Source organism: Malus domestica, chromosome 08 (assembly GCF_042453785.1).
Source record: "Malus domestica chromosome 08, GDT2T_hap1".
In the NCBI taxonomy this organism is placed as follows: domain Eukaryota; kingdom Viridiplantae; phylum Streptophyta; class Magnoliopsida; order Rosales; family Rosaceae; genus Malus; species Malus domestica.
The window spans coordinates 21,173,635-21,245,723 of NC_091668.1; the positions used below are offsets into that span (position 1 = coordinate 21,173,635).

Here is a 72,089-nt window from a genome sequence, read left to right on the forward strand (position 1 = left end):
TCACTGAAACTAGTTTCGTAGAATGCGTATCCCATCAAAACAATATATTCACTAACACTAAAGAGTTTATTCATACTTTCATTAAGTATAACATAAGATTTTGTGGTATCCACTAGGGTAAATATTTTAAATTGAAGATCGAGTTCATTCATTGTATTCGTATAGGGTCAATGAGTGTAGCTTTAAAAAATCATCAAAATCGGAGTTAAAATAACTGTTAAATCGTGATTTTTTGTTGACAACCGTCAAGTTCAATGATATATATATATATATATATATATATATATATATATCAATGCAATTAAAAAATTAAAATATTTAAAAAAAATAAACCTAAGTCGCCTACAACCGACACCCGCTTTGAAAATATTTCTTTTAACCAACGCTAACATTATGTCAGTTATAACCGACACCGGGTTTCAAATTTTTAATAAAAATTAAAGCCTATGTCGGCTACAACTAACACTATCTTTGAAAATATTTAAAAACTATCATTAGTGTCGCCCAGAAGCGACACCAGTTGTCTTTTAACCGACCCTAACCTTACGTCGGTTAAAAGCGATACAATTGTTTTTAATGCCACACCAGTATTAAAAATATTAAAATAAATGTCGGTTATAAGCGACATTAACAGTTTATGTTTTTCATAACCGACAGTAAATCCGACACCATATTAAGTGGGTGTCGGAATGTCTTACCTGCCACTATGTTGTATAAAAGTGACACCACCCACCGATACCATAAGGCCCTTTTGTAGTAGTAGTGTGGGTTTTCTTTTGCATGGAGGCATGCAACAATCTTCGCAGGGAACAGGGGAGAGAAAAAGCGGTGGAGTTTCAGGGGCGGTGTGAGGAAGAATAGTTTCTCTATCCGTACCACCACCCTCGGTTACTCTTATTTCATGTTTTGAGGTGTATGAATTGCAGTTAACTCGCTTCACATTTTGAGGTATATGAATTGCAGGCCAAAACACTTTGCATTTCACAAGGGAATAGAGTTCGACCTAGATTGCTTGTTTCCAGTTTGACCAATCAATATTACGTTGCCATTCATCAACGAAATTAGGTTCAAAATCATCGATTAACATGATATTAGTAGCCACTGAAATCTCAGTCGACTATCATCTCATCATTATTCCAAAGTACATCCAAGCTTAGTATGATGGACTGAAATTTCACGATTCTCAAGAGGTAGATTCGTCTCTTCAAGAATGTTTCCATAATCTAGAATAACTTCATGAGTTGGAATGGATAAGTTAGCGATGGTTTCAAGCTAGTTAAACTAGTGTGTGGGGTGTTTTTCCTTTTTTAGGGTCGTGAATCCTTTCAACCAAGGGGTCTGCCAATTTTAAGGTATGAGCATATGATTGGCTAGCTGTTAGTCTACCAGGTTATCTAATGATTGGTAAGCCCTAAGCTTAATAATTTGTGCTAGTAGTTTTGCAAATGCATCATTACATATGGATAGTAGGCAAACATGTGAACAATGTGTCGATGCGTAAACCGCCCCGCCCTGAAATATTTATTTCGGAAAATAATATCGGTGATAGGCCCAAACTAAACTCTTGTTTATCTAACTACCATTAAGTGCAATATAAAGCATGCCTCGTGGCGTAAGGCTTCTCTGAACACCCTGGGATTAATTATGAGGAGACTTATTTCCCATAATGGACATCATAATATTCCACTACCTTGTTTGGTAGTTTCCGAAAAACTGAATATGCAACTTAGAACGTGGTAGTTGTGTATCTATATAAGGATCTTGATCAAAATTTATATGAAAGTTCCTGAAGGACTTAGATTGACTATATCAAATGGTTCTAGACCACCCTCTCCATTAGATGGTGGCGTTTACTTTACAGATTGAAACAATTCGAGCAGATATGATATAACCGTCTGAGTTAGTATTGGATTGGTAAAGGATATTTGAATAATGAAATATGCCAATGCGTGTTCATCACGAAGTCACATTTCGATTTTGTGATAGTTGCAATTTATGTCAATGACATGAATCTCATTGGGACTCTAAATGAGACTTTTTCCATCCTACAACCAATAAGAAGGAGGTTTTGGAGCCTAAAATTTCATATCTGATTGCAATTGGCGATGTATTGTACTTAGCTTAGTGCATTAGACCAGACATCTTCTTCGCCGTTAATCTTTTGGAAAGATATAACAACGCACCAATACGTCGACATTGGAATGGTGTTAAATAAATCCTTCATTACCTTAAAGGTACTATGGATTTAAGCTTATTTTATCCCTACACATCTCATAATAGATCATACCCCGTTGGTCTTTGAAATGATGCTTGCCTTGTTAGTATGGTGATGAAGGTTATTTACCATCGGAGACACTACAATATCTTGGAGGATAACCAAATAGACCTTAGTTGCTACTTCTTTGAACCATGCTGAAATTCTCACACTTCACGAAGCTACGTGTGAATGCTTATGGCTGAGAGCCGTTATTGAACATACTACAAGCACTTGCGGACTTTCTTCCATCATTGACGTCCCTACAACAATTTATGAAGACAACGTCACTAGTATCGACTAGATAAAAAAAGGATACATCAAAGGAGACAATACCAAGCATATGGCTCCGAAATTCTTCTTCCCAGATTGGCAACAAGAGCATTAGAAGATTGAATTCAAACAGATTTGGTCCCAAGATACCCTAGCCAATCTCTTCACAAAGTCATTGTCGAAGTCTACTTTTTAGAAGCTTGTCAAGGAATTAGTATATGTGTAAACTGTCTGATTTGCAGTGCTTGTAGTTCTCATTTGGGAGTTTTTTCAAACTTAGGGAGTATACTGAAGTTTAGCCTCTCAAATGAGTATATTTCAGTATACTCATCTGAGTTTGACAAAAATCCCATAAAGTGTTGGGTGACTGATTTTCATGGGCTACCAGTTTTGTCCTAAACTGTCATCTTAAAGAGTATTGGGCAAGAGCTGAGGCTAATTTGGCCTCACAATAAGCTTGGGCTCCAATGAGTCTAGGCTGATTGAATGCGTTGGAAAGATTTTCTTTGCAACTTAGCGCTAGGTCTTCTTCTAGCCTAGGCTAGAAGCCGTGCAAAAACGCATAGCAACCAACATGACGCGCTCGCAGGGATAGCAAAAACGCCTTTGACAAGGATGCACTACTCGTTGCGACAGTCAATCCAGGCCTTCTCGACATAAAGTGTTTCTGAAACTTAAATGTTCAACGATCTGATCATGCATAGATATTCACAACCAACATAGCGTAGATCACAAAAGCGGCTCCTGTCGTGTTCGTGATGAACTTTAACATGAGTTCGGTCTCCGTGGATCAAAAACTCCTCGGAGGAGCCCTAACATCAAAAATCTCTCAGGAGGAATTCCTCCCAACTTTGAAGATTATGTAAACAACATGGGGCAAGTCAACCACAACACAAAACACAAAAACAGAAGGAAAAAGCCCGGGATGAGTTCTCTAATATAACAAAAATAACTTCAACGAACCTCAAAATGCCATGCATTAAGTTGCTACGAAGATCACCTTACACATATAGTAAATCTAAGTATCCGAAAACTTAGCAACAAGACAACATTGTCAAACAAAATCGAGAATTTCATTAAGAGAAAAGAAACGTTAAGTCTCAAAACAAAATACTACGTTCAATATAGAGCCATTATCCTACTCTCCTTCACTGACCACCAGGCAGTGTCTTGATAATATCCGAATCACCTGAAGATTATAGTAGCAAGTGACAAAGTTAGCCAAATCAGTTTTTCACATCAATTAGGTCGCAAACAAATTGCTTAAAACGATAAGAAAACTATGGAGTACCTGCATCAATGATGCTAAGGCAAGACACCCGGAAATACTTTCCACATGCTGTACCGACCTCAACGTTGTCTGAAAACATAACAAATGGTCAGCCAGATGAAAAGATAATAGTGAACAAAATAATTTCCTTTTTGACATTTTATAAAAGAAAACAAGAATTAGGATCACGTAGCATATATAAATCCTCATTATGTTATACATGGGGGAAGAAAGGAAAATTCTAAATAATAGCTAAGTAAAAGGCATTATCCTTCTTCCATAAGCACCGGACAGTAGTGAAAAATGTTTCACGCATGTGAGAATGTTGAACATTATTGAGAGGAATGTGACCTGAAAGAAACTCGACTAGGCTAAGCAACAAAGTACTAATACAACAAACCAATATTTTAGAGAACAAAGACTAAATCACACGAAAACAGAACAAGAGGTGAAAGACAAAACTGATGAATGCGCACAGAGAAGTATATTGCCATGTGAAAATCCACCAGCCAGACAGTTAAGAAATAAGACCAAGGCAATCATGCATCATGGATTAATCAACACAGTCAGACAAGTTCTAACATCTAACAGCCAATACAAATGCCATAATTTTAAACCCTCTAAGCACCAGCCGTCAACAGTTTCAATGAAATCGTGTGACACCAGAACCATCTTGAAGTAGACAAGTGAGAATAAGAATCATATCTACACCGCCCATATTCAATATCTATCGTCAAGTCAACAATGGCTGAGATTGTTGCTCATTCTTCAACCAGTGTATTTCCACCACTAATCAAACACGCTTCTTTACAATCATTTTATTTGTCAAACTTCTTTACATCCATTTACGCTTTTTCGACATTATATAGTCGAGGAACTGTCATATAATTCAGATGAACACTACCCTACCCATATCAGATTTACACAACTAGTTTCCTTTTATCTATTGATCTTACTATTTCAAAATAAACAATCATGCAACATCCATATCAAACATAAAAAAGCAACCCACACATAGATTATGCAAAAAAATACGATAAATCTGGTATAAAAAAAAACCCAAATATACAACAACAACAACAACAAAGCCTTTTCCCACTAAGTGGGGTCGGCTATATGAATCCTAGAACGCCATTGCGCTCGGTTTTGTGTCATGTCCTCCGTTAGATCCAAGTACTCTAAGCCTTTTCTTAGAGTCTCTTCCAAAGTTTTCCTAGGTCTTCCTCTACCCCTTCGGCCCTGAACCTCTGTCCCGTAGTCACATCTTCGAACCGGAGCGTCAGTCGGCCTTCTTTGCACATGTCCAAATCACCGGAACCGATTTTCTCTCATCTTTCCTTCAATTTCGGCTACTCCTACTTTACCTCGGATATCCTCATTCTCAATCTTATCCTTTCTCGTGTGCCCACACATCCCACGAAGCATCCTCATCTCTGCTACACCCATTTTGTGTACGTGTTGATATTTCACCGCCCGACATTCTGTGCCATACAACATCGCTGGCCTTATTGCCGTCTTATAAAATTTTCCCTTGAGCTTCAGTGGCCTACGACGGTCACACAACATGCTGGACGCTTTTTGTGGTCTTCGCTAAATTGCTCCGGTCATTAGTGTGGATAAGTATATAAATGGATAGAGATAGGAAAGCAAACACAAGATGTACGTGGTTCACCCAGATTGGCTACGTCCACGGAATAGAAGAGTTCTCATTAATTGTGAAGGGTTTACACAAGTACATAGGTTCAAGCTCTCTTTTAGTGAGTACAAGTGAATGATTTAGTACAAATGACATTAGAGTACAAATGACATTAGGAAATATTGTGGGAGAATGATCTCGTAATCACGAAACTTCTAAGTATCGGAGTGTGGTATCGACTTGCCTTATCTGTCTCATAGGTAGATGTGGCAGCTTCTCTGGAAGTACTCTTCCTCCATCCAGGGGTGGTATCTTTAACTGGTGGAGATGCACAAGGTAATGTATCAATTTCACTTGAAGCTTACTTGTAGTTTCAGGCTTGGTCAAGCGCGATACAAACCATGTAGTAGGAGTCCCCCAAGTCGCCGAGCTAGGGGATTTGCTGAAAGAGGTGACAAACAAGGTAAGCAATCAGAGCTCCGGCTGATTGTTCACCTTCTCCCCATCTTGCAGCAGCATGAAGGATAAAGAGAAGAAAAATGAGAAGGGATGATATGGGATACTTTTGCTTTTAAAGAAGTAACTTTCCACAGGCTTATTCTTGAACTGAGCTGGAGGGTTTTCTGGTTTCCTCCAGAGTATAAGGCCGACTGAAGAATTTGAGGGTCAAAACAAGTCCATCAAATCTAGAGTACGTTCGACCCTGCTGATATGGGATACTTTTGCTTTTGACAGAGTAATGGATGGATCGGCACGTGTGCTGTTACGTTTGTCTCCACATGCTTCCTTGTATCCTTCGCACTTGCCCTATCTGTTCCTCAAGCAGATGCGGTATCTTCCCTGGCAACATAAGATGTTGAAGATGAGTACTCGAGAGCAATGCCAGGTAAGTAATCAGGTAAGGGGTTCCAGGCTGTCAGTTCCTGGCTGGGAGCTTGATTTCAAGTGCTGACTGATTGCTCTCTTTCTCCTTGTCTTGCAGGTAAAAACAAGGCCAAAGGAAAAGACAGGGAAAAAGCATGATATGGGATACTCTTGCTTTTAACCCTGATGATATGAGATATTCTTGCTCTAGTATAGCTTGTTTGCAGAGGTATTATCGGGGGGAAAGAAAGCTGAATATTTCGAAAGGCTTCGTTGGGAGTGCCCTCTCAGATATGAGGAAGGGTTGAGCATTTTTGCAGGTCTGCCTGTCCGTTGGGGATGGAGGTCGACATATATAGGAGTCTCCCTAACAACAAGTAGTAATGCTATTCCTTTACCCTGCTTGGTCATAGCACGGTAGTGGGAGCTGCCAGCTTCACATGTTTTAACTCTGTCAGAGCACTTTGAAACGATAAGAAAACTATGGAGTACCTGCATCAATGATGCTAAGGCAAGACACCCGGAAATACTTTCCACATGCTGTACCGACCTCAACGTTGTCTGAAAACATAACAAATGGTCAGCCAGATGAAAAGATAATAGTGAACAAAATAATTTCCTTTTTGACATTTTATAAAAGAAAACAAGAATTAGGATCACGTAGCATATATAAATCCTCATTATGTTATACATGGGGGAAGAAAGGAAAATTCTAAATAATAGCTAAGTAAAAGGCATTATCCTTCTTCCATAAGCACCGGACAGTAGTGAAAAATGTTTCACGCATGTGAGAATGTTGAACATTATTGAGAGGAATGTGACCTGAAAGAAACTCGACTAGGCTAAGCAACAAAGTACTAATACAACAAACCAATATTTTAGAGAACAAAGACTAAATCACACGAAAACAGAACAAGAGGTGAAAGACAAAACTGATGAATGCGCACAGAGAAGTATATTGCCATGTGAAAATCCACCAGCCAGACAGTTAAGAAATAAGACCAAGGCAATCATGCATCATGGATTAATCAACACAGTCAGACAAGTTCTAACATCTAACAGCCAATACAAATGCCATAATTTTAAACCCTCTAAGCACCAGCCGTCAACAGTTTCAATGAAATCGTGTGACACCAGAACCATCTTGAAAGTAGACAAGTGAGAATAAGAATCATATCTACACCGCCCATATTCAATATCTATCGTCAAGTCAACAATGGCTGAGATTGTTGCTCATTCTTCAACCAGTGTATTTCCACCACTAATCAAACACGCTTCTTTACAATCATTTTATTTGTCAAACTTCTTTACATCCATTTACGCTTTTTCGACTTTATATAGTCGAGGAACTGTCATATAATTCAGATGAACACTACCCTACCCATATCAGGTTTACACAACTATTTTCCTTTTATCTATTGATCTTACTATTTCAAAATAAACAATCATGCAACATCCATGTCAAACATAAAAAAGCAACCCACACATAGATTATGCAAAAAAATACGATAAATCTGGTATAAAAAAAAACCCAAATATAATGGCAATAAATCACATACTTCCATTGTAGTGGTGAACCCCAACCTTGGCGAGCATAGCATAGTACTCGATCTCAGATTTCCGCAGAGGCGGGCAATTGTTGGAAATGATAATCAGCTTCCCTGCAATTTACCCAAATCACAAAACATGAAATTAAACCCCAAAAAATCACAAATCGAATGCAGAAAGTTAGAAAATAATTAGAAAGATTGGAGATTAGAAAGGATCAGAAATGGTCGTGCCTTTGGAGTTGCGGAGGGAATCGATGACGGTCTTGTAGCCGAGAGTGTATTTGCCACTCTTCATGACCAGCGCGAGCCTGGTATTGATGCTCTCGTGGGTCTTCTTCGTCTTCTTCGGAGCCACCATTTTCGACGATTGAAGGTTCTTCTCGGAGACTCTCTCTCTGCTCTGCGGCCGAAGGTGAACGGGTTTGAAGAAGTGGGAAGGGATGGCTGCTAGGGTTTTAGTATTTGATGCTAAGAGATGGGCTTGCACGTGAGTTGGCGAGGTCTAGGAGTTAGGCTAGTCCAGTGTTTGTTAGCAGAAGGGACTAACTTTAATGAGATTAGGTGGGATTCGCATGGACTAAAGAGCGCGCTAGGGGGTCTTAGCGAGAGACCCCGAAAAGCATCGGACTACTAAGACCGTTTCTGGGTTTTGCAGCGTCTCGAGAAATCCAAGCGTTCCCCAAGTCACCTTCGTCTCTCACTCCCCTGACTCCACAATCCCCCACTTCCCGCCAGTTAGCTCACCAGGCCTTGCTGCAAGCCGGTTTCACCGCTCCCCAGAAGCTGTTTGAAGATTCGACGACGAATAACCCGATTTCTCAACACATTTTTTGGCCAAAACACGAAGAAGGGGAGAATTTGGGAATTGCAAAAACCCCCAAATTTGCTGAGAACGCAAGAAGTGGAGGGCAAAGAGGAGAGAGATTTGACTAATTGGGAGAAAAGAGAACGGCAGAGAGATAGGGGTTAGATGCAGAGTTTGATAGAAACAATGAAGATAAGAGAAAGGAAAGTAAATTAAAAATAATATTTTATAATATAATATTTGACTTTTTTTGTTTTTTTAAAGTAAAAGTAAATTAAAAATGATAAAAAAATATTTTGGGCTCTAAAATAATTTTAGTCTATAAATTAGTCTGACACTACACCAAACACTTCATTAAGTTAGTTCAGCTTAGTCTAGTCTAAGCCAGTCCAGTTTAGTCCCTGTAGCTAGTCCAGTCTGAGATAATCCGGTGCAACAAACGCACCCTTAGGGTTTCGGTTTTTTTCTAATTATATTTGGCACCCCTATTTATTAGCATACGTAACAATTTCGTCATTGTTTCTGAGCAAGGTGCATAACGGCACATTTGTCATTTGAATAACAAAAAAGAAAATTTCTTTCGAAGAAAATGTTAACCTAACCGGAGATCAAAACGACATACGTGACATCAATCATGTGCACATATAAGTAAAATGAGCTAGTTAAGATAAATAAATATCAAACTTGTCAATTATGTGAGCGTAACCTTAGACTTTCTATATTAAATTAGGGAAATTTTATTTGAACCATGCAACTTTTTTCTACACCCAGTTGAAATTTTAAATGAGAAGTGTCTTTTTTACCCTATTGCATTATTACCATAAAGTACAAAATAAATTTAACAATAAAACAAAATTGTATCAACGAACCCAAAACCCAATAATCAAACTCTTACCATGATACAACCAAAAAACAAGCAAGATCCATGGTGAAAATCGCAGTAAATGAAAGGAAAGCAGAAGATAATATTTACCTTGCTGGGTACATAGAATCATAGGATAATAGCTGGTAATGACGCTTATGCATAAATCCTTTCTCTTATCCCATGAGTAGGGACTGTCTTCCGTCTGATCTTCGTGAAAATTGAAGGTCATCACTGTCAAAGAAACACTCATTTTTTGGTTCTTCAGGTGCAAATCTCAACCTACCATTTGTACAAAAACCCATCTATATCTCACAATCCCAGAATGAAAATATAACCAACGATTCAAAGATAGTTTTGGAGGATACAGAGATTGGGGAAAAATAAAACATGACCACAACAAAATTATTCACATTAACACGAAGTGAAACACTCCAGGATATGTGCAGTAAAATATAAAACATTAGCAAGTTTGCTAAAAAATAGTACCTTTGACGGTCCCGCAGCATGAAGAATGTTACAAGCTTGACCACCATTTTTTCAGATTCAATTATGTTACAGAATAAGTATCACCTATTACTTATGAAAGAGACTAAATGAGAAAAAAGCAGTTACACCCAAGAAACATCAGATGTTTAACTACAGGGAGCATGATCAATATTTGTTGCTGCATCATGCTCCACGAAAAAGAAAGGAGCAGATGAGATTTCTTTTGCTTACTTCATTCTTGTAAGCTCAGGGGAGCAGATTCTAAGAGATGACGAAGCTCCAATATTAAATGAAGAGGAGAAAGCGGGAGGAGAGAAGGAGAGAGGGAGAGAGGGAGACTTCGCCGTCACCGTAATCAGAAAACTCGGAAAAAAACCCAAATTTAATAAGTTAATATCATGGGTGTAAAGATAAATTTACATATTGAATTGAGTTTGTGAGGGTAGTTTAGGTAATAAATTTGGGTTTAAAAAAATATCGATAGTTTAATTAAAAATAATATGGGTGTAGTAAGTAAGCTGGGTGTAGAGATAGGTTACATGGGTTTAAATAAAATTTCTCATTAAAATATTACTATATCATAATAAAGGTGTGCATCAAACTGACGAAACCAACCAATCCAAATTGTTGGTTTGCTTTGAATTTCATACTTTTGCTACAAACCAAAATCACATTGAACCAATCATATCTCTTCTACTTAATTAAATATTAAAAATTGATGACAATTGGATCGGCTTAAATATACTTACCATTCAATTTCTTAAGTTTTATACATACAAAATAAATAAATTTAAAGCTACTTAACAAATATATATACCATTGAACTTGATGGGATACAAATTCTTCGATACTAATTTCAACGATCCAACCGTCAAACTTGTTTGTAAATGCTTTGAGATCGCATACGTCAAAAATCGCAAAAAACAAACATTCAGAGATCAAGTAACAGGATAAAACTTTTCGACGGTTATCAACGAAAAATCACGATTTAACGGTTATTTTAACTTCGATTTTGATGATTTTTTACAGCTACACTTCTTGACCCTATACGAATATAATGAAAGAACTCGATCTTCAATTTAAAATATTTACACTACGTAATGAAAGTATGAATAAACTCTTAAGTGTTAGGGAATTTATTGTTTTGATGAGATGCGCATTTTACGAAACTAGTTTCAACGATCCAACTGTCAAACATGTTTGTATATACTTCGAGATCGCATACGCCAAAAATTGGAAAAAACAAACATTCAGAGATCAAGTAATAGGACAAAACTTTTCGACGGTTGTCAACGAAAAATCACGATTTAACGGTTATTTTAACTCTGATTTTGATGATTTTTTACAACTACACTCATTGACCCTATATGAATACAATGAATGAATTCGATCTTCAATTTAAAATATTTACACTAGTGGATACAACAAAATCTTATGTTATACTTAATGAAAGTATCAATAAACTTTAAGTGTTAGTGAATCTATCGTTTTGATGGGATAAGCATTCTACGAAACTAATTTCAACGATCCAACCGCCAAACCTGTTTGTACATGCTTCGAGATTGCATTAGCAAAAAATCGCAAAAAACAAACATTCAGAGATCAAGTAAAGGGACAAAACTTTTTGACGGTTATCAACGAAAAATCACGATTTAACAGTTATTTTAACTCCGATTTTGATGATTTTTTACAGCTACACTCTCTGACCCTATACGAATACAATGAATGAACTCGATCTTCAATTTAAAATATTTACACTAGTGGATATACTTAATGAAAGTATGAATAAACCCTTAAGTGTTAGTGAATCTATTGTTTTGATGGGATACGTATTCTACGAAACTAGTTTCAACGATCCAACCGTCGAACATGTTTGTATACACTTCAAGATCGCATACGCCAAAAATTGTAAAAAACAAACGTTCAGGGATCAAGTAACGGGACAAAAGTTTTCGACGATTATAAACGAAAAATCACGATTTAAGGGTTATTTTAACTTCGATTTTGATGATTTTTTGCAGCTACACTCCTTGACCCTATATGAATACAATGAATGAATTCAATCTTCAATTTAAAATATTTACATACCACAAAATCTTATGTTATACTTGATGATAGTATAAATAAACTCCAAGTGTTAGTCAATCTATCTTTTTGATGGGATTCATATTCTAAGAAACTAATTTCAACGATCCAACCGCCAAACCTGTTTGTACATGCTTCGAGATTGCATTAGCAAAAAATCGCAAAAAGCAAACATTCAGAGATCAAGTAAAGGGACAAAACTTTTCGACGGTTATCAACGAAAAATCATGATTTAACGGTTATTTGAACTTCGATTTTGATGATTTTTTACAGCTACACTCCTTAACCCTATACGAATACAATGAATGAACTCGATCTTCGATTTAAAATATTTACACTAGTGGATACCACAAAATCTTATGTTATACTTAATGAAAGTATGAATAAACTCTCAAGTGTTAGTGAATCTATTGTTTTGATGAGATACGCATTCTATGAAACTATTTTCAACGATTCAACCGTCAAACATGTTTGTATATACTTCTAGATCGCATACGCCAAAAATTACAAAAAATAAACATTCAGATATGAAGTAATTGGACAAAACTTTTTGACGGTTATCAACGAAAAATCACGATTTAACGGTTATTTTAACTCCGATTTTGATTATTTTTTTACAATTACACTCCTTGACCCTATATGAATACAAGGAATGAATTCGATCTTCAATTTAAAATATTTACACTAGTGGATACCACAAAATCTTATGTTATACTTAATGAAAGTATAAATAAACTCCAAGTGTTAATTAATCTATCGTTTTGATGGGATACGTATTTTACAAAACTAATTTCAATGATCCAACAGTCAAACTTGTTTGTATCTGCTTCAAGATTGCATACACCAAAAATTGCAAAAAACTAACATTCAGAGATTAAGTAACGGGACAAAACTTTTCGACGGAAATCAACGAAAAATCACGATTTAACGGTTATTTTAACTCTGTTTTGATAATTTTTTACAGCTACACTCCTTGACCCTATTCTAATACAATGAATGAACTCGATCTTCAATTTAAAATATTTACACTAGTGGATACCATAAAATCTTATGTTATACTTAATGATAGTATGAATAAACTCTTTAAGTGTTAGTGAATTAATTGTTTTGATGGGATACACGTTCTACAAAACTAGTTTCAACGATCTAACCATCAAACATGTTTGTATATACTTTGAGATCGCATACACAAAAAATTGGAAAAAACAAATATTCAGAGATCAAGTAACGGGACAAAACTTTTCGACGATTATCAATGAAAATTCATGATTTAAGGGTTATTTTAACTCTGATTTTGATGATTTTTTTACAGCTACACTCCTTGGACCTATATGAATACAATGAATGAACTTGATCTTCAATTTAAAATATTTACGCTAGTGGATACCACAAAATCTTATGTTATACTTAATGAAAGTATGAATAAACTCTCAAGTGTTAGTGAATCTATTGTTTTGATGGGATATGCATTCTACGAAACTAATTTCAACGATCCAACCGTCGAACTTATTTGTATATATTTCGAGATCGCATACGCTAAAAATCACAGAAAACAAACTTTTAGAGATCAAGTAACGGGACAAAAAATTTCGACGGTTATCAACGAAAAATCACAATTTAACGGTTATTTTAACTCCGATTTTGATGATTTTTTACAACTACACTCCTTGACCCTATATGAATACAATGAATAAACTTGATCTTCAATTTAAAATATTTACACTAGTGGATACCACAAAATCTTATGTTTTACTTAATGAAAGTATAAATAAACTCCAAGTGTTAGTGAACCTATCGTTTTGATGGGATACGTATTCAAGAAACTAATTTCAACGATCCAATCATCAAACTTGTTTGTATATGCTTCCAGATCGCATACGCCAAAAATCACAAAAAACAAACATTCAGTGATTAAGTAACGGGACAAAACTTTTCGATGGTTATCAACGAAAAATCAAGATTTAATGGTTATTTTAACTCTGATTTTGATGATTTTTTACATCTACACTCCTTGACCCTATATGAATACAATGAATGAATTCGATGTTTATTTTAAAATATTTACACATACCCCAAAATCTTATGTTTTACTTAATGAAAGTATAAATAAACTCCAAGTGTTAGTGAATCTATCGTTTTAATGGGATACGTATTCTACGAAACTAATTTTAACGATCCAACTGCCAAATTTGTTTGTATATGCTTCCAGATTGCATACGCCAAAAATCGCAAAAAACAAATATTCAGAGATAAAGTAACGGGACAAAACTTTTCGACAATTATCAACGAAAAATCATGATTTAATAGTTATTTTAACTCCGATTTTGATGATTTTTTTTTATAACTACACTCCTTGACCCTATAAGAATACAATGAATGAATTCGATGTTCAATTTAAAATATTTACACTAGTGAATACCACAAAATCTTATGTCATGATGATCGACGAAAATTGAGGATTTTGTAAAAGGAATAACATGCAAGCTCTGAGTTTCATTGGCAAGATTTAGTCTTTTGAGAAAAGCTTCACAACCTTGAAAACAAAAACGCCTTTGACGACGAGGAACACCTCTCAGCCTCAAGATCTTGAGTTTTGAAGACAAGGATGCACTACTCGTTGCGACAGTCAATCCAGGCCTTCTCGACATAGAGTGTTTCTGAAACTTAAATGTTCAACGATCTGATCATGCATATAGACGTTCACAACCAACATAGCGTGTAGATCACAAACCGCCTCCTGTCGTGTTCGTGATGAACTTAAACATGAGTTTGGTCTCCGTGGATCAAAAACTCCTCGGAGGAGCCCAAACATCAAAAATCTCTCAGGAGTCAGGAGGAATTCCTCCCAACTTTGAAGATTATGTAAACAACATGGGTAAGTCAACCACAACACAAAACACAAAAACAGAAGGAAAAAGCCCGGGATGAGTTCTCTAATATAACAAAAATAACTTCAACGAATCACAAAATGCCCTGCATTAAGTCGCTACGAAGATCACCTTACACATAGTAAATCTAAGTATCCGAAAACTTAGCAACAAGACAACATTGTCAAACAAAATCGAGAATTTCATTCAGAGAAAAGAAACGTTAAGTCTCAAAACAAAATACTACGTTCAATATAGAGACATTATCCTACTCTCCTTCACTGACCACCAGGCAGCGTCTTGATAATATCCGAATCACCTGAAGATTATAGTAGCAAGTGACAAAGTTAGCCAAATCAGTTTTTCACATCAATTAGGTCGCAAACAAATTGCTTAAAACGATAAGAAAACTATGGAGTACCTGCATCAATGATGCTAAGGCAAGACACCCGGAAATACTTTCCACATGCTGTACCGAGCTCAACGTTGTCTGAAAACATAACAAATGGTCAGCCAAATGAAAAGATAATAGTGAACAAAATAATTTCCTTTTTGACATTTTCAAAGAAAACAAGAATTAGAATCACGTAGCATATATAAATCCTCATTATGTTATACATGGGGGAAGAAAGGAAAATTCTAAATAATAGCTAAGTAAAAGGCATTATCCTTCTTCCATAAGCACTGGACAGTAGTAAAAAGTGTTTCACGCATGTGAGAATGTTGAACATTATTGAGAGGAATGTGACCTGAAAGAAACTCAACTAGGCTAAGCAACAAAGTACTAATACAACAAACCAATATTTTAGAGAACAAAGACTAAATCACACGAAAACAGAACAAGAGGTGAAAGACAGAACTGATGAATGCACACACAGAAGTATATTGCCATGTGAAAATCCACCAGCCAGACAGTTAAGAAATAAGACCAAGGCAATCATGCATCATGGATTAATCAACACAGTCAGACAAGTTCTAACATCTAACAGCCAATACAAATGGCATAATTTTATACCCTCTAAGCACCAGCCGTCACAGTTTCAATGAAATCGTGCGACACCAGATCCATCTTGAAAGTAGCCAAGTGAGAATATCATCAAGTACAAATCCCATAAATTTAAACCCTCTAAGCACCAGCCGTCACAGTTTCAATGAAATCGTGTGACACCAGAACCACCTTGAAAGTAGACAAGTGAGAATAAGAATCATATCTACACCGCCCATATTCAATATCTATCGTCAAGTCAACAATGGCTGAGATTGTTGTTCATTCTTCAACCAGTGTATTTCCACCACTAATCAAACACGCTTCTTTACAATCGTTTTATTTGTCACACTTCTTTACATCCATTTACGCTTTTTCGACATTATATAGTCGAGGAACTGTCATATAATTCAGATGAACACTACCCTACCCATATCAGATTTACACAACTATTTTCCTTTTATCTATTGATCTTACTATTTCAAAATAAACAATCATGCAACATCCATACCATACCTAAAAAAGCAACCCATCCATAAATTATGCTAAAAAATACGATAAATCTGGTACAAAAAAAAAACCCAAATATAATGGCAATAAATCACTTACTTCCATTGTAGTGGTGAACCCCAACCTTAGCGAGCATAGCGTAGTACTCGATCTCAGATTTCCGCAGAGGCGGGCAATTGTTGGAAATGATAATCAGCTTCCCTGCAATTTACCCAAATCACAAAACATGAAATTAAACCCAAAAAAAAAACACAAATCGAATGCAGAAAGTTAGAAAATAATTAGAAAGATTGGAGATTAGAAAGGATCAGAAATGGTCGTGCCTTTGGAGTTGCGGAGGGAATCGATGACGGTCTTGTAGCCGAGAGTGTATTTGCCACTCTTCATGACCAGCGCGAGCCTGGTGTTGATGCTCTCGTGGGTCTTCTTCGTCTTCTTCGGGGCCACCATTTTCGACGATTGAAGGTTCTTCTCGGAGGCTCTCTCTGCTCTGCGGCCGAAGGTGAGTTTGAAGAAGTGGGAAGGGATGGCTGCTAGGGTTTTAGTATTTGATGCTATTGAGAGATGGGCTTGCACGTGCGAGTCACGTGAGTAGGCTAGGTAAATTAGGGTTTCGGTTTTTTTCTAATTATATTTTGCACCCCTATGTATTAGGATACGTAACAATTTCATCCTTTTTTCTGGGCAAGGTGCATAACTGCACATTTGTCATTTGAATAGCAAAAAAGAAAATTTCTTTCGAAGAAAATGTTAACCTAACCGGAGATCAAAACGACATACGTGACATTAATCATGCGCCCATATAAGTAAAATGAGCTAGTTAAGATAAATAAATATCCAACTTATCAATTATGTGAGCGTAACCTTAGACTTTCTATATTAAAATACTACTATATCATAATAAAGGTCTGCATCAAACTGATGAAACGAATCAATCCAAATTGTTGGTTTGGTTTGAATTTCATACTTTTGCTACAAACCAAAATCACATTGAACCAATCATATCTCTTTTACTTTTAAGTTTTATTTATTTTACACATGTCAAGTGGCGAAAATACTATAACAATTATATATATTAATATAACAATTTTATTCCCCTATAAACTATAATTATATATATATATATATATTAAATTAAATATTAAAAATTGGTGACAATTAGATCGGCTTAAATATACATATCATTCAATTTCTTAAGTTTTATACATACAAAATAAATAAATTTAAATCTACTTAATAAATATATACCATTGAACTTGATGGGATACAAATTCTACGATACTAATTTCAACGATCTAACCGTCAAACTTGTTTGTATATGCTTCCAGATCGCATACGCCAAAATCCGCAAAAAACAAACATTCAGAGAACAAGTAACGGGACAAAACTTTTCGACGGTTATCAACAAAAAATCACGATTGAATGGTTATTTTAACTTCCATTTTGATGATTTTTTACAGCTACACTCCTTGACCTTATACGAATATAATGAATGAACTCGATCTTCAATTTAAAATTTTTACACTAGTGGATACCATAATATCTTATGTTGTACTTAATGAAAGTATGAATAAACTCTTAAGTGTTAGAGAATTTATTGTTTTGATGGGATACGTATTCTACGAAATTAGTTTCAACGATCCAACTATACATGTTTGTATATACTTCGAGATCGCATACGCCAAAAATTGGCAAAAACAAACATTCAGAGATCAAGTAATGAGACAAAAAATTTCGACGGTTATTAACGAAAAATCACGATTTAACGGTTATTTTAACTCTGATTTTGATGATTTTTTACAGCTACACTCATTGACCCTATATGAATACAATGAATGAATTCGATCTTCAATTTAAAATATTTACACTAGTGGATATCACAAAATCTTATGTCATGATGATCGATGAAAATTGAGGATTTTGTAAAAGGAATAACATGCAAGCTTTGAGTTCCGTTGGCAAGGTTTAAACTATTGAGAAGGGCTTCACAACCTTGAAAACAAAAACTCTTTCATTTTGCATATCCTTGCACATTTAATATTCTGTAATAGACTAGTAGTGTATGAATGTTTGTTTATTGGGCTCTTATTTTCGAGTGTAGATGGAGTACTTAAACGACAAATGTGTTTTAATGTTTTGAAGTAATATTTATCTTGCAATGTGTGGTATGTGCAAATTAAAGAAAAAAATATATTTTTCTTAACGGGTCATAACGGGTCGGGTCACTTTACCCGTTGGGTAAAGTGACCCGATCTGTTAAGGACCCGTTAAGATAATAGGTGTGACACGACACGACCTGTTAAAATAACAGGTGTTACACGAAAACGACACGAACACAATAGACACGACCCGTTTGCCAGGCCTATCCGTTACCTTTGCCTTCACGCCATTAAGTCCCTCCATTCCCTTTTGAAAACTAATTAATATAGAATCATAGTTATTGATTATTGATATTATTTAATTGAATCGAATTTTGGTTTATTGAATAGTTTATAAGGAAAACTAACGAAAAATAAAAAAAAAACTTTAGTTTTAATGAAAAATGACAAATAAATGTGTAGTGAATAGTACCAAGGAACAGTAAAAATGTGGTTTTTCGTTAAAAGTGAACAATACCATGAGTGTTTCGTTAAAACTTCCTAGTTTATATGATTAATGGTAATGATTAATTGAATTATTGGTTTAATTGTTTAGTAGTTATATACTATATTTTACTCTAGGGTTAAGAGTCTAAGACTTTTTTTTCTTATTATACAGTGACATAATGAAACGGTACTATGAAACAATGCTTAAATCCTTCTTCAAATATTTCGGCCAGTTCTCCTTTGAATATTCCGGCTAGTCCTCCTTTGAATATTTTGGCTAGTCCTCTTTCGAATATTCCGAGTAGACTTTCTTCGAATATTTTTGATATTCTTTCTTCAAGTATTCTGGGTAGTTCCCAACAAAGGGCCACTGAGTTTATATTGAGAAAGAAGTATTTATTTTTATTGATAATGAGCCTATTATACGACGTTTTCATGACATGAAACTTCGCAGGCAACAATTGTAATTTGTTTGTATTGATAAATTATGAAAGACATTACTATATAAAAAGATTTGATTGTTGCCATTTTTTTGAACCTTGCACTCTTAAGTTCGCCCCTCCCCTCAACAGTTCATGGCTTCGCCACTGCACATGTCAATGTATTACGTATTGATTGGAGGTCTTATCACACGCATATTATAATTGTAAGTGTTATGAATGATTAGAAATTTGTTTGCATTTTATGCTTATATGAAGTTATAATTAATAAATCGTTTGCTAGAAGGATATTTTACTTAACTAAAACTTAGTCCTACCTAGTTGATTAGATGACATTTTAATGTTCCAAAACTTAACATTTTGATTGAATTGAAATGTGTGGGATAGGTGGATGTTTAAAAAATTAAAACTCTTGAGATATTAGACTTTTTTTTTTATTGACGTTGTGGATATGGTTAAACTGACAAACTAAACCGAGTAACAATGATATGGTTTCATTTGGTTTTAATGACAGTATTAGTTAAAATCGAACCAAACCGAACCGTTAAATTTTATGTCACCAACCCAACATCGCAATGCTAGTGAATGCACTAGATAAATACAAACGATTAACTTGATGATTAAACTGATATATGGACCAAGGTTGAAAAGATATGTAAGTTTAAGGGTTGTTTTTGTCAATCTGAAGTCTTCCAAACTGTTCCGCGAAGCTTAAATCGCAAGGACATAAAAGTGTAAATGGCCCATTTTTTCTCTTTCATTTGGATGGGCTGCGAGTGCAAGGGGCCTCAACGAGAGTTTTTATCAACAAAATGGATAAATCGCATTCATTAAAGAAAAAAAATTGAAAAAAAAAATTCATTAAAGAAAAAAAAAAGTTATTTTTAGCTACGCTTCTAGCAATCGATTTTGATCTCACTTTGTTCTCTGTAACTCAAAAGTCAATACTTCAATCCTTAAACTTAAAATTCGTTCCACTTTTATCATATTTCTGTTTCTTCTGTCAAATAATCGTTAAAGTTGCTAATGTGGATGTGTAAAAATGTAATATCATAGGCTTATTTTTAGCTATGCCATATGGAACTCGATTTTGATTCCAATTTGCCCCTTAGAACTAGATTTTCATCCCACTTTGTCCCAGAAACTCAAAAGTTGGCATTTTATAAACATCCACTATGAAATGTTGAATGTTAACACATGGTGGAAATGGATTTGATTATAAATCTCCACTATGTGTTAACATTCAACAGAGTTAGAAAATATTAAGTTAAAAAAAAGAACTTAAGGATTGAAATATTTTTGGGTTGTTGTGCTTGAGTTGTAGAGATTTGGAAAAAAAAAAAAGAAAAAAAAAGAAGAAACTAATTAGCATGGTGCATTTAAATCAAGCCCACATAATGGAATTTGCTCCAAATCCGCAGATAGCAAATCAATCTTAGAGAAAGAGGGAGAGGGAGAAGTTTAAAGCAGCGTGCGTATGCATGCTTGATGGCTTTTGAATAGAATTAACATAATCAAGACAATATGGAGCGACTTTTGAGTTTCATAGAGTAAAATGATTAACTTTTGAGTTTCAAGGGGTAAAGTAAGATCAAGGTCAAGTTTCAGGGGGCAAAGTTGGATCAAAATGGGGCGAATTTGACAGAAGAAACGGAATATGGTAAAGTGGATCAAATTTTGAGTTTGAAGGAGTAAAGTGGTGACTTTTGAGTTACATGAGGCAAAGTGAAATTAAAATAGAGTTCCACGGGCTTAGCTAAAAATGAGGCAAGAAAAAAAAAATAGAGCCAACTATTACTAATGCATTGTCACATCCTAATCTCGACTCCGCCGTAGCACAATATTGTCCGTTTTAGGCCCCGGCCACGCCCTCACGGTTTTGTTTCTGTGAACTCACACGAGAACTTCCCAGTGGGTCACCTATCCTGGGATTCCTCTCGCCCAAACTCGCTTAACTTCGGAGTTCCGATGGAATCGGAAGCCAGTGAGCTCCCAAAATGCCTCGTGCTATATGGAGGTGGGCATGTACATAAAAGACACATCACCCCCTCTCCGTTGGTCGATGTTGGATGTTATAATCTACCCCCTTAGGCGCGCGACGTCCTCGTTGGCATACTCGCACTACACGACATAGTGGCTCTGATACCATTCTGTCACATCCAGTCTCGACTCCATCGTAGTACGATGTTGTTCGCTTTGGGCCCCAGCCACACCCTCACGATTTTGTTTCTAGGAACTCACGCGAGAACTTTCCAGTGGATCACCAATCCTGGGATTGCTTTCGGCCGAACTCTTTTAACTTCGGAGTTCCGATGGAATCGGAAGCCAGTGAGCTCCCAAAAGGCCTCGTGCTATATGGAGGTGGGCATGTACATATAAGGCACATCACCCCCTCTCTGTTGGTTAATGTGGGATATTACATGCATATTACGCACCAACACGTAATTCTATGCAGGCTTCAGTCATCTTTGGGTGTGTCTTTCATTTTGATGTTTTGCATTGTTAGTTGTTACTAATAATTGATTTTTTTACTCTGTTTGTATATATATGTTTTTTTTTCAAACAATAAACTATGATAGGAAAAAACTTGGTGGCTATTTGGAAGGAGCTGCTCCTGATAGCGTCATGGGTTTGGGACCTGGAGAGGTTTGAGTTCCAAGTGTACTTGCAAAAATATGAATGATCTAGAATTCATTTTTTCTTTGTTTTGATGACAATGGTTTGGGGAGAATTCTCTTTGGTGACCAAGGGCATCTTGCCCAACAATCTACTCCTTTCTTGCCTATGGAAGAAAAATAGTATGCATCTTTTCACTTGATGTTATTTTATCAGCTTAGCAATTTCTAGAACTGCCACTAGTAGAAAAACATGTTTGCGCAACGGCAACTTGTGCGACGCAGCAGATTTCGTCACGCAAAGTTTATTTGTCCGACGCTCAACACAAAACGTCGCGTAAATGTCCTTTGCGCAACCTACGTAACGTAAAACTGTTTTGCGCGACGCCAGCCTTCGTTTCGCAAAGGCCGTTTGCACGACGTTTTGTGCGTCGCGTAAGATTTTGGCACCAAACCAATAATGCTTTACCCTTGTTTTCCCAACTTTGTGCGACGCAGGTGCACCTAGGTTGTGCAAAACAGCTTTGCGCGACGCCTAGCTTTGTCGCGCAAAGTCAACATGGAAATGTCACTTCTTATCTTTCTTTCATGTTTTCTAACACAAGTTAAAAGCTCCATAGCTGTCTTCCACTCTTCCTCACCTGTAGACCTCTATAGCTGCCTGATCACACTTAGGTGATTCAAAACCTCTATGTTATTCTTCCATTTTTTATATATGATTGTATTGAAATTTTGGTTAATATTACCCAATATATTGAAAATTTTGATCTTTTTTGTTCTTATCATGCATATATGATTGAGCTGCAGCTCAATCACTTATCAATTATATATACTATGTACTTATCATGCAGCTCAATCACTTTTCTAACAAAAACCTGAAAAGCACAATCATATTAGTGTCCTCAAGCAAATCAAAAGTTCCACATGTGCAATGTTCCTGAAATTACCTGTTCCTGCAAACCAACCACATCCTTTTTCTCTGCCTGTGGGGGAACAAAAAAGTCAGCGTTCACGTACAATTAATTGTCGAATACCATTACATGAATGTATAAAAATAAAAGAAAAGATGGTCAAGGCATATACCATTTTTTTGTTAGAAAAGTGATTGAGCTGCATGATAAGTACATAGCATATATGATTGTGCTTTTCATTTTTTACATTATTCCGAATTCTGAAAGGAAATTCTATGTAATTGATATGTTTTCTTCTTAAACACGTTTAATTCTTAAAGCAACTTGTGAGTGTGAATGGTGTTTATACAATTAGGATTCATGTGGATGTTAGTATACTAATGTGTGTGCATCGGTCTTTGTGGAGACAACCATTGGTAATTATAGAGCTGTGTATTGATAACATTGACGGATTGTCACTTCTCTGTGTTGTAATCTTGGTTAGGTTTTGAATCAGTCATAGTGGGGTTATGTGCAATGTTCATGCATTGAAACTGCCAACTAGAATAAACTGAAATGTATTTTTTCCTTCGTTTAGGAGGATATGAATGTATGATTTAGCATTTGAGCTGAAAGTAGGGTGTGGAGTAAAAAATAATCACAAGGCAACACGTGGATTTTTGGTGAAAAAGACAAATTTACCCTCGAATCACACTAGATTTCCTATGCGCGAGCAGTGGACAATCATCCTTCAATCAAGCCAAAAGTGTCCAAAATAGGTAACCAATTCAAAATTATCTCATCCATCCTCATCTTATGCAATTATTTCATAACCTACATAACATTCCATATAAATGGAGATTAATTGGCTAATTAATGGATTAATTCCTAATTAATCCATTAATCACCAATTAAATCACCCATTACACACCAAAAACACCCCAAAGGGCCCGCGACCTTTTCTCCGAAGGGCCGGCGACCTTTTCTCCAAAGGGGACCGGCCATGTGCTATATATATGACCCCATTTTCTCTAAAAACGAAGGTTACACACTCTTGCAAAACTCCCAAAAAACTCTCCAAACACTTTTCTCTCTAAATGCTAACTTTGGCATCAGAGGTTCTTCGGCCAAAGCCCCCCCCATTCATCGTGGGTGCGTGAGGCTCTTGGCCTTAACCAAAGATGTTGATTGTTTTGTAGGTGCAATTTTGTTAAAGAAGGAGAAAGCGAAAATTTGCATCCACATAGGGTATTTGTAGCTTTATTATAGTTTGAAGGTTAGGTTGGCATGGATAATGTTTAGCTGCTGGATACACATAGGCATACCCCAAATTCCATTCTGTTTTATCAGTTGAGCATTTCCTTGTCCATATTTACAGTCAGCTGAACATTTCACTTGAATAAACATGATATGTTCATTGGTTATGAAAATAAACTAGATCTGTGTTCTCACTTTGATATTGGGCTGTAATTTTCGAGACAATTCCATAGCCACCCTTATCACATATGAATACCAATTTTTGAGCAACTAACTTCAGATTCCTTATACTTGTTATTGTGTACCTTCGCCTGCGTGCTATGCCCTTTTTTGGTCATGTTGGAGTTTTTTGGGATTGAATTTGTAATTGATCTTTATTAATTTTATCTATTTTATTTAGTTTTAGTAATTATTGTGATTTAATTTATTTGTATGCACAAATTTTTGTACATCACGTACAAAATTGTTTTGTGTTGTACAAAATTAATACTATTTAACTTCGTACACTTTTTTTAAGAAAAGCTTAGTTTCCAGTTTGAGGATTAGTTGGATTTCATGTATGGATGTGAAAGCATGACTGCGGTCCAATTAATTCTTGAATTATCCCATTTTTTGGACAGTTTGGGAATGCATAGTTATGTGCTGTAGTTTGCGGTTCAAGGATTAGGTTTCGATAGTGGAAATTTTGGTAACATTTCCTGATGTTCTTCGAGTACACAGTGGATATTATGTATCTACGGTTTGCACTTGAAGAACTGTAAAGAGATGCTGCCAAAATTAGCCCACGTCGAAATTTAATCCATTGGAATCGTAAATTACGGCACATAATTGTGCATTCCTGAATGGATAGGGCCCTTACCGGAGGAATAAGGTGACAAGACAATAGTTGAAGTTGTTGTAATTCTTGTACTTTTATTGGGATTGCAGACAAAATGGACAGACAGTGGATACATAGTCATAATAGATGTGTTGTTGTGTACTTGGATGGAATAAATGAGTTCATTGAATTCGCAACTAGACACAACCTAGGTTCAACTCATATCTGATGTCCATGTAGGAGGTGTAACAACTCAATGTGGGAGACATTCGAAAATGTTCGATTTCATTTAGTAAGAAATGAGATGATGGAGATCTATACTACTTGGTATCATCATGGAGAACGATTAGACTAAACTTCGTCTTCATACGTGACACGAGTGGAGACTGTTGAATCTAATGTGGATCCTAGTGAACAAGTTATGAATATTCTAAATGACGTTTATCCATACGCCTCGAGCAACACCAATCAGGAAGAGGGAGATGACTGCCGTCCAACCATGGACATAAGGCATTCAAAAACTATAAAAAACTATTGAAAAATGCCAAGCAAGAATTATATCCGGGTTACGAGAACTTTTCGGTGCTCACAGCAATTGTGGAGTTGATGTATGGTAAGATGAAGTTTCGTTTGTCAAACAAGTGTTTAGATTACTTTTTGGGAGTTATTAAGAGGATGCTTCTAAAGGAGAATTGTTTACTTGAAGATCATAAAAGTGCCCAAAAAGTGTTGAAAGGTCTCGCATTGGGGTATGAAAAAATTCACGCATGTGTAAATAATTGTATATTGTTCTATAAGGAGAACAAACAGTTGGATAAATGCCCTGTCTGCAATGAGTTGAGGTTTAAAATGACATCACAGAATAGAAAGACCAAGATTCCACAAAAAGTAATGCGTTATCTTCCATTGAAGCCTAGGTTGCAACGATTGTACATGTTGATGCATACTGAAACCAACATGAGATGACATAAAGAAGGACGGGTAAATGACGATGTTATGAGGCATCCTGCAGATGGAGAGGCATGTAAAGAATTCGATCGGATGTACCCTGATTTTGCAGCTGACCCGTGCAACCATGGTTTATTTGTTCAGTTTTCTTTGCTTTTTTCTTCTAGTTTCAAATGCAAGAAAGGATCAGTTTTCTTTGCCGTGTTGGTTTCTGTTTGTTTTCTTTCAGCATATTTCCATCCTTCATATGCACGAACAAGAGTCATATGATCATTGTAATCTTTTGCAGATAATCTAGAATTTGATGTCCCTGCTAACTGTATGAAACAAGGTGAGAGAGAGAAAGATAGAGCACACAGTATGGGGTCATTTAGGTACAATGTGAAAGGGAGAGTAACAGACCAGCAAACTAGCATATTGAAATGGGAGTTCATTGATTATGATAAACTAATAATATTTGTGATAAATAGCTCTGTAAACTAGACCTTATTTGCCCTTTTTTTTACAGTGTTACAGAGCGGATTGGCCAAAATAAGAATTACATTTTCATTTGTTTTCAACATGGACTATAAACTAGACCTTATTTGCCCATTTTTTTACAGTGTTACAGAGCAGATTGGCCAAAATAAGAATTACATTTTCATTTGTTTTCAACATGGACTGAATTAGAATGTTACATTCCTTTACCAGTTAATTCAACCATCTTTTTTTAAGCATCTATGTGTGCATTTATTTACGAATTTTGGTTAAAATTTAAAATTCGTCACACTACTTTGTATTATACAACTACAATTTTAGGTCACCGTATCTGATTTGAACATCGTATACACATGCACACACACAAAAAATGTACATACAGATTAACAAATAGAAAGTTGGGTTGGGGGTTTGACAGATTCGGATAGGTCTCTTGGTTTAGGTTTGACTCTTTTTAATCAATCATGCTGCCTTGGATTCAATACACTTTTTAACCTTCGGTTAATGTTTATTCAGTTTTCTTTGCTTTTTTCACACATGGTTTATTTGTTCAGTTTTCTTTGCTTTTTTCTTCTAGTTTCAAATGCAAGAAAGGATTAGTTTCTAATGTTATATTTTTATGGTTCAAAAAGTGTATAGATGTTGCAGTTGATCACTCATCGTCGGAGTGTGACCAATGTGCCTCCCGCATTATCAGCATCTACTGCTCCAGGCGTGAGTGCTCCATTGATTGGGGAGCCTACACCCCTTACTGAGGCTACTCCTATGGCGTCATAGGTGCTTGTCTCTTCGACGTCATCAGTGTCGGTTCAACCGCTCAGTGTATGGCGGCCTCACCGGCGCCGCCGCGAGACGGAGCCTTCTGATCACACTTCCTTGGCATCTAGAGTCAAGGATGAGGTTTCCCAACCAAGTAGTTTTTTTTTCTAATTCTCACTACGTTGTATTTTTTTTTTCATTTTAAAACTATTATTTTTATGATGGTGAAAGTTTGCTGGATTATGAAAATATGTTGCGGGTTGTGAATTACTGTTTTAAGGTTTTGGGAAATGCTATACTATTAGGGGAGGTTGTGTCGAATTTTTTGTACAAATTTAAGCTTAGGGTTTTCACCATTTAAGTATTTTTGGCCAGCTAAAAAAAACACCAGGGGCCTAGTCGAATCCTGAAGCAGGCACAGAGCATACGTCAGGCTGCCTCCAAGATCAAGATTGCGTATGACCCGCGACATCGTGGAGCGGCTACCTCACAGCAGCATAGCAGCGTCGTTAGTAGCTGTGGTGTTGTTATTCGACAAAATTGTCCTTTTCAGTAGCAATCTTGGGCAGAAATTCCCGAGGAGACGAAGAAACTGGTGCAAGACAAGTTGTCGGTTAGTATATTAACTTTTACCCTTGATCATTTTTTTTAAATTTTGTTTACAAATATTAAAAACCAAAATATATTATCTTAATATTATTAAATTTCTTACTATTATTTTATTGTTTTTCATATTCGTAGGTCATTTATGATCTTCAGGATATATCCCTTGAGGCCATGGCCTACTTAGAGGAGTCTTTAGCAACCCGGTACAAACATTTGAAGAATAGTTTTCACACGTATTTTAAGGGGTGGGATGATTGGGAGATTGCTCGCCTACATGTTCCAATCGAGTTGCAGGAATAGCCGAAGGATTGGGAGTGGCTCAGCAAACATTTTACCACTAGTAGGAAAAACACTTTGCGCGACACAGGTCATTCGTCACACAAAGTCCAAAAAATGTCACGCAAAAATTAGCGCAACGAACCTTCGTCGCACGCCAACTGTCGCGCCAAGGTAATGACAGTAGGGTTTGCGCGACGCAGAAGTAATCTACATCGCGCAAAGTAGTTTTGCGAGACGTAGGACCTGCGTCGCACAAACCTGCTTTGCACGACGTAGGATACTTCTTCGTCGCGCAAACCCTTTTTTTTGGAAAAAAAAAAAAAAATTTAATTTTTAATAAATATTGTAATTAAATTGTAAACAATAATTAATAAACCAAGAAAAAAATATTTAATTATAAAAGATATGAAAATGTACATACAAGATGTCCGAACAAAAAAGAAAAAAACTACAACAAGTAGTCTTCAGGCTACTGGTTATCGGCTGGGTGAAATGGTTGGGAGGTCGAAGGTGGAGCAAGATGAGGTGCTGGCATCATGATTTGGAGGCCGGACATCTGTAAGGCCCGTACAATAACCCTCATTTGCTCGTCCTGGGCCATAAGCTGACCTTTTAAGGTTGTCACTTCCTCTTTTAGGGCATTGACCTCTCATGTGGTCGATCTGGAAGATGAGGCACCCATCTCATGAACCCGCGCCTTCCTTATACACCGAACAACATTGCCATGACGACGACCAAACTTCTGATCCAGGACTTCATTTAGGATCTGAAAACCTTCATCCTCTCATTTTGGCCTTTACTTGCCTTTACTTTCCTGATTTGGAGGGTTAATAAACTATGCAAAATATATACTCGGCTAAAATACTACTATAGTAATAGTTAAGATGGACCATCCACAAATAAAGAAACTCATATTGTAAAGAATCCCAAGTGTTTAAAATCTATTCAGAACACTCCACAAACCCCAAACAAGATGGACCATCTTGTTTCTGCCTAGAATTTGCCAATCTGGATACAGTAATGAGCTATTTTGTACTCATTATCTTATGTGCTTTCTTGTTGATGGGTGTATGTAGCAAACATCAGACAAGACGATGCTGGTCAGTTTTGTGATCCTTTAGACTTTGAATCATCATCATCTCCAATTAGCCATTTCATACTTTAATATTATCGTCAGATCCAATTAGCAATCCAATATCACCATAATTTTGAGTTTACAACTACAACAGTAGAGGCACTTGAAAATAAGATGATAAGATGGTAACTTCATTTTGGTTAATCAAATATTTTAGCTAGCAGCAAATGGGTCAAGGCTCGATACCAAAGTCATAACTATGATTTTAAAGAACATTTCAGCCAACAAAACCCAGAGTACTCATGTCAAACATTAACAGCCAAAACCCAAAGTACACATGATAAACTATAATTCATTGATGGGAGTGAAACATCTGAGAAAATATGAACTCAACAACCAAACCCAATGTGCTCATGTCAAATATTAACAACAAAGGAATTTGTGTATGTATGTCAAGACTCAAGAATCAAATAAAAAATGTCACCCAAGATAAAAATCAATCAGGGGTGCTTTCTGTATTAGGAACCCCAGAACAATATTAAAAAAAAGGCTATATGGGTTATAGATCAGAAAGGGGTGCTTTTGCATGCTCAGAAGATTTTTATCTAACCAAATCGGACAATTTTGGATAAGATTAAACCACAATAACAACAATATAGTTTATACCAGCATGAAGCCAAATCTCAATTCAATTAAAGTAACAACAACAACAACAACAACAAAGCCTTTTCCCACTAAGTGGGGTCGGCTATATGAATCCTAGAACGCCATTGCGCTCGGTTTTGTGTCATGTCCTCCGTTCGATCCAAGTACTCTAAGTCTTTTCTTAGAGTCTCTTCTAAAGTTTTCCTAGGTCTTCCTCTACCCCTTCGGCCCTGAACCTCTGTCCCGTAGTCACATCTTCGAACCGGAGCGTCAGTCGGCCTTCTTTGCCCATGTCCAAATCACCGGAACCGATTTTCTCTCATCTTTCCTTCAATTTCGGCTACTCCTACTTTACCTCGGATATCCTCATGCCCAATCTTATCCTTTCTCGTGTGCCCACACATCCCACGAAGCAGCCTCATCTCCGCTACACCCATTTTGTGTACGTGTTGATGCTTCACCGTCCAACATTCTGTGCCATACAACATCGTTGGCCTTATTGTCGTCCTATAAAATTTTCCCTTGAGCTTCAGTGGCCTACGACGGTCACATAACACGCCGGATGCACTCTTACCCTTCATCCGTCCAGGTCGTATTCTATGGTTGAGATCTCCATCTAATTCTCCGTTCTCTTGCAAGATAGATCCTAGGCAGCAAAAACGGTCGCTTTTTGTGATCTTCGCTAGATTGCTCCGGTCATTAGTGTGGATAAGTATATAAATGAATAGAGATAGGAAAGCAAACACAAGATGTACGTGGTTCACCCAGATTGGCTACGTCCACGGAATAGAAGAGTTCTCATTAATTGTGAAGGGTTTACACAAGTACATAGGTTCAAGCTCTCCTTTAGTGAGTACAAGTGAATGATTTAGTACAAATGACATTAGGAAATATTGTGAGAGAATGATCTCGTAATCACGAAACTTCTAAGTATCGGAGTGTGGTATCGTCTTGACTTGCCTTATCTGTCTCATAGGTAGATGTGGCATCTTCTCTGGAAGTACTCTTCCTCCATCCAGGGGTGGTATCTTTAACTGGTGGAGATGCACAAGGTAATGTATCAATTTCACTTGAAGCTTACTTGTAGTTTCAGGCTTGGTCAAGCGCGATACAAACCATGTAGTAGGAGTCTCCCAAGTCGCCGAGCTAGGGGATCTGCTGAAAGAGGTGACAGACAAGGTAAGCAATCAGAGCTCCGGCTGATTGTTCACCTTCTCCCCATCTTGCAGCAGCATGAAGGATAAAGAGAAGAAAGATGAGAAGAGATGATATGGGATACTTTTGCTTTTGAAGAAGTAACTTTCCACAGGCTTATTCTTGAACTGAGCTGGAGGGTTTTCTGGTTTCCTCCAGAGCCGACTGAAGAATTTGAGGGTCAAAACAAGTCCATCAAATCTAGAGTACGTTCGACCCTGCTGATATGGGATACTTTTGCTTTTGACAGAGTAATGGATGTATCGGCACGTGTGCTGTTACGCTTGTCTCCACATGCTTCCTTGTATCATTCGCACTTGCCCTATCTGTTCCTCAAGCAGATGCGGTATCTTCCCTGGAAACATAAGATGTTGAAGATGAGTACTCGAGAGCAATGCCAGGTAAGTAATCAGGTAAGGGGTTCCAGGCAGTCAGTTCCTGGCTGGAAGCTTGATTCCAAGTGCTGACTGATTGCTCTCTTTCTCCTTGTCTTGCAGGTAACAACAAGGCAAAGGAAAAGACAGGGAAAAAGCATGATATGGGATACTCTTGCTTTTAACCCTGATGATATGAGATATTCTTGCTCTAGTATAGCTTGTTTGCAAAGGTATTATCGGGGGGAAAGAAAGCTGAATATTTCGAAAGGCTTCGTTGGGAGTGCCCTCTCAAATATGAGGAAGGGTTGAACATTTTTGCAGGTCTGCCTGTCCGTTCGGGATGGAGGTCGACATATATAGGAGTCTCCCTAACAACAAGTAGTAATGCTATTCCTTTACCCTGCTTGGTCATAGCACGGTAGTGGGAGCTGCCAGCTTCACATGTTTTAACTCTGTCAGAGCACTTTGAAAAAGTGGTCTGTGCTCTCGAGAAGTCTTCGACAGAATGCCCATAATTTCCGCAAAGCTGAGTGTGCGTGTGACAGGTGCTGACAAGGCTAGAAAAGTAGGTGCCTCTTCGATTTCTGAGATCGGCCCTCGTGGTCTCTGAGCAGCCCAGCTTTTGAGAAAGCGAGCGTCTCTTCGATTGATTCGGAGAACGATGCATCTTTGATTTTTAAGAAAGCAATCATGATGGGGGTCTGGCTCTCGAGATTCGGGGAGCAGTGTCACTTCGATTTTTGAGAAAGTAATCATGTTGGGAGTCTGGCTCTCGAGATTCGGAGGGCGGTGCCTCTTCGATTTTGGAGCAAGCAATCTTGTTGGGAGTGTTTTCTCGAATGTGAGTAAAGGTTGGGCATGTTTGCTAGTCTACCTTGCCACGAAGCACAGAGGTTGACACACAGGGATTTTCCAATTATCCAGCAATGGTACTGTTCCTTTACCCTCTCTTCGATTTTTGAGAAAGTAGTCATGTTGGGAGTCTGGCTCTCGAGATTCGGAGGACGGTGCCTCTTCGATTTTGGAGCAAGCAATCTTATTGGTAGTGTTTTCTCGAGTGTGAGTAAAGGTTGGGCATGTTTACTAGTCTACCTTGCCACGAAGCACAGAGGTTGACACACAGGGACTTTCCAATTATCCAGCAGTGGTATTGTTCCTTTACCCTTGTGGGTAATAATATGGTAGCTAGACCTTCAAAATTTATGGGTCTAAACTTTGTTAGTGCTGTTTCTTTGCTATTCTTTTACCTTTCTTGGTCAGAGCGATGTAGTGGGAGCTGCAAGCTTTACGTGCTCAATTTTGGCAGAGAACTTTGGCAAAGTTATCTGTGGTACCCATGAGCTAGTGTTGCGTGTGGGAAGTGGGTGATTGAACAGTAAGATTCATGTGTTTTCTACTTCCTCAGAAGTCTTCGACAGAATGCCCATAATTTCCGCAAAGCTGAGTGTGCGTGTGACAGGTGCTGACAAGGCTGGAAAAGTAGGTGCCTCTTCGATTTCTGAGATCGGCCCTCGTGGTTTCTGAGGAGCCCAGCTTTTGAGAAAGCGAGCGCCTCTTCGATTTCTGAGATCGGCCTTCGTGGTCTTTGAGCAGCCTAACTTTTGAGAAAGCAAACGCTTCTTCGATTTCTGAGATCAACCCTCGTGGTCTCTAAGCAGCCCAGCTTTTGAGAAAGCAAACGCCTCTTCGATTTCTGAGCAGGCGCCTCTTCGATTTCTGAAGATCCGTTGAGTGCAGATTTTTATAGGGGCTGGCATTAAGTTCCAAAGCACACTTGAATCTCCACCAGTAGAAGCTCCATTCTTGCACTTCTAAGATCTTGATTTGTCTAACCTCTTCTCTCTTCAACACCTTTGAAAATGTCTGGCCCCTCCGACCGTCGTTTTGACTTGAACCTTGTTGAAGAGGCAGCCCCGCCTTCTCCAGACAACATATGGCGCCCATCCTTCGTCTCCCCTACTGGTCCTCTTACCGTTGGGGATTCCGTGATGAAGAATGATATGACTGCTGCGGTGGTGGCCAGGAACCTTCTCACTCCCAAAGATAACAGACTACTTTCCAAACGGTCTGATGAGTTAGCTGTTAAGGATTCGCTGGCTCTCAGTGTTCAGTGTGCAGGTTCTGTGTATGGCCCAACGCCTATTTGCTCGAACCCGCCAAGTTGAATCATTGGCTGCTGAGGTGATGAGTCTCAAACAGGAGATTAGAGGGCTCAAGCATGAGAATAAACAGTTGCACCGGCTTGCACATGACTATGCTACAAACATGAAGAGGAAGCTTGACCAGATGAAGGAAACTGATGGTCAGGTTTTACTTGATCATCAGAGATTTGTGGGTTTGTTCCAAAGGCATTTATTGCCTTCGTCTTCTAGGGCTGTACCGCGTAATGAAGCTCCAAATAATCAACCTCTGATGCCTCCTCCTTCTAGGGTTCTGTCCAGTACTGAGGTTCCGAATGATCCCCCTCCGGTGCCTTCTCTTTCTGGGGCTCTACCGACTGCTGAGACTTCTCCTAAGCAACCCTTGTGAAGGCTCCCTCTTGTTTGTTTATTTTGACTCATGTATATGTACACATTTGTAGCTTATCGGGGATATCAATAAATAAGTTTTCCTTCATTTCAACGTGTTGTGTTAAATACACCAAAACCTTCTTCGCTAAGTTCTTTGAATTTTCTTTTGTTGAAGCTTGTATGTTGAAACTTTCTGAGTGGAGCATGTAGGTTGGGGTAGTGTTCCCTTAATTTCCCGAGTGAGGAAAACTTCTCGATTGGAGACTTGGAAAATCCAAGTCACTGAGTGGGATCGGCTATATGAATCTTAGAACGCCATTGTGCTCGGTCCTGTGTCATGTCCTTCGTTAGATCCAAGTGCTCTAAGTCTTTTCTTAGAGTCTCTTCCAAAGTTTTCCTAGGTCTTCCTCTACCCCTTCGGCCCTGAACCTCTGTCCCATAGTCGCATCTTCTAATCGGAGCGTCAGTAGGCCTTCGTTGCACATGTCCAAACCACCGTAACCGATTTTCTCTCATCTTGCCTTCAATTTCGGCTACTCCTACTTTACCCCGGATATCCTCATTCTTAATCTTATCCTTTCTCGTGTGCCCACACATCCAACGAAGCATCCTCATCTCCGCTACACCCATTTTGTGTATGTGTTGATGCTTCACCGCCCAACATTCTGTGCCATACAGCATCGCTGGCCTTATTGCCGTCCTATAAAATTTTCCCTTGAGCTTCAGTGGCATACGGCGGTCACACAACACGCCGGATGCACTCTTCCACTTCATCCATCCAGCTTGTATTCTATGGTTGAGATCTCCATCTAATTCTCCGTTCTTTTGCAAGATAGATCCTAGGTAACGAAAACGGTCGCTCTTTGGTATTTCTTGATCTCCGATCCTCACCCCTAACTCGTTTTGGCCTCCATTTGCACTGAACTTGCACTCCATATATTCTGTCTTTGATCGGCTTAGGCGAAGACCTTTAGATTCCAACACTTCTCTCCAAAGGTTAAGCTTTGCATTTACCCCTTCCTGAGTTTCATCTATCAACACTATATCGTCTGCGAAAAGCATACACCAAGGAATATCATCTTGAATATGTCATGTTAACTCATCCATTACCAACGCAAAAAGGTAAGGACTTAAGGATGAGCCTTGATGTAATCCTACAGTTATGGGAAAGCTTTCGGTTTGTCCTTCATGAGTTCTTACGGCAGTCTTTGCTCCTTCATACATATCCTTTATAGCTTGGATATATGCTACTCGTACTCCTTTCTTCTCTAAAATCCTCCAAAGAATGTCTCTTGGGACCCTATCATACGCTTTTTCCAAATCTATAAAGACCATGTGTAAATCCTTTTTCCCATCTCTATATCTTTCCATCAATCTTCGTAAGAGATAGATTGCCTCCATGGTTGAGCGCCCTGGCATGAACCCGAATTGGTTGTCCGAAACCCGTGTCTCTTGCCTCAATCTATGCTCAATGACTCTCTCTCAGAGCTTCATTGTATGACTCATTAGCTTAATACCCCTATAGTTCATGCAATTTTGTACGTCACCCTTATTCTTGTAGATAGGCACCAAAGTGCTCGTTCGCCACTCATTTGGCATCTTCTTCGTTTTCAAAATCCTATTGAAAAGGTCAGTGAGCCATGTTATACCTGTCTCTCCCAAAACTTTCCACACTTCGATTGGTATATCGTCTGGGCCTACTGCTTTTCTATGCTTCATCTTCTTCAAAGCTACAACCACTTCTTCCTTCCGGATTCTACGATAAAAAGAGTAGTTTCTACACTCTTCTGAGTTACTCAACTCCCCTAAAGAAGCACTCCTTTCATGTCCTTCATTGAAAAGATTATGAAAATAACCTTTCCATCTGTCTTTAACCACGTTCTCTGTAGCAAGAACCTTTCCATCCTCATCCTTGATGCACCTCACTTGGTTTAGGTCCTTTGTCTTCTTTTCCCTTGCTCTAGCTAATTTATAGATATCCAACTCTCCTTCTTTGGTATCTAGTCGCTTATACATATCGTCATAAGCCGCTAACTTAGAAATATTTAAAAATATGAAACGGTGTAGACAAAAAGGAAATTATCACCACTTACTGATAAGTGATGCAGATGAAACCAATATGTCGAAGACAACACAGAAGAACCTTACCAATACAAAAGATAAGAAGATGAAGGTGAAAAAGGTCTCACTGATGTAGGCTCTGTCCAACCCGATGTATATAATGAACTCCTCGAGCAGCTAGACCATGTATGTACTGCAAATCAGATGAATTTCAAATATCAAACTCAGTAACAAATTAACATAAGAAAGAACAAAAAAAATTGCTGCGATCAGAACAAGACTACGTTGCTCAATACATCTCACAAATAACTTTTTCCCTTCCCACTTTCTATGTTTTCTCCATCAAAACGAAAGTCCCAATCCTGTTATGCTATTGTTCATCATCCTAAACTAAATTCACCTGAACCATCCAATTCGAAAAATAAATAGTCATTGAAAAAATAAACACTTTTTACATCAACCTTCAAACAATAAATTATAAGATCTCAATGTGTAAATTAGAATATTGGAATTTCCTTCCATGCATCCTAATATCAGAAACAAGTACTTTATTTCACACACCATTTTCTCCAATATATCCACAACCACAACCCCAAGAAATTAAGTTGAACAGAACACCGGCACATATAACTAAGTGATGCAGATGAAAACAACATGTCGAAGACAACACAGAAGAACCTTACCAATACAAGGGAACGAAGAAAAAATTGCAATCAACTTACAAAAACTTAGCTGGTTGCAGAGTCTGAGATCTATGGCTGGTTGCAGAGGGTGAAGAATCCACCAATACTGTTGAAGGACTTCGCCAATATTGAATTCTAACCCTAAAATTCGATTTAACACTAAAACCCCCAATTTCTAATTTAACTTTCCAAATTGAATCTAATTACAATACCAAAATCTTAAACTTAAGGCATTAAAGTTTGATTCTGACCTTAGAAAGAAGAAAAATTAAGAATTAAGAAAAGATAGATACCTGATTCTGAGATGAATCTATGGCACGGTTTGCAGTCGGGAATGGCTGAGATGAGCGATGGAAAGAAGCGATAAGCAGGAGGGAAGGATGAGAAGGATGAGGACCGGCTGAAATGAGCGATGGGGAGGAAGGATGAGGAGGATGGATGAGGAGGAAGCTACGGGAAGAAGAGAGAGACCGAGTGAGAGAGAGAGAAGACAAACAGTTTTTCAATTGCACGGTTTGCTGCGAAAATTTAAAAAAAGTGCCTATTTTTTACATGGCGCGACCTAGGTATACATTTTGACGTCACGCAAAGTGGTTTTGGGCAACAACCATATTGTGGCGTCGTGCAAAGCATTTAAAAAAAAATTTATTATGAAATATACTGAAAATGTAATTTTTACTCCTTTCAAATTCAAATTTTAAAAAATAAAAACCACAATAATATATTTTTCAAACAAAAATCCGACCTGAACTACAATAATAAATTTAAAGCTACTTAATAAATATACATATCATTAAATTTCTTAAGTGTTATACGTACAAAATAAATAAAATTAAATCTAGTTAATAAATATATATACGATTGAAATCGATGGGATACGCATTGTACGAAACTAATTTCAACGATCCAACCGTCAAACTTGTTTGTTTATGCTTCAAGATCGCATATGCCAAAATTCGCAAAAAAAAAGATATTCAGAGATCAAGTAACGAAACAAACATTTTCGACGGATATAAACGAAAAATCACGATTTAACGGTAGTTTTAACTCCGATTTTGATGATTTTTTACAGCTACACTCCTTGACCTTATACGAATACAATGAACTAATTCGATTGTCAATTTAAAACATTTACACAAGTGGATACCACAAAATCTTATGTTATACTTAATGAAAGTATAAATTAACTCAAGTGTTAGTGAATTTATTGTTTTGATGGGATACGCATTGCACGAAACTAGTTTCAATGATCCAACCGTCATACTTGTTTGTATATGTGTCGAGATCGGATACGCCAAAAATTGCAAAAAACAAACCTTCATAGATTAAGTAACGGGACAAAACTTTTCGACGGTTATAAACGAAAAAATCACGATTTAACGGTTATTTTAACTCCGATTTTGATGATTTTTTACAGATACACTCCTGGATCCTATATGAATACAAGGAACTAATTCGATCGTCAATTTAAAATATTTACACAAGTGGATATCACAAAATCTTTTGTTATGCTTGATGAAAGTATAAATAAAATCTAAGTGTTAGGGAATCTAACGTTTTAATGAGATACGCATTGTACAAACTAGTTTCAACAATCCAACCGTCAAACTTGTTTGTATATGCATCGAGATCGCATATGCCAATAATCGCAAAAAACAAACCTTCAAAGACCAAGTAAAGGGACAAAAGTTTCGACGGTTATAAACGAAAAAATCACGATTTAACGATTATTTTAACTCCGATTTTGATGATTTTTTTACAGCTACACTCCTGGATCCTATATGAATACAAGGAACTGATTCAATCGTCAATTTAAAATATTTACACAAGTGGATACCACAAAATCTTCTGTTATACTTGATGAAAGTATAAATAAAATCTAAGTGTTAGGGAATCTAACGTTTTAATGAGATATGCATTGTACAAAATTAGTTTCAACGATCCAACCATCAAACTTGTTTGTATATGCGTCGAGATTGCATGCGCCAAAAATCTCAAAAAACAAACATTCAGAGATCAAGTAACATGACAAACCTTTTCAACGGTTATAAACGAAAAAAATCATGATTTAACGGTTATTTTAACTCTGATTTTGATGATTTTTTACAGCTACACTCCTGGATCCTATATGAATACAAGGAATGGATTCGATCGTCAATTTAAAATGTTTACAAAATTGGATACCACAAATCTTCTGTTATACTTAATGAAAGTATAAATAAACTCTAAGTGTTAGTGAATTTATCATTTCGATGGGAAACGCATTGTACGAAACTAGTTTCAACGATCCAACCGTTAAACTTGTTTTCATATGCTTCGAGATCGCGTACGCCAAAAATCGTAAAAAATAAAAAAAAACATTCAGAGATCAAGTAACGGGACAAAACTTTTCGACGGTTATAAACAAAAAAGCACGATTTAACGGTAGTTTTAACTCCGATTTTGATGATTTTTTAGAGCTACACCCCTTGACCCTATATGAATACAATGAATTAATTTGATCGTCAATTTAAAATATTTACACAAGTGGATATCACAAAATCTTATGTTATACTTAATGAAGTATAAATAAACTCCAAGTGTTAGTGAATCTATTGTTTTGATGGATACCGCATTGTACGAAACTAGTTTCAATGATCCAACCGTCAAACTTGTTTGTATATGCTTCGAGTTCGCATATGCCAAAAATCGCAAAAAACAAACATTCAAATATCAAGTAACGGAACATACCTTTTCGACGGCGCTAAACTAAAAATCACGATTTAACGGTTGTTTTAACTCTAATTTTGATGATTTTTAACAGCTACACTCCTTATGTGACAGCCGGTCCCAAATTTTACATTTTTATTAATTTTAGAAGCGTGAATTTATGAAAATGCCCTAGAGGCAAGGACTTTGACTTTCGTTGATCATCGGTTAGAGCAGCGTATGACTTATTCTTTAAGCATATCCTCGTAGTACTCGTCACTACGAACACATAGGTGAAAGCCGTTTGCGAGTCCGAACTATAACAGTATAGTTACGGACATTTGAAGTTGGTTATTTAAAGGAGTTAAATTATTTGAACTCCCACCTTGTGGGAAGACTAACCAATCAGCCTTTAAGCAAAGAGAAAAGGGAACCAATCACATAAAAGGAGGACAAAGCCTCCAGCCAATCAGAAAAGAAAAAGAAAAAAAAAAGGGAAAGGTGGAGCTTTCCCGTGGTGTTTTTCCACTCACGACCACCCATTTTCTAAGGCCGATTCCGGCCAACTCCGGTGGAGTTTTTGAAGCCACCACCACCATCTTGAATCTATCATTTCCCTCTACAAAACCCACCCAAGAACCACCTTGGTTAACCTCTGTACGTAGCGGTTCGAGGCCACAAAACCCGATGAAAACCAATGGTGTTCCGGCCACCCTTTTCATTTTTCCGGCGAATTGGCAAAGCAATGGCCGACACCACCACTTGGGCTTTGTAGCCCATCATCCCAGGAGAAAATCTTGACCAACCTTGACCTCGTTGGAGCACCGAGGAAGAAGAATCGAAGTTCACCCAAGTATAGGGTTTCCGACGGGTTTTAACGAAATTGAAGTTCTTCCCAGCCTATTTGGCCTTGGTCATAGGTATAAACCGATTCCTCATGTTGTGTAGATGAATTTTCATGTTTGGATTGTGTGATTTGGTGGAGAAATGAGAAAGTTATAACGATTTAAAGTTTGCCCAGGTTCCGGCGACCTTTACCACTTTTGAGGCATTTTCCGGCCAAAACAAGGCGAATTATCCATCGTGTAAGGTACTAATCTCTTCATCGCGTCGAAAACCATGATTTTTTATTTTGAATCATTTGATTTCGTTGAGTATTGACAAAGTTATGGACGTTGAAATGTTGCCCAGAAATTCCGGCGAATTACCAGTTTTCCCGCGGACAGCCTTCTTTCAGACCATTTTTCGGACACCTCCGACCACCATTTGGACTCCAAGCTGGTATAATTTTGTTCTCCATTTCTCTAGCTTCGATTTGGTATATTATGGGTTGAATTTGGTTGAGAAACAAGTGAGATATGGAGTTCCAAAGATTGCCCGGAAATCTGCAAAATCTGCAGAATCCGGCGAAGTTCCATTAAGGTCCACCACTCGATTAGAATAGTAATCGACGATCCAACCGTTGGATCGTCACCAAACTTTAATAAATTATAGTACATAATATTTGAGTACCATAGAAGCTTACGGATTGGGAATCTGATTTACGGATCTTCTTGAATTAGATTTGGAAGTTCGTAAAATAAAATGTTGACAGCCACTTAAATTGGTAATTGGCAGAGATCCAACCGTTGGATCATAATGAAACTTTAGTATGGTGTTTTAGAAGTGTAATGTGGATCTTTAGAAGTTTCGAATCAGAAATCCGAGATGCAAATCTCCCGAAGTGAATTACGTAGGGATGTGTTTTATGTAAATTATGTATTCTATCGGTAAGGACCTTGAGACGTGATTTGATAATTGTTCTAGGTGACGTTGGTTCATGATATCTTGATATTCGTTCGAGGAAGTCGTAGTACGGACCTAAGGTGAGTAGGTCTTTTCTCTCCTATGTGTGTGTGTGTGTGTGTAAGATTGACAACTCCACAAACGTTTATAAATTGAATATTTCATATAATTTTTTGTGAATGATGTGGAGGATTTTTGCCAACTACGAATGGCTTATTCCCTATTTAGGGTACGTAGGCAATCTAACAATAAATGAGATTAAATAATTGAGACAATAGCCTTGTTTGGAGAATTGAGCAATGTAAGGAACATTGGTGTAAATTATGAGTTTTAACCTTATTTTTTGGTGGTTGAATGTTGGTTATAAATCAATGTGTGAAGGGTCAAGAAATTAAAATAAAGAATCGTAAGTATTGATAGTTAATTAGACTAGTGTTTAGTTGGACTTGTCCCCGATAATTATTCCTGAAGCAAATAGTTCGGGAGTGGGACGTTACAGATTATGCATGTTTCGCCATGTTATATATATATATATATATATATATATATATGTATGTATGTATTTATATATATGTCTATATTTGACTATGCTATGACATGGTTTGTAACATCTCACATCGCCCAGAGGAGTGATCCTTAAATGTATATTCCCATCCCTACCTAGCACGAGGCCTTTTGGGAGCTCACTGGCTTCAGGTTCCATCGGAACTTCGAAGTTAAGTGAGAGGGGGGCCAGAGCACTCCCAGGATGGGTGATCCACTGGGAAGTTGCTCGTGAGCTCCCAGAAACAAAACCGTGAGGGTGTGGTCGGGGCCCAAAGCGGACAATATCGTGCTACGGTGGTGGAGCGGGCCCGGGAAGTGGTCCGCCCCGGGCCGGGATGTGACATGGTTTGAGTATTAGATTGCATCGTGGCATATCCCTGTGTATACTACCTGCAAACAAGAACGCTTTGAAGTGCAAAGGTGAACGCATGACAACCAGGTAAGTACTAGGTGCGTTGTAGATTGTTAATGTGAGTTGATGTTATGTTGAGATACATTGAGAGCTCATCAACCTGCACCCCGGTGTTAGTTTAGCATAAGTTTACTCAATATTATATTTTATGTTATATTTAATATTGTTAATTTAACATAAATGCTTAAATGCTTATAAATATTATTCATTCCATTTTCTCATAACAATTCAAATTGCAAAAAAAAAATTAATTTAACATTATACATTCTTATATTACTAAATATTATAAGTTTATGTTATATTAATATTGTTAATTTAACATAAATACTTATAAATATTATTCATTTCATTTTCTCATAACAATTCAAATTGCAAAAAAAATTAATTTAACATAATATATTCTTATATTACTAAATATTATAAGTTTATGTTATATTTAATATTGTTAATTTAACATAAATGCTTATAAATATTATTCATTCCATTTTCTCATAAAAATTCAAATTGCAAAAAAAAATTATTTAAAATAATATATTCTTATATTACTCAATATTATAATTTTATGTTATATTTAATATTATTAATTTAACATAAATGCTTAAATGCTTATAAATATTATTCATTCCATTTTCTCATAACAATTCAAATTATTCTCATCTAATCCATTCTAGTAAATAACAACAAAAAATTATCAAAATAACAACAAATTAAAATAACAATTAGAGTGCAAAAAAAAATTAATTTAACATAATATATTCTTATATTACTCAATATTATAAGTTTATGTTATATTTAATATTGTTAATTTAACATAAATGCTTATAAATATTATTCATTCTATTTTCTCATAACAATTCAAGTGGCAAAATTGTCACAGCCCGTCCCGGAATTTTTAATTCCGAGGACATGAAATTACGGAAATGCCCCCAATACGTGACTAAGGTATAATTTTTACGTTCGTTATATCTAAGCTCCTAAAATTTGGTAAGTAGAGTGGAGACTTAGACTTAAATTTTATGTTAGAATTTGTAGTTGGGGATTGGGTAGGATCCCACACCCCTCAATTCTCTCCCTCTTTCCCGTACCCTGTCTCTCTCTCTCGTCCCTCACAATCTCTCATTCTCTGTCTCTCTCCTTCGAACTCACACGGACAAACTCCAAAACCACCCTAAACTTCTACCAACGACGGAGTTAAGACCACCATCAAACTCCTGGAACCTCCACGATCACGATGGTATCCATTTCAGGTAAGTTTTGCTTCGGAAAAAACCCTAGTTTCAAAGTTCCCGTGAAGAGCACTGTTCATGATCTTCGAATTGACTTTGTTTTAGGTGAAACCAAGCTCACAGTGAGCTTAAGGAAGTCCCAAGGAAGCTCGGAGTGCTTCGTTGGCATGAATTGGACGTCAGGATCACGAGTTGTAAGTTTGGCCGAATTCTTGAATTTTTGAAAAGTTTGATCTCGTAGTTTTTAGGCCCTAAAACTAGTCCAACGTGATAGTAGGTGTTTAGGGCTTCAATTTGGTATAAATTACATGAAAAATGGTTGAAAAACGAAGGAGAACAGTGGATTTGAAAAATTACCCAGTTTCCGGCGACCGGAGTCCGGCGAAGGACCGTCGGAGAAGAAACTGGAATATTCCGTTAATTTTAACGGAATATCCTAACGGCAGTAACGGTATCCGGTTAAGTTTAACGGAATATTCCGGGGTTTTAACGGAATATTCCTGACGGCGTTAACTGACGCCGTCAGCATGCGTTGCACGTGGCCGCGCGTGGGGGCGCGTAGGTCCGTGCCACGTCAGGCGCGTGGGGGCGCGTGAGACCTCCAAAAATTATTTTAAAAATATGGCGATGATCCTGAGGTTGTGTAGGTCACAGTGGTATATTCATATACCCAATTTGAGCAATATATGAGGAGTTATTAGCTAAGAGTGGGATTATGCGTTAAATAACGTCAATTTGGTTACTTCTCGTATAGGCGAGGATTATACGGACGTTGGGCATGGCTAAGGGAGGCTCAGGGACCTTCGACACGTCGATGTATTCTGTGAGTGGGCAGTTTTGTTTTCCGTATACATATATACTTGCCGTTTTCCCAGAAATTGAAAATGCATGAAATTATGCTTTAAATGAAAATGTATAAAAGTATATGAGATATATTAGTTGAAATGCCATGCATAGAAGTATGCGAAAAGTTTATAGAATTATATGAAAAATGTGAATCGAATTGCCATGCATGAAATGATATGAAAAGTATGAATTGAGATATGATGCATATGAATGAATGGTGCGGCGGACGCACAGGTGAGTATCAGGTGAGTATTTAATTACTGTTATGATGATGTTGATGTATATTGAGCTCAAATCCTGCACCATGGTTTAGTGCTTATAGTATTCACCGCATCGCACGCTCGCCTTGGATCCAAGTAGATGCTGGTCGCACAGTCCACGCGGAGTGGGTGCGACGGGCCAGTCGTAGAGTGTTAGTGAGATTTCGACTGGTGGGTGACCTTAGATTATGTGCACAGATGATTGATGAGAAAGCACTAGAGCGTAACTTGTGTGCAGAAGGCCGGACAGGTCACAGAGGTGACTCCGGCAGAGTGAGAGTGATAGATTTTGAGCTCTAGGTTCAACCGTACAGGGCTATTAGAGGGCCTCCGGTTGATTACTTCTTGCACCTGATATAATTATTGTTGATGCATTCATACTTAACTGTGGAATTCCGACATGGCATGGCATATTTGTACTGAAAAATGTTGAGTTAATGAATTGAAGTTTTGAGATTATATATGTATATTTATATTTTACATTTCTGGGAAAGTATACAAGTTTTACGGAGAGGGGTTACAATGTTTTGAGAAAAGTTGGATTTGAAAAGAATTTGTTTTACTGACCCACTCAATTTTGGTTTTGCACCCCTCCAGGTTCAGGAATCACAAAGGTGTGGTGACTACGAGGAATTCGACAGTGTTCTGACAGATTGGACAAAATTAGGACGCACATTCGGGTGTATTAACTTTGAAGTTGTATAATTAAAGCTTCCGTACTGTGCAAATGGTTACGTCACTCTCACGTGACGGCCAGCATGCCCTCCTTCGGGACGGGGTGTGTCAGTTGGTATCAGAGCATGGTTGCAATCTTGGACATCTTGAGAAGTTCTAGTGAATTATGTCAGAACTACACCGCCTCGTAGCAAACCACGTAGTTAGAGGAACTTAGACCTAGTTTGGGAGTGAGGTGCTTAAAAAAAAAGCACCTATGAAAAAAAGCTGTTAAGGTTTTAGGTGTTTGGTAAACTGAAAAAAAAGGGCTTATTTTGGAAGCTGCTGTGAGAATAAGCTGAAATCAAAGGAAAAAGCTGAAGCTGCTATTTGCAGCTTTGGAAAACTGGTTTTTTTTCAAAGCACACGGAGCTACAGTGCTCCTTTAATGAAAAGACCCACTATCAGACTGCTTTTTTTTTCCAAAAGCACTTTTACAAAAAAGTTTACCAAACGCTCAGCTGATTTATTTCACAGCCGCTTATTCTCACAGCACAGCCGCTTATTCTCACAACAGCTTTTTTTCAAAGCACAGCAATACCAAACCAGCCCTTAGTCTCCCTGATTTAGCGGTTTAGAGGAAACTATTATTATGGTGATTCAGTATATTATCAAAATGGACATTTTAAGACGGGTTATGAGTTGAATTTGAATCACCTTATGAAATGATGAACCTGAGGGAACGAAGTGACGGTTTAACCGTTTGGAAAAGAAGTTTCGGATTATGCAAGTCAAATGAATCTTCCTTCTGACAGGGGGTCGAGACGACTACCTGGTTTGAGTTATGAACGTGTATCCTGATGGAAGCAGGAGTATTAATTGTTGTCACCAGAGGAAGCAGCCGATTTAAAATTTTTTAAGGACTTGTTTAAGGAAAAGTTTATTCCTCCGGCATTGATCGATGGTAGTAAACAAGAGTTTGCAAATGTGAATCAAGGAAGTTGACGACAAATGAGTATTATAGAAAGTTTTCAGACTAGCCTCGTTTCCATCCAGATATTACTGTTAATTTGGTTGAGGTGTTATGTTGTTTATGCTGGATAGTAAGAAAAAGCGGCGTTCTTTGAGTGACCACTATCCATTGTATTTATTACCAGGAGTATACGAGATGTTGTTGAGCCTTGAGGACTCTGAGAACATGATCAACGAGAGTACAAGTGATGGATATACTGGTAATCTCAGATATTTGAGACAAGGTGTCTCGAGTAAAGGAAATGTACCTTGTGCAGCAGGTACAAAAAATTAACACTTTGGGAAGTGTGAAATCAAGGAATGTGTTTATGTGAACAGAGGGGACACAGAATTGTGAATCGTCCCTAGAATCAGTTGTACTCAACAATTTTTCATGATATCATAGTGTCGATTCAGCAGAGTTATGGACTTAGTAGTTTGGTCGGATTGACCGTGGGTACAGAGAGATTTGATGAGTTATATGTTCAGCCATACAGGCCACGAGAGGTGGATCTGGCTGACGCATGAGAAATTGGTGAGTTATAGGCTCGGCCGTACCGACCACGCGGAGTGGATCCGGCCGACGTATTATTGAGATAAGAGTTGAATCAGCCGTATTGGTCATTCTAGTTGACTTCGGCTGATATATTTCTTATTATGTATGTTATTACCTAGAGAGTAGTAAATAAATGTAGTTGAGATGAGTGTATGTATTTTGCATTGAGTGACAAAATAGTAATGTTATATCTTTGAGAGTGGTTGCCTACTTATCGAGACAACGATGATTTATCAGTATTGCGGGCTGCAGACCGTAATATTAATAACTCATTCGTGGATTCGTTAAGCAAGCAAACCGGTAGGTTATTTTATGTTAGTGTTGTACTTATTTAGAATGTTCAGTAATAATAAAGTATGTATTGGGTCAATTAATTTTATTCCATCAGAGTGATTGTTTATAGTTGTGACTAGATGGAATGTTACGGGAAACCAGTTACTTTCCATCGAGTTGATTAATTAGAGGTTACTTTGGTGGGCATACAAAGTGAAGTGAGTTCAGCCATTATTTATGCTGTGAAAGCAAAGAGATTGTTTTGAAAGGTTGCCCAAAAATCTGAGGATGGAATGAGATAAATGCAAGAGAAGAACACAGGAAGGCTTGTAAATCTGAGGATGGAATGAGATAAATGCAAGAGAAGAAGAGGAAAACACATGGGAGGGTATGTAAAGAGCATCAATCTGTCGCTTACAACCGACACCGGGTTTCAAAATATTTTAAAAAATAAAATATATGTCGTTCAGAACCGACGCAGGATTTAAAATATAAAACAAAAACTGACGCAGGCTTTAGAATATATAAAAACCACAATTAGTGTCGCTTCTATGCGACACCCATTATTTATGTCGCTTAAAAGCGACACTGTTTTATTTAAAGCGACGCCAGTATTTAAAATTATTAAAATGTGTGTCGGTTATAAGCGACATTAAATGTTTACGTAGGTTTAAAAGCGACGCAGGCTTTGTAAATCCGACGTCATGTTCAGTGGGTGTCGCAACTCTCTTGTGCGCCACTATATTATATTAAACCGATGCAACAACTGACACTATAAGGCCCTTTTGTAGTAGTGCTCTCGCCCGTGGCCAGGGCACAATCCTTCATGTGATGTTCACCTCTCGCACCTTACGCTCACCTTGGTTCCAAGGTAGGTGCACAGTCTTGTTATGCAGACCACAATAGGTGGCTCCGACTCGTAGGTGACCCGCGATTTATCGCACAACCTTCACGTGATCGTAGCACTTGAGTGTACTTATTTACACCACAGTCCTATCTTGCAGACCACTAGAAGTGGTTCCGACTCGTGTGCAGGAATATGTGATGAGCTATGGGTTCAGCCGTACAGGCCACAAGAGGTGGATCCGACTGACATATTACTAGCATGTTGATGAGATATATGTTTATTGATTCAGCTAGCATGCTGATGAGATATATGTTTATTGAACCGGCCAACATGCTGATGAGATATATGTTTATTGAGCTAGTTAGCATGCTGATGAGATATGTGTTTATTGAGCCGATTAGCATGCTGATGAGATATATGTTTATTGAATCGGCTAGCATGCTGATGAGATATATGTTTATTGAGCCGGCTACCATGCTGATGAGATATATGTTTATTGAACCAGCTAGCATGCTGATGAGATATGTGTTTATTGAATTGGCTAGCGGCTAGCATGCTGATAAGATATGTGTTTATTGAACCGGCTACCATGCTGATGAGATATGTGTTTATTGAGCCGGTTAGCATGCTGATGAGATATATGTTTATTGAACCGGCTAGCATGTTGATGAGATATATGTTTATTGAGCCGGCTAGCATGCTGATGAGATATGTGTTTATTGAGCCGGTTAGCATGCTGATAAGATATATGTTTATTGAACCGGCCAGTATGCTGATGAGATATATGTTTATTGAGCTGGTTAGCATGCTGATGAGATATATGTTTATTGAGCCGGTTAACATGCTGACGAGATATATGTTTATTGAACCGACCAGCATGCTGATGAGATATATGTTTATTGAGCCAGTTAACATGCTGATGAGATATATGTTTATTGAGCCGGCTAGCATGCTGATGAGATATATGTTTATTGAGCCAGCTAGCATGTTGATGAGTTATATGTTTATTGAGCCGGCTAGTATGATTGATGAGATATGGATAAGTCGTACAGGTCACTATAGGTGACTCCGACTTATTTACTAGCTTTGATTATTGAGCACATGATAATTTATATTGTTGATAAGATGCTGTGTTGTGGTATACTTATGGAATTACTGTTAATACATTTTTGATTCCATATTGTTACGTGATGTGATTGTCAGGAAACTATATAGGGTTGCGGTGAGGGGTTACTACCTTTGATAGTTGAAATGATTTTGGAAATCTTGTTCTTGCCCACTCACACTTTCTATTTTTGCACCCCTCCAGGTTCTAGTAGCAAAGTTCCGTATCGACAAGGACATGTGGCATTCCTAGTTCAGGTGGCTCCTTATGTTGGTATAATCATTACCTTGGCTCATTGTACTTTTCTTATGCTCTGTATCACGCGTGAAATGGGTCCATACCCGCTCACCGCGTACTCGTGTATTTAGGCACTTTTAGGTTTAAATTTATTCATAGTTACACTTTATCACACTTTATGGCTTCGTCACCTTCCAGGTGTCGGCCAGCACGGCTCGATTCGGAGTCCTAGTCAACTTTTCGGGTCGGGGTGTGTCACCTTAACCCTATATGAATACAATGAACTAATTCGATCGTCAATTTAAAACATTTACACAAGTGGATACAACAAAAGAAAACGGCAATGCAAGAACCCCAAAAGAAAAGCAAAAGGCAAAAAAAAAAAAAAAAAAAAAACACTTTGCGCAGCGCAGGGGTACCTACGTTGCGCAAAGTGTTTTTTTTTTCTTTTCAATATGTATCTCCCTTTTGCTTATGAACTAATTCGATCATCGAATTAAAACATTTACACAAGTTGACACCATAAAATCTTATGTTATATGTAATGAAAGTATAAATAAACTCCAAGTGTCAGTGAATCTATTGTTTTGATGGGAAACGCATTGTACGAAATTAGTTTCAACGATCCAACCATCAAACTTGTTTGTACATAATTCAAGATCGCATTCGCCAAAAATCGTGAAAAACAAACATTCAGATATCTAGTAATGAGACAAAACTTTTCGACGGTTATAAACGAAAAATCACGATTTAACGTTAGTTGTAACTCCAATTTTGATGGTTTTTTTTACAGCTACACTCCTTGATCCTATATGAATACAATGAACTAATTCAATCGTCAATTTAAAATATTTATACTAGTGGATATCACAAAATCTTATGTTATACTTAATGAAAGTATAGATAAACTCCAAGTGTTAGTGAATCTATTGTTTTGATGGGATACGCATTCTACAAAACTAGTTTAGACGATCCCACCATCAAACTTGTTTGTACATAATTCAAGATCGCATACACCAAAAATCGCAAAAAAGAAACATTAAGAGATTATGTAACGGGACAAACCTTTTTGACCGCGATAAACGAAAAATCACGATTTAACGGTTATTTTAACTCCGATTTTGATGAATTTTTACAGCTACACTCCTTAACCCTATATGAATACAATGAATTAATTCGATTGTCAATTTAAAACATTTACACAAGTGGATACCACAAAAGAAAAAGGCAATGCAAGAACCCCAAAAGAAGCAAAGGGAAAAAAAAAGAAAAAATAAAAGAAAAAAAAAACAGCTTCGCGCGACGTAGGTACCCCTATGTCGCGCAAAACAGCTTTGTGCAACGTAGGGGTACCTACGTCATGCAAAACATCTTTGCGCGACATCTGTGCACCTGCGTCGCGCAAAGTTAGGAAAAAAGTGATAAAGCATATTGGTTTGGCGCCAAAATTTTGCGCGACGAAGCCTGGAGTCGCGGAAAGTATCGTTGCGCAAAGACAGTTTGCGTGACGTTTTCTGTTTAGCGTCGCGCAACATACTTTGCATGACGAAATTTGCTACGTCGCGCAAGTTGCCGTCGCACAAACATGTTTTTGTACTAGTGTACGGACCTAAAATTTGTGGTATGTACATAATATTTTAATAATATTTTATTATTATTTTAGTTATTTTTTAAGTTATTTTTATTAATTTATTTCAAATAGTCGCACTAACATGTATATTGTGTGTTTAACAGAAGAAATCTATTGCTGGCAAGAAAGCTCGGGAGTCAAAGACACTTCTCCCCCATTCCGGTTCGAAGCTCTTTTCGTATAGGCTTGAGGCACGACGCCAGGTAAAAGTATATTAACTTTGAAATTTTATACAATTTATTTATTATTATTGATTAATAAAATTTTCTTAAGGTTTTTTTCTTCATGAGGGTTCTAAGTTCCTAGAGATCGACCTGTTCGAGAAGGTTTACGTTCGACCTGGTGATGAGACCACTAAGCAGCTTCATATAAGTATATGTAATTCTTATTATTCTTATATGTATGAATCGTTCAAATATTATTTATATTTTGTTATTAAACATTATATGTTTTTTCTTTATTATTACAGGCTGCTATGGTGGAAAAGAGGACTCTCGTTCTCCAAGAAGCAACATTGTAGCTTCCCCTGGAGACCCTGATCAAGGACGTCACGGTACCCGAGGATGCAGGTTTTCAGATCCTGATGGATGTCTTGGATCAGAACTTCGATCGTCGTCATGGCAAGGCGCGGGTTGGTGAGACAGGTGCCTCTTTTTCCAGATCGAACACAGTAGAGGTCGATGCATTGAAGGAGGAAGTGACAACCTTAAAGGGTCAGTTTGTGGTCTAGGGCGAGCAGATGAGGGCCCAAGGCGAGGAGATGAGGACCTATGCCGGGACGGTAAGAAACCTTGTACGAGCCATACAGATGTCCGGCCTCCAAATCTTGCTACCAGCACTTGATCTTAGTCCACCTTCGACCTCAGAGCCACCTTGCCCTGCCAATACCCAGTAACCTGATGTATCAAACCTAGAAGACTAATTGTAGTTTTTTCTTTTTTTTTTTCAAACATCTTATATGTACATTTTCATATATTTTATAATTAAATACTTTTGCTTGGTTAATTAATTATTGTTTAGAATTTAATTACAATATCTATTAAAAAAATTTTAAAAAAAATTTTTGACCAAAAGAAAAAAAAAAGGGTTTGCGCAACGCATGCCTAAGTCGCGCAAAGCCACTAAGCCACTTTGCGCGACATAGAGATGTGCGTCGCACAAAGCGGCTTTGCGTGACACAGGGAGTGCGTTGCGCAAAGTGTCTTTACGCGACATGTGTTTCCTCTTCATTACACAAACCCTACTGTCATTGCCTTTGCACAACGGTTAGCACGCGGCGAAGGTTTTGTTGCACTATTTTTCAAGCAACGATTTCTGACTTTGCGCGACGAAGGTACCTACGTCGCGCAAAGTGATTTTTCTACTAGTGTGCTCATATTTAGATGTTCTAGCTTTCTCGGTATTAGCTTTCGTTTATAATTAATCTGTTAATTTGCTTCAGTCTTGCCTATTCTGTTGGAGTAGAGCACTGCTGTGTGTGGATTCCAAGCTCTGGTTGACAATGGCTCGTCTTTTACATTCTAACAGAAGTTTATGAAAAATCGTATTTGAGGTGCTCTTTTGTTCTTTTTAACTTTTTTTGAAATTTAAGCTTTATTATAAAGGGGCCAAACATTTGAATATTTGATGATTGTAGTTTAACAAACAAGTGAATATATCTTGGGATTATTAGGTAAGTATCCTTGATTGATTGTAATGAGGATTCTTTAATTGTTTGAGTTGATCTCCAATCAGGAATTTATTAAAGATAGGATTTGGTTATTGATAATATCTTTAATACCTTTAACTTTTCCTCCATGACACAAGCATGGGAGCTTGGTGATGTCGTAGCAAATTGCTGATGTTGAAAGTGTTCGAGAATATTTGCAGGCTAGGCCTACCCATTTAATGAGGGCATTCTTGTCTTCTTCGGAAAAAAAAATCCACATGTCGTCTCAAAAAAATTTTGGATTATTTTTGGCTCCACAATGATAGGGGTAATCTTGTCTATCGGTCAATGTGGATGTGGTGTGTTCCTAATCGATCTTTCATAGATAAATTTTACGAGAGGTTCTTAATATCATGGCGACTAAGGTCATCTCCAACCGAGGGCTGGCCAGAGGGCTCGTTTTATCCATCTGGCCCTCCAAGATATTAATATTTTAAAGAACAGTACAAGGCCATATTTGCCTCCGTCTCCAACTGAGGGCCAAAGGGCCATATGGCTCGTTTTAGCCTTGTCACAAAAAACCGTCTCCAACCGAGGGCCAAAGGACCAAATATAATTTATTATTTAAATTTAAAAACTACAACAACTTACATTTAAAAACTACAACTTATATTCAAAAACTACAACGGTAACTGGCCCAAAAAACCAAAAAAATTAGAACTTAAATTTAATGAATGGTTTAGGTATTTATAGGAAAAAAATTAGAATTTTTAAGAATTAAAAAAAAAAAGCCCAAAAAACCAAATAGAATAAAAATAAAATAAAATTTGAATCCAATGGTAACTGGCGTCAGCTAGCCGTTGGATTTAAAAATTTGTTTAAGCATTCTTGTCAGTTATATTCGACAGGAATGCTCTCCTTTTCTGGCCAACCTGGGGCTGGCTGCATTGGGCTAGCCCTTTGGCCCTTTCAGATTCCGTGGGGCCCACGAGCCCTGTAGCCTAGCTCTCGGTTGGAGACGGTTTTCGGGCTATTTTCGGCCATCTAGACCCTTCGGTTGGAGATGACCTAAACCCCCTCTTCTATGCCTGTGGTAACACTAGTTCTTTGATTCTGCAGGTGAAGATAATACTTGCAGTAAGAGAGTTAATCTCCTGCACCTCTGAATAATGGGTCAACAAGCCAACTCTCAACCAGCAAGCAGTAGACCATCCCTAACCCTCACATAGTTTCACCGGTCATTGCCAAGAAGGCACCATCCAAACCCTCAGCATCAACGTTCAGGCAAATCCCACTCCTGCTCTGCTTCACAAGTTCATAGTTATTTCTAACGTGTTTATTAAATTATTAATAACAACTAGTTGAACCCTTCGCACGTGTAAATAAATTTCTTTATATTATTATCGAGTTCTCTGAATTTCGAAGGGTTCCTTATGTTATTAGTTACACCTCTTGGTTTTTAATCTGTACTGATGATCAGTTTATCAATGGGAAAGAGCTGCTTTTGTTGTTGTATACACTTTTAGGCTATAGATATCTTTGTTTCTGTAGTTTTATATCGCTAATGGAACAAGTAACGTTGTTTATCAACCCCTTAGATTTGATTTTTCTTAATTTATTTCTACATTTATGTCAGGAGGTTGATAGATGTGGGTTTGTCTTCTAGTGTAAATTTTCTGGTCGATTGATTAGATTCATGGATTTAGCAAATATTTAGGAGATTCATAGACCTAATTTTCAATTTTATGTTTTTGTTAAGAAAGCTTCATTAAAGTGAGAAACCACGAATATAATCGTTTCTAGTACAATAAAAAACAAGCGCCGAAGATGCAAAGGATGGAGTACTACGCTTCCAAACATGACTACCTGAGACACATAAACCGTGTGTAACAAAAGCATCAGCAACAAAATTTGCTTCCCTGAAGACGTGCCTCTATTTAATGTTGGAGAGTTTGTTCGCTAAGCACCTAAGATCTTCAACAATGGTCTTGAGATTCCAGGGCTCAGAAGAGGAACCAAGCACAGCACGAATCGTTAAAAAAGAGTATCCCTCCACCATTATATTTGAGAAACCCTTCCGCCAAGATTAAGCCAAACCCTCCTTCAACGCCCTAGCATCCGCTTCAGAGATAGTGGCTCCATCAAAATTAAAACACCCGCACCCAAGATTTGGCCATTCTCATTCCTAATTACAAAGCCTGCAACTGCCTTCTGAAGCGCCACCGAACCATCAAAATTCAGCTTCACAAATTTATAATCAGGGGATGCCATTTGATCACAGTGGAGTTATCAAAATGACTTTTAGAAGTCTTTTGTCATTAGCTTTAAGGAAGGTATTACCCGTGGTAATTGCAAGGAACTTAGAGCGCAAAGGACACAGGTTGATACTTTTAAATTGCTTATTATTTCTGTCATTCCAAATTTGCCAGCATAACAAAATCACCTTATTAAGATCATTAAGTTTTTCCTTATCGACATGACTAAGCGTTTCCATCCAGTCTAAAATATCATTTTTTTATTAACAAATGATATTATTTATACTAAGGGGAGGGGGTGAATTAACCTCACATTGCCCTAACCCGAACTCGCTTAACTTCGAAGTTCCTACGAAACCCGAAGCCAGTGAGTTCCCAAAAGGTCTCGTGCTAGGTAAAGATGGGAATATACATATAAGGCTTACATGATCCACTCCCCTGGGTGATGTGGAATGTTACACAATCCCAAACCAAAATTTCAGTATTCCCAATTTTCAGAATTCTCGAAATATTTCCGTATTTTGGGATGATTTGGTGTTCCCAAATTTTATACAAATTGAAATAGCAATCATTAATATCAAGTTAAATTAACATACAACCAAAATAAAATAACAAACTCAAAACAAAAAAAAAAAAGAAAAGTTACAAACCTAATAGTTCGAGATTTTCCCTCATTTAATTTATATGTCTTATCTGTTTAATTTGTGATTTTTAGTTTTGACTTCTGCATCTTTTAAGAGGAAAATCTGAAGTGTAGATCATGTGATAGTTACAACAACAACAACAACAAAGCCTTTTCCCACAAAGTGGGGTCGGCTATATGAATCCTAGAACGCCATTGCGCTCGGTTTTGTATCATGTCCTCCGTTAGATCCAAGTACTCTAAGTCTTTTCTTAGAGTCTCTTCCAAAGTTTTCCTAGGTCTTCCTCTACCCCTTCGGCCCTGAACCTCTGTCCCGTAGTCACATCTTCGAACCGGAGCGTCAGTCGGCCTTCTTTGCACATGTCCAAATCACCGGAGCCGATTTTCTCTCATCTTTCCTACAATTTCGGCTACTCCTACTTTACCTCGGATATCCTCATTCCCAATCTTATCCTTTCTCGTGTGCCCACACATCCCACAAAGCATCCTCATCTCCGCTACACCCATTTTGTGTACGTGTTGATGCTTCACCGCCCAACATTCTGTGCCATACAACATCGCTGACCTTATTGCCGTCCTATAAAATTTTCCCTTGAGCTTCAGTGGCCTACGACGGTCACACAACACGCCGGATGCACTCTTACCCTTCATCCATCCAGCTCGTATTCTATGGTTGAGATCTCCATCTAATTCTCCGTTCTCTTGCAAGATAGATCCTAGGTAGCGAAAACGGTCGCTTTTTGTGATCTTCGCTAGATTGCTCCGGTCATTAGTGTGGATAAGTATATAAATGGATAGAGATAGGAAAGCAAACACAAGATGTACGTGGTTCACCCAGATTGGCTACGTCCACGGAATAAAAGAGTTCTCATTAATTGTGAAGGGTTTACACAAGTACATGGGTTCAAGCTCTCCTTTAATGAGTACAAGTGAATGATTTAGTACAAATGACATTAGGAAATATTGTGGGAGAATGATCTCGTAATCACGAAACTTCTAAGTATCGGAGTGTGGTGTCGTCTTGACTTGCCTTATCTGTCTCATAGGTAGATGTGACATCTTCTCTGGAAGTACTCTTCCTCCATCCAGGGGTGATATCTTTAACTGGTGGAGATGCACAAGGTAATGTATCAATTTCACTTGAAGCTTACTTGTAGTTTCAAGCTTGGTCAAGCGCGATACAAACCATGTAGTAGGAGTCCCCCAAGTCGCCGAGCTAGGGGGTCTGCTGAAAGAGGTGACAGACAAGGTAAGCAATCAGAGCTCCGACTGATTGTTCACCTTCTCCCCATCTTGCAGCAGCATGAAGGATAAAGAGAAGAAAAATGAGAAGAGATGATACGAGATACTTTTGCTTTTGAAGAAGTAACTTTCCACAGGCTTATTCTTGAACTGAGCTGGAGGGTTTTCTGGTTTCCTCCAGAGTATAAGGCCGACTGAAGAATTTGAGGGTCAAAACAAGTCCATCAAATCTAGAGTACGTTCCACCCTGCTGATATGGGATACTTTTGCTTTTGACAGAGTAATGGATGTATCGGCACGTGTGCTGTTACGCTTGTCTCCACATGCTTCCTTGTATCCTTCGCACTTGCCTATCTGTTCCTCAAGCAGATGCGGAAATCTTCCCTGGAAACATAAGATGTTGAAGATGAGTACTCGAGAGCAATGCCAGGTAAGTAATCAGGTAAGGGGTTCCAGGCAGTCAGTTCCTGGCTGGAAGCTTGATTCCAAGTGCTGACTGATTGCTCTCTTTCTCCTTGTCTTGCAGGTAAAAACAAGGCCAAAGGAAAAGATAGGGAAAAAGCATGATATGGGATACTCTTGCTTTTAATCCTGATGATATGAGATATTCTTGCTCTAGTATAGCTTGTTTGCAGAGGTATTATCGGGGGGAAAGAAAGCTGAATATTTCGAAAGGCTTCGTTGGGAGTGCCCTCTCAGATATGATGAAGGGTTGAGCATTTTTGCAGGTCTGCCTGTCCGTTGGGGATGGAGGTCGACATATATAGGAGTCTCCCTAACAACAAGTAGTAATGCTATTCATTTACCCTGCTTGGTCATAGCACGGTAGTGGGAGCTGCCAGTTTCACATGTTTTAACTCTGTCAGAGCACTTTGAAAAAGTGGTTTGTGGTATCTGGCTCTCGAGATTCGGAGAACGATGCCTCTTCGATTTTTGAGAAAGCAATCATGCTGGGGGTCTGGCTCTCGAGATTCGGAGAGTAGTGTCTCTTCGATTTTTGAGGAAGTAATCATGTTGGGAGTCTGGCTCTCGAGATTCGGAGGGCGGTGCCTCTTCGATTTTGGAGCAAGCAATCCTGTTTGGAGTGTTGTCTCGAATGTGAGTAAAGGTTGGGCATGTTTGCTAGTCTACCTTGCCCCGAAGCACAAAGGTTGACACACAGGGACTTTCCAATTATCTAGCAATGGTACTGTTCCTTTACCCTATCTTCGCTTTTGAGAAAGTGGTCATGTTGGGAGTCTGGCTCTCGAGATTCGGAGGACGGTGCCTCTTCGATTTTGGAGCAAGTAATCTTGTTGGGAGTGTTTTCTCGAATGTGAGTAAAGGTTGGGCATGTTTGCTAGTCTACCTTGCCACGAAGCACAGAGGTTGACACACAGGAACTTTCCAATTATCCAGCAATGGTACTGTTCCGTTACCCTTGTGGGTAATAATATGGTAGCTAGACCTTCAAAATTTATGTGTCTAAACTTTGTTAGTGCTGTTTCTTTGCTATTCTTTTACCTTTCTTGGTCAGAGCGATGTAGTGGGAGCTGCAAGCTTCACGTGCTCAACTTTGGCAGAGAACTTTGGCAAAGTTATCTGTGGTACCCATGAGCTATTGTTGCGTGTGGGAAGTGGGTGATTGAACAGTAAGATTCATGTGCTTTTTACTTCACCAGAAGTCTTCGACAGAATGCCCATAATTTCTGCAAAGCTGAGTGTGCGTGTGACAGGTGCTGACAAGGCTAGAATAGTAGGTGCCTCTTCGATTTCTGAGATCGGCCCTCGTGGTCTCTGAGCAGCCCAGCTTTTGAGAAAGCGAGCGCCTCTTCGATTGATTCGGTGAACGATGCCTCATCGATTTTTGAGAAAGCAATCATGCTGGGGGTCTGGCTCTTGAAGATTCGGGGAGCAATATCTCTTCGATTTTTGAGAAAGTAATCATGTTGGGAGTCTGGCTCTCGAGATTCGGAGGGCGGTGCCTCTTCAATTTTGGAGCAAGCAATCTTGTTGGGAGTGTTTTCTCGAATGTGAGTAAAGGTTGGGCATGTTTGCTAGTCTACCTTGCCACGAAGCACAGAGGTTGACACACAGGGACTTTCCAATTATCCAGCAATGGTACTGTTCCTTTACCCTCTCTTCGATTTTTAAGAAAGTAGTCATGTTGGGAGTCTGGCTCTCGAGATTCGGAGGACGGTGCCTCTTCGATTTTGGAGCAAGCAATCTTATTGGGAGTGTTTTCTCGAATGTGAGTAAAGGTTGGACATGTTTGCTAGTCTACCTTGCCACGAAGCACAGAGGTTGACACACAGGGACTTTCCAATTATCCAGCAGTGGTACTGTTCCTTTACCCTTGTGGGTAATAATATGGTAGCTAGACCTTCAAAATTTATGGGTCTAAACTTTGTTAGTGTTGTTTCTTTGCTATTCTTTTACCCTTCTTGGTCAGAGCGATGTAGTGGGAGCTTCAAGCTTCACGTGCTCAACTTTGGCAGAGAACTTTGGCAAAGTTATCTGTGGTACCCATGAGCTATTGTTGCGTGTGGGAAGTGGGTGATTGAAAAGTAAGATTCATGTGTTTTCTACTTCCCCAGAAGTCTTCGACAGAATGCCCATAATTTCCGCAAAGCTGAGTGTGCGTGTGACAGGTGCTGACAAGGCTGGAAAAGTAGGTGCCTCTTCGATTTCTGAGATCGGCCCTCGTGGTCTCTGGGGAGCCCAGCTTTTGAGAAAGCGAGCGCCTCGTCGATTTCTAAGATCGGCCTTCGTGGTCTTTGAGCAGCCCAACTTTTGAGAAAGCAAACGCCTCTTCGATTTCTGAGATCAACCCTCGTGATCTCTAAGCAGCCCAGCTTTTGAGAAAGCAAACGCCTCTTCGATTTCTGAGCAGGCGCCTCTTCGATTTCTGAAGCTCCGTCGAGTGCAGATTTTTATAGGGGCTGGCATTAAGTTCCAAAGCACACTTGAATCTCCACTAGTAGAAGCTTCTTTCTTGCACTTCTAAGATCTTGATTTGTCCGACCTCTTCTCTCTTCAACACCTTTGAAAATGTCTGGCCCCTCCGACCGTCGTTTTGACTTGAACCTTGTTGAAGAGGCAGCCCCGCCTTCTCCAGACAACATATGGCGCCCATCATTCGTCTCCCCTACTGGTCCTCTTACCGTTGGGGATTCCGTGATGAAGAATGATATGACCGCTGCGGTGGTGGCCAGGAACCTTCTCACTCCCAAAGATAACAGACTACTTTCCAAACGGTCTGATGAGTTAGCTGTTAAGGATTCGCTGGCTCTCACTGTTCAGTGTGCAGGTTCTGTGTCTAATATGGCCCAACGCCTATTTGCTCGAACCCGCCAAGTTGAATCATTGGCGGCTGAAGTGATGAGTCTCAAACAGGAGATTAGAGGGCTCAAACATGAGAATAAACAGTTGCACCGGCTCGCACATGACTATGCTACAAACATGAAGAGGAAGCTTGACCAGATGAAGGAAACTGATGGTCAGGTTTTACTTGATCATCAGAGATTTGTGGGTTTGTTCCAAAGGCATTTATTGCCTTCGTCTTCTGGGGCTGTACCACGTAATGAAGCTCCGAATGATCAACCTCTGATGCCTCCTCCTTCTAGGGTTCTGTCCAGTACTGAGGCTCCAAATGATCCCCCTCCGGTGCCTTCTCTTTCTGGGGCTCTACCGACTGCTGAGACTTCTCCTAAGCAACCTTTGTGAAGGCTCCATCTTGTGTGTTTATTTTGACTCATGTATATGTACATATTTGTAGCTTATCGGGGATATCAATAAATAAGCTTTCCTTCATTTCAACGTATTGTGTTAAATACACCAAAGCCTTCTTCGCTAAGTTCTTTGAATTTTCTTTTGTTGAAGCTTGTATGTTGAAGCTTTCTGAGTAGAGCATGTAGGTTGGGGTAGTGTTCCTTTAATTTCCCGAGTGAGGAAAACTTCTCGGTTGGAGACTTGGAAAATCCAAGTCACTGAGTGGGATCGGCTATATGAATCTTAGAACGCCATTGTGCTCGATCCTGGGGTTAAGGTCTACATTTACATGCAAATCTCAACCAGGTCAGTCCCCCTATCCTATGCAGCTTAAAGTTTTTGCCGGTAAAAAACAGCTGCCATGTTAAGTCAGTTTTCTTTTGGAAGGAGGAAGAGTACTCGTGGATAAAGTTTGGCTTTGCAGGTAAAAAAACCTCCCCAACCCGCGGTTTCTAAATCCGCTTAGTTCGCCTAGGTCTCGCCTAGCCGCCTAGGTGCTAGGCCCTAGCCTACCGCCCGACTAGCATCTAGCATCTTTCAGAACCTTGATTGTTAGTCTATAGCTGATTAGGAAATAAACTACGTGTCAATTTTTTGTATTCACTTGTGTTTTAAAATACTAAGTGTGCAGCTCTAATATGATCTTGGCAACTAGCTAGATGTATGGCTGAAATCTTTTGTGAAGAGAGAGAATCTACCTTGGATTCTATCGGTTATGTAATGCACTGAGTGTGTGTGAATTGTAGAGAGATGAATGAGAATATGCTCTGCTAGATTTTGCAGAGAGTAAGAAAACCTTAAAGAAAATTCTTCCATTGTTATCCTTATTATTTCTTACCATTTCTATTTTCGATTTCTTCTTGATATAGCCAGAGTTTCAGCTTATCATAACAAATTAGACAGCAGACATACATTATATAAGACTAGTACCAACGTTCATTTCTGCAAGCTAATGAAGTAGTTAGCTGCAATTTGTATAGGACAGTACATAATATCGTCGTCTCAGTGAGACAACATCACATAAGCCTTCTCCGAATGTAAAGAACTATCAGATGCAAAATTGAAAGATGGATGGCAAAGCTTATGTGTGGGTGTATAGATATGTAAGCCCTGAAAGCATATTCAAAACAATATACAGCTCTATAATTATGGCTCTGGTAATGCGGATGGAGATAAATGTCTTCAAAATTTACTAGCTAATATATACAGACAAGGATTGTCTGCCCTCCACTTTCGGTGCCCTCCCCGTGCCCTCCTGTTTTGTGTGGTCATGGTTAAGCCACGTCAACAATTTATATTGTTTTTTTTTGTAGATATAATAAAACAAAAATGAATAGTAATATAAAATGTTAACATGGCTTAACCGTGAACGCACAAACGTAAGAGCACGGGGAGAGCACCGGAAGTGGATGGCAGACAATCCTTGTCCAATATATACACACTCAACAAATTTGTGGGGTCTTATTTTAGGGTACCAATGGGACTTTGAAAGACTAATATGAATACTAATATAAATTATCTGTGCAAGTGATGAGTCACGCCTAAACTGGAGCAACTTCTTCATTAGTTCTATGTTTACAGTCCTATTGCTCTAACCTATGTTAACCAAATAGCATAAACAATCCAATTAACGAGAAAGCAGATGACAACAAATGCATTTTCACAGAATGCAGGAGATAAGCCTCCATAGCCTCCCTATACATTCACATGTGGATTATATCATTGAAACCCAGTTAACAAAATAGCATAAACATTCCAATTAATGAGAAAAAAAAACACAGAATACGCGGATTAAGTCACGTAACTTTATGATCATCAAGAAATAAAGTATGGAAATTGAGAGGAATTGAGAGAGCAGCACAAACAACCATGGATAGACATCTTGATTACATGTATTGAATAAAATGCAACTGGAATATAGTAATGTTATACTTGTATTGGTATTGGTATATGTTATATGTACTTTGTGATAATGGTATTGATATATTAAATTTGATCGGACTTGTCCAAGGCAAGAAACAACCATAAACAGAAGAAACAATAAAAGCAAAAACTAAAAGCAAATACAAACCAAACCTGAAGCCTAAGAATAAAACCCCATCACAAGAAAATTATGGACTAGAACTATGTTTCAGATTCGACTAAGATACAAAATCCGACAAAAAATATGATCATGAACACTGCAGCTAACGCCCCACGCGTCTTTTTCCTGCAACTCTCGTAACTAGCTTCATCCGCGAGGAGTAGAGCCTCTATGTTTCTGTAAGTAATGGGCTCGTGGCGAGACTCAGCAGAACGGATCACTTGATTCTTATAGTGACTGCCGACATTTTCCATGATCACATCAACGATTTCGGTCTCAGGAACAGGAGAACCAGCTAACGCTAGTTCGTGGGCAATGGCATTGATGCGAGAAAGAAATTCAGCAATCGACCCGTCCACATTAGTAGTACGACGAAGATCACTGCGAAGCTGCGATACATGTGTCTGACTGGCTGAGGCAAACCGTTCTTCCAAACTTAGCCAAGTTCTGCGAGCTGTACGGTCCTGGTGAGCGATGCAGCCAAGCACATAAGGGCTTAAGGATCTATCGATTAAGGAAAGAGCAAGCTGGTCCTTTTGGACCCAATCTTCAAAATCGGGGTTGACAGTGTCGTCGGTTTTGATTCTATCATCGTCGTCGGAGAGAAACTGAGGAGGACATGGAGAAGAACCATCGACAAAAGACATGAGTTTGTGACTCTTAAGCACGGAAACAATTTGGGCCAGCCAAACAGGGTAATTGTTGCAGTCGAGTTTGACGTTGATAACGTGAGAGACGTTCGGAAGATCACAAGCAGTGGTGGAAGAGGGGATAGCCATTGGAAAATTAAGTACAAAACAGAAGAGCAAAGTTGGAATATCAACTGAATGAAACTTGTAGAAATATGAGTCCGTATTAATGTTTAGAAAATTTTGCAAGAATAAGCCTGTGGAAAGTTACTTCTTCAAAAGCAAAAGTATCCCATATCATCTCTTCTCATCTTTCTTCTCTTTATCCTTCATGCTGCTGCAAGATGGGGAGAAGGTGAACAATCAGCCGGAGCTCTGATTGCTTACCTTGTCTGTCACCTCTTTCAGCAGATACCCTAGCTCGGCGACTTGGGAGACTCCTACTACATGGTTTGTATCGCGCTTGACCAAGCCTGAAACTACAAGTAAGCTTCAAGTGAAATTGATACATTACCTTGTGCATCTCCACCAGTTAAAGATACCACTCCTGGATGGAGGAAGAGTACTTCCAGAGAAGATGCCACATCTACCTATGAGACAGATAAGACAAGTCAAGACGATACCACACTCCGATACTTAGAAGTTTCGTGATTACGAGATCATTCTCTCACAATATTTCCTAATGTCATTTGTACTAAATCATTCACTTGTACTCACTAAAGGAGAGCTTGAACCTATGTACTTGTGTAAACCCTTCACAATTAAAGAGAACTCTTCTATTCCGTGGACGTAGCCAATCTGGGTGAACCACGTACATCTTGTGTTTGCTTTCCTATCTCTATTCATTTATATACTTATCCACACTAATGACCGGAGCAATGTAGCGAAGATCACAAAAAGCGACCGTTTTTGCTGCCTAGGATCTATCTTGCAAGAGAACGGAGAATTAGATGGAGATCTCAACCATAGAATACGACCTGGACGGATGAAGTGTAAGAGTGCATCCGGCGTGTTATGTGACCGTCGTAGGCCACTGAAGCTCAAGGGAAAATTTTATAGGACGACAATAAGGCCAACGATGTTGTATGGCACAAAATGTTGGACGGTGAAGCATCAACATGTACACAAAATGGGTGTAGCGGAGATGAGGATGCTTCGTGGGATGTGTGGGCACACGAGAAAGGATAAGATTGGGCATGAGGATATCCGAGGTAAAGTAGGAGTAGCCGAAATTGAAGGAAAGATGAGAGAAAATCGGTTCCGGTGATTTGGACATGGGCAAAGAAGGCCGACTGACGCTCCGGTTCGAAGATGTGACTACGGGACAGAGGTTCAGGGCCGAAGGGGTAGAGGAAGACCTAGGAAAACTTTAGAAGAGACTCTAAGAAAAGACTTAGAGTACTTGGATCGAACGGAGGACATGACACAAAACCGAGCGCAATGGCGTTCTAGGATTCATATAGCCGACCCCACTTAGTGGGAAAAAGCTTTGTTGTTGTTGTTGTTGTATAGGGTTATACTAATCCCTATTTTGGTAGGAATCTTACACCAATTATTAAAAATTTGCATTCCTATATTACATGCTAGATTTAGGTACGAAGAAGATTCTAAATTAATTAAGGATAGTCTAATAGGAAGTCATGTATCTCGTGTAAATACTGTTAATGTATTTTGGAGAGAAACAAATTCTCTGACAATAAATTTGTTAAAACAGAAAGAATTCATTCATATTAAAATTAATATATGAAATGATATTCTGAACAATCGTCGGCCAATAAAAATAATTAGTGCAACCCACGCGGAAAGAAGGATGAAGACCACGCTGAGACAAGTCCAACCATGGTTCAAATTTATGCATTTAATTATTTGTTATGAAAAATAAAAGGTTAAAGTACAAAAAACTACCTCAATTATTGGTGTCACGACACTTTCATACCTCATCTTTTAAAATTGACAATGTTATAGCTCATCTTATGAATTTGTGCCAATGTTATACATTCCGTTAATTTGGCGTGAATTTCTCAGTTAATGCTGACGTGGCTTAATGCGGGACCCATTTTCTATTAAAAAAATATTAAAAATTAAAAAAAATCATTTAATATTTTTTAAATATTAAAATAATAAAGAAAAGTTATTAAAAAAAAATAACTACAATCATTTTGTCCCCTTCGCCCCCCCTTCTCTTTCTTCTCCCCATCTTCTTCCCCTTCCTGCAACTTCAACCCAGAAAAAAACAAGAGAAAAAAAAAAACACAGAATACGCGGATTAAGTCACGTAACTTTATGATCATCAAGAAATAAAGTATGGAAATTGAGAGGAATTGAGAGAGCAGCACAAACAACCATGGATAGACATCTTGATTACATGTATTGAATAAAATGCAACTGGAATATAGTAATGTTATACTTGTATTGGTATTGGTATATGTTATATGTACTTTGTGATAATGGTATTGATATATTAAATTTGATCGGACTTGTCCAAGGCAAGAAACAACCATAAACAGAAGAAACAATAAAAGCAAAAACTAAAAGCAAATACAAACCAAACCTGAAGCCTAAGAATAAAACCCCATCACAAGAAAATTATGGACTAGAACTATGTTTCAGATTCGACTAAGACAAAAAACATCGTGTGAAATGGGATTTGCTGCAAGGACAAAAGTGCTACTTAATGCAAGGTGCAAGCTTTGGATTGACCAACAATTCCTTGTGGAAATTTGACTTCAAGTATTGCTCATCAAGATCTTCGACACTCTTGTACAACTGATCGAGACAGCCTTTCCATGAAACACTCCGCATCTTTTCTAATATATACCCAAGCGGCAGCAGCAAGCTTGTCATTTCCTGCAATTCCGTCAACAAAAGGAATCCCTGAATCCGCATCATCATCGTTGCAATTCTGAACCTGCACCCGCAACCGACGATCACCAACACTTGAACCATCGACAGCAACCATCCCTTGTTCCAAACTTCCAAGATTGTTTCTCTGCTAAAAGATGCCTTGTACCTGCTCGACGAATTGCCCCAGTCAATCTGAACTCTCTCTTCGGTACTAGCACCTCCTCCTGCCGGAAGCTTGATCTGCCCCTGGTTGCTTGGCTGTGGTGCCTTGTACCTGCTCGACGAATTGCTCCAGAGAATCTGCGTTTTTTTTTTTTTTTTTTTTTTTTTTTTTTTTTTTTTTTTTTTTTTCTTCAGGGTGCCCAAGGTTATCCTGCGTTCAACCGCCCAAGGTTATTCTGCGTTCAACCTTGCTTTATGGTGTTGATAACTCTAAACTGAATTATCATGGGCACAAATATCGTCTGTCCATGGGGTTTTCTGGCAGAGACGGCCGACAACTAATATACCCCCCGCTCAACCAATTCTGAAGGCAAGGACTTTTGCTTCTGTGGTTTCCATCCCAATTGAAGACGTCCATCTCAGCCAACTTCCAACTCCGGTGGTGCGTGGGGACAAAACATATGTCAAAATTAGCGAGGATCTATACCAAGAACAGTTGAAGTTGTTTCAAAATAATCTCCTTGGGCGTTTGCTCCTAAAAAAGGGTTCTACGCCAATGAAGACCGGTGCTCTAAAATCTTGCTTAGAAGATGCATGGTGCCCTACTGCACCATGGAACCTGGTTCCTATAGGTAAAGGTTATTTTGATATCCATTTCAATAAGGAAGATGATATGCGACGGGCATAGGGTGGCGGTACGTGTACTCTTGCCACTGGTTTATTCAGGTTATCAAAATGGACGCCAGATTTTAAACCAGGTGATGTTCTCCCTCAAACTCATGCTCAGGTATGGATCAAAATGTTTGGTTTGAGTCAGGAATATTGGCATCCTAGACACTTGATGGAAATTGCGAGAGGGGTCGGCACTCCCTTGCAACTAGATTCAGCTACAAGGGAAAGGCAATATGGTTATTATGCACGCATATTAGTTGATGTCAATCTTGCAGATGATTTACCTACATCTCTTATGGTTGAAAGAGAAAGTCATGGCTTCCCGGTTGAGGTGGTTTATGAAAATTTACCGCCCAAATGTAGTCACTGTGGTTTGATAGGGCACTTGGCTAATAGTTGCAGACAACTTAAACAGATGTCGAGAGGTCGTTCTCGTAGCCGGACGCGAAAGGGTGGTAACATGGGGGACAACAAAACCGGAGATCACTCTCGCAGTCAACTGCACATGGAATATCGTCCCATAAAAGATACAACAATACCGGTTAATGTCTTTTGTGGGTCACATGCTTCTGAACCTGAACCTCTTCAACAGGTTGATCAATTGTTGCCTGCAGGTATTGAGGCAGCGGATGATGGCAATGCTGACCCCATTCTTCAGTCTCCTCTTGGAATAACGCCAACTGTTTCTGGTAATGTCATACCAGAGACTGACACCGCTGATACGCATATTAGTATTCAATCCCCTGGGATTTCGCATATTAGCAATTCTATGACCGGATCGCTGTCTCCAGATGGATCACATCCTTAGAATGGTCTTTCTTATGGTCAGCATTTGGGCAACACCATTGTCCCAAACAATCTTGGCCCACATGATCTCTATGACGACTCTAGCACTCATCCTGGCTTTGAGCAGGTCGAGACGGTTGCTCAGAATAGTCAGCTGTTGGGCAACACAGATGTCCCAAATAATTTTGGCATGCAGGATCCTCATGACAACCATAGCATTCCCCCTGGTTTTGAACATGTTGTGACATTAGCTAAGGATGTCATCGATATTGTCAATCACATAGAAGGCTGTGATATGGATGGTTTTACCCCTGTGTTATCTAATAGTCAACGGAAAAAACAAAAGCAGCTTGCTAATCTTAATAAACCCTCTGATAAACCATATCCAAGTAGGGTCCGAGGAATACCAGCTCGTTATAAATGAAGGTTCTCTTCTGGAATATCCGTGGCATTGGTAATGATGACTCTCGGACGGAGCTCTCTAACATCTGTCGGTTGCATCACCCGGATTTGGTTTGCATTGCAGAGCCTATGGTGACTTTTAATTCTATTTCAGCTGCTTATTGGGATTCTTTAAATCTATCTGTTCTTACTTTTAATTCTAGAGGAACTCTTGCTCCCAACCTTTGGTTACTAACATCTTCGGCTTGTGCAGACCCTTTAGTTATCTCTATCTCGGATCAACAGGTTACGGTTCGCTGTACTTTTGACCATATCCCAAGCCAGTTCACATTTGTTTATGCAAGCACTTCACCTATCAAAAGAAGAGACTTGTGGGCTGATTTTATCTCTCTGCGCCCACAAACACAAGTTCCATGGATGGCTATTGGCGATTTCAATGCTATCCTGGGCGCCCACGAGCAGATGGGAGGAGGCAGACCGTCCCAAGGTTCATGCGCTCAGTTTAGTAATATGTCTGACACTTGTAACTTTACCCACTTGAACACATCTGGGGCAGCCTTTACATGGTCTAATGGCTGGAGGTCACGTGGTCGCACTGAAAGAAGGTTAGATCGCTCCTTGTGTGATATTAGCTGGTTTGATTCTTGGCCCCACTCTAACTGCATAGCATTGCCAAAGGTAGTCTCAGATCACAACCCCCTTATCTTCTCTGGTTCTAGAGTTTTGAGCAGTGGTCATCGTCCTTTCCGTTTCCAATCAATGTGGGTTCAACATCCATCTTTTCGAGAAACTGTAACTCATTGCTGGAGAAATACAGTTGTCTATGGTTGCCCTATGTTTATCATTCTGCAAAAACTGAAAGCTCTAAAAACCTGCTTGCGCCAATGGAATTTTTCGGTCTTTGGTGACGTCCATAATAGAGTGGCTAATGCTCGGCAGAATCTTTCTATGATTCAACAAAGAATTTCAACTGAGGGTATAAATAATGATCTTTTCGAGGAGGAGATTGTCGCCAAGACTACAGTAATGGAGTCTCTCCAAATGCAGGAGGCATTTTGGAAAGATAGAGCTCGTGTTAAGTGGTTAACTAAAGGGGATAGAAATTCTTCTTTCTTTCATGCCTATGCTTGTATTAAATCATCCAGCTCCCATATCAGTTGTATTCTTGATGGAAACAATCTTCTTACTGACCCGCTGGCAATTGAGAACCATATTGTTAATTTCTATCAGACTTTGTTCGGCTCTTTTTTCACCCCTTCAGGTATTGATGAGGTTTGTGAAGTCATCCAGCCGATGGTCACAGACTCTGAAAATGATCTCTTATCTGCCTTACCTACTGATGAGGAAATTAAGGATGCAGTTTTCTCATTAAGTGCTTCCAGTGCGCCAGGGCCAGATGGTTTTCCAGGTTTTTTCTATCACCATTGTTGGGATATTGTCAGCTTTGATGTTATTCAATTTGTGAAGCAATTCTTTCAATCAAATTGGTTATACCCCAATGCCAATAGTAATTTCTTAGTTTTGATTCCGAAGGTGGAAGACGCTATTTCCATGACTCATTTTAGACCTATTGCTTTGGCAAACTTTCTCTTTAAGATTATTCCCAAAATTTTGGTAGTTCGTCTTTCTCATGTTGTTCAACGCATTATTTCTCCGCATCAAGCTGCTTTTATACCTGGCCGTCGTATCACAGATTGTATTGGCCTTGTTTCAGAATGTTTCAATGTGCTTGACAAAAAAACTCGTGGTGGCAATATGGGAGTCAAAGTTGATACAGCTAAGGCTTTTGATACTTTAGATTGGTCATTTCTTTTGCGGGTGCTTACTAACTTTGGGTTCTCCACTTGTTTTATAGACTGGGTTTCTACCATCTTAAGATCTGCTAAATTGTCCATCCTAATTAATGGTTCCCCGCATGGTTTTTTCTCTTGTTCCCGAGGAGTGCGCCAAGGGGATCCTCTCTCTCCGTTACTTTTCTGTCTAGCTGAGGAGGCGTTATCAAGGGGCCTGAGTCGTCTTCAACTTGATGGGCTTACTAAGCCAACTTTTGCTCCAAGAGGTTGTATCTCTCCTTCTCACGTTCTCTATGCAGATGACTTATTCATTTTCTGTAGAAGTGATGGTGTCACTCTGCGTAATTTGCAAGGTTTCTTCGATAGATATAGTAGAGCCTCTGGTCAATTTATCAATAAGGCAAAAAGTACTTTCTACTTGGGCTCTACCTCAAGGCATCGCAAAGTTGTGGTTGAGAGTTACTTGGGTTTCAAAGAAGGTAAAGCACCTTTTGTCTACTTAGGAGTTCCAATCTTCTGTGGCAAGCCTAAAAGGAGTTATCTTCAAGCCTTGGCAGATAAAGCTAAAGCTAAGTTAACTGGTTGGAAGGGGAAGCTTTTATCTATGGCAGGAAGAGTTCAACTCACTCAATCAGTTTTTCAAAGTATGCTCTTGCATAGCTTTTCTGTTTATAAGTGGCCTTCTTCCTTGCTAAGGCCTCTTTCAAGATGTGCTCGCAATTTTATATGGTCTGGTGACGTAACCTCCAAGAAGTCTGTTACTGTTTCTTGGCGTCAGATATGTGCTCCAAAGAATGAAGGTGGTTTGGGTTTGCGTGATCTTGGCTCTCTTAACACTACTGCTCTCTTAAAGCTTGGATGGCTTATTATTACTACTGATTCCCCTTGGAGTATTTATCTTCGGGAACGTTTCAAGCTACATGGTCGCCTATATTCTTGTAGTTATAAGCGATCTTCTATATGGCCTGGTATTAAATCCATTCTTCATATCTTGTTTCAGAATTGTCGTTGGGTGATTGGAAATGGTTCTACTACTTCCCTTTGGGTTGATAAATGGCTGGATAAGCCTATTGTGGACGTCGTTGGTGCAACAGAGATTGCTCCTTCTTTATCTTGTACTAAGGTCTCAAATATTATTCGTATGGGAAAATGGGTTATTCCTTCTATTTTTTCTTCTACTTTCCCAGACCTAACTAAAGAGATTTTAGAAATGCCTCTTCCAATTGATGAGGATAAGGACGTTTTAATTTGGGAAGTCTCTACTTCTGGTGTTTTTTCGTTCTCCGATGGCTATGAAATTGTTCGTCATTGGTTTCCTGTTAAGAGTTGGGCTTCCATTATCTGGCGTCCTTTCATCCCACCTCGTTACTCTATTTTAGTTTGGAAGATTCTATTCAACAAGCTCCCAACGGAGGATCAACTTCAGCGCCGAGGCATCCCGCTGGCTCCAATATGCCAACTATGTCACAAGAATTCTGAATCTATTGACCACTTATTTTCTAGCTGTGAATTTGCACAATGTGCTTGGCGTTGGCTAGCTACCCAATTTGGCACTATTATTCCACCTACGGGCTCCCTCTCTGATCTATGGCTTGTTTTTCTGTCAAAGCGGTTTTCTCCACATCTTCACAATGTCTGGATAGCTTCAGGGTTTTTCTTACTAATGGCTATTTGGAAGATGCGTAATAAAGTGAAGTTTGAAGGCAAACCTCCATCCCTCTCACGTCTCTGCCGCTCCACCTCGGCCTGGATTAGGCAGGTTGGAGCTCTCATCCCTGGCCATGTACGAGGCATTTTGGATAGGCAACTTTTAGTTTCTCTTGGAATATCGCCTAACTCCTGTAAAGCTCCTTCTATTGTCCCTGTTCTTTGGCACCCCCCTCCTTTTTCTTGGGTTAAAGTGAATACTGATGGCCTTGCTAAAGGTAATCGGGGTCCTGCGGCTTGTGGCGGGGTTTTTCGTGACTCTGCAGGTTATTTTCTTGGTGGTTTCTCCCTAAGCTTGGGCCATCGTACTTCTTTCTATGCAGAGCTCCATGCTGTCATCCTTGCTGTCGAATTGGCCCACGCGCGGGGCTGGCAAAACTTATGGCTTGAAAACGACTCTTCTAGTGTAATATCATGTTTTGCTTCTGGATCTTTCTCTCCCCCTTGGTCTCTCCAGACACGCTGGAACAATTGTACTCTCCATTTGCAGAACATGGTTTTTCGTTGCTCTCATATTTTTCGAGAAGGGAATGTTGTTGCTGACAAATTAGCCAATTTAGGGCTTCTATCATCTTCACTTGTTTGGCATTCCACTCCCCCTATAGAGATCCTTCCTCTTCTGCACTCAGATTTCTTGGGCATGCCAACCTACAGGTTTGTCTCCTCTTCTTGATGTGTGTTCTCCTTTCTTTTCCTAACCTTTTTGGTTTCCCTTTTGTTTTGCAGCTT

General features: G+C 38.6%; 2 protein-coding genes and 2 long non-coding RNA genes across 5 annotated transcripts; 1 reads left to right on the forward strand and 3 right to left on the reverse strand.

Annotated features, from left to right (window-relative positions):
• Positions 1-3,480: 3,480 nt before the first annotated feature.
• LOC103441602 (large ribosomal subunit protein eL30) lies at positions 3,481-8,432 on the reverse strand. Its single transcript, XM_029107137.2, has 4 exons — positions 8,079-8,432; positions 7,857-7,958; positions 6,790-6,858; positions 3,481-3,716 (listed from the first exon to the last, which is right to left on the reverse strand). The coding sequence occupies exons 1-4, from the start codon at positions 8,203-8,205 to the stop codon at positions 3,676-3,678; spliced, it is 339 nt and encodes a 112-aa protein (XP_028962970.2). The 5' UTR covers positions 8,206-8,432; the 3' UTR covers positions 3,481-3,675.
• A 6,608-nt stretch (positions 8,433-15,040) lies between these two features.
• LOC139198205 (large ribosomal subunit protein eL30-like) lies at positions 15,041-17,207 on the reverse strand. Its single transcript, XM_070826478.1, has 4 exons — positions 16,774-17,207; positions 16,550-16,651; positions 15,377-15,445; positions 15,041-15,274 (listed from the first exon to the last, which is right to left on the reverse strand). Exons 1-4 carry the CDS (start codon positions 16,898-16,900, stop codon positions 15,234-15,236), a joined length of 339 nt encoding a protein of 112 aa, XP_070682579.1. The 5' UTR covers positions 16,901-17,207; the 3' UTR covers positions 15,041-15,233.
• An 18,761-nt stretch (positions 17,208-35,968) lies between these two features.
• LOC114826579 (uncharacterized) lies at positions 35,969-37,190 on the reverse strand. The gene is made up of 2 exons (XR_003775535.2): positions 36,962-37,190; positions 35,969-36,178 (listed from the first exon to the last, which is right to left on the reverse strand). It is a non-coding gene; the product is annotated as an uncharacterized lncRNA (long non-coding RNA).
• Positions 37,191-39,816: 2,626 nt separating this feature from the next.
• On the forward strand, positions 39,817-50,904 carry LOC139198343 (uncharacterized). 2 transcript variants are annotated; one of them, XR_011583761.1, is made up of 5 exons: positions 39,817-40,446; positions 40,548-40,637; positions 41,163-41,221; positions 49,082-49,150; positions 50,849-50,904. It is a non-coding gene; the product is annotated as an uncharacterized lncRNA (long non-coding RNA). The 2 variants fall into 2 exon arrangements; XR_011583760.1 differs by lacking the exon at positions 50,849-50,904 and having other exon boundaries at positions 49,082-49,414.
• The last annotated feature ends 21,185 nt before the right edge of the window (positions 50,905-72,089 follow it).

What these genes read in the sequence shown, in the direction of transcription:
- LOC103441602 (XM_029107137.2), bottom strand. Translation starts at nt 8,205, where the DNA reads ATGGTGGCTCCGAAGAAGACGAAGAAGACCCACGAGAGCATCAATACC. An exon ending in GGTTCACCACTACAATGGAA is followed by an intron (nt 6,859 to 7,856) that starts GTATGTGATTTA and finishes TTATGTTTTCAG; the next exon opens with ACAACGTTGAGGTCGGTACA. An exon ending in CCTTAGCATCATTGATGCAG is followed by an intron (nt 3,717 to 6,789) that starts GTACTCCATAGT and finishes TATAATCTTCAG; the next exon opens with GTGATTCGGATATTATCAAG.
- LOC139198205 (XM_070826478.1), bottom strand. Translation starts at nt 16,900, where the DNA reads ATGGTGGCCCCGAAGAAGACGAAGAAGACCCACGAGAGCATCAACACC. An exon ending in TTCCCTCCGCAACTCCAAAG is followed by an intron (nt 16,652 to 16,773) that starts GCACGACCATTT and finishes GGTAAATTGCAG; the next exon opens with GGAAGCTGATTATCATTTCC. An exon ending in GGTTCACCACTACAATGGAA is followed by an intron (nt 15,446 to 16,549) that starts GTAAGTGATTTA and finishes TTATGTTTTCAG; the next exon opens with ACAACGTTGAGCTCGGTACA.